We start from the raw sequence: 67,453 nt of genomic DNA, 5'->3' as shown, positions 1-67,453 counted from the left end.
AAGTAGTGGCGACTGGGCATCTGGCACTGGGGCACTGCGACTGATATAAGGTCTTGAAAATCCTCTGTGTCCACCAGGCGGAAAGGCAGCATTTCGGTAGCCAAGAGCTTACAGAGGGTGAAAGTCAACCTCTTAGCTTTGTCATGGCTCGGAGGAAATGGCCTTTTATTTGTCCACATCTGAGGGACCGAGATCTGGCTGCTGTGTGGAGACGGTGGTGAGTAGGGTGTCCCTGGAAAACTGCAGGTCTGTGAGGAAAGTGCAGGCGGAGACATGATGTTGCCTTCATCCAAAGTTGGTGCTCTCGATGTCTGAGAGAGCTCTACACCAGCACTTGTTTCCCCTTCCAAACCAACTGACAACCTGCCAAGCAAACTGGCTGTTGCGATTAAAGAGGTGGAAGGTCTGCGTGGAAAAACATGTGTGACAGCTGTCCCCACAGTCATAGAAGATGAAGGGCGCGCGGAGGAATTTGAAGGGGCAGGCGGTGGTTGGCCCGCTCCGCTAGGCCGCATTGCAGCACGGTGAGCTTCCCACTGGGACTTATGCTTGTTATTCATGTGACGATTCATGGAAGAAGTTGTCAAACTGGTGAGGTTTTGGCCTTTACTTATAGATTGGTGACAAATTTTACAGATCACATGATTTGGGAGATCCTTTGCAAGGTCAAAAAAGGACCCGGCTAGGCAAGGCTTAGAGGCCATGCGACCTGCAGAGCCACCCCGACTTGTGCTCAGAGGCAGAGTTGTGGCTGAGGATGCAGTTGTTGACGTGCTTCCAGTTCTCCGACTCTGTCCAGGAAGGCGCAAGGTAACTTCGTCATCAGTTGCATCCTCCTCCACCGCCTCTGGTGTCCTCCTCGAGTGCCTGACTGTGGGTTGACAGTAAGTGGGATCTAGAACTTCATTATCAAGTTAAGTTGTCATCCCAATCTGGTATCTGCGTCTCATCGTCATCAGTATGTTCCTCATTGTCTCTACCAACAGGTGTTACAGTTTGGGAATGAGGGTCTACATTATGCTCAGAAACTTGGTCATCAAGGCCTGAATCAGACTCACAAAGCTTCTGGGCATCACTGCAGACCATTTCCTGGTCTGTACTCACTGTAGCTTGGCAACAGACCTCTGATTCCCAGGCTATAGTGTGACTGAACAGCTCTGCAGACTCAGCCATCTCTGTTACACCATACTCTTCAGGGCGGGTGGAGACTTGAGAGCTGGGAGAAAGCAAGTGCAATTGGGATGACAACTGAGAGGACTGTTGTTTTTTGGATGTTGAAGTTGAGGTGGAGGAGAGGCCACTTGTTGGAGCACTTGAGATCCATTCAAGCTTGTTCTTTTTTTGTGCATCATCTACCTTTGTTACAGTTGTTCGGTTCCGTAAAAAAGGAAGCACATCGGATTGTCCACGGAAAGTAGTAGACATCTTACTTTTGCTGGAAGATGGCATTTCTTCAGCAGATGTTAATGTAGCTTTCCTACCTACCCCACGGACACAAACTTTTTTTCCTTTTCCAACACGCCTGTTCCCCTTTCCACCAGCATCTGTCCTTTTGCCACTCATTTTGTTAGTGAAAAGATTGGACACTTAAAATGTGGTAGCAAAAATGGAGAGGTGCTGTAGATTGCAGAGGTGGTCTAGCTTTATTGACACCTGAAGAACCAACACTGACTATCCCAGACAATTTTAATATGCCCCTAACAGTGGCAGCACAGTTTGCAATTAGAATTGTGTGGGAAAAATGGGCAGTTGGGTAGAATGCCCGGGTGCTGTGGGTAGCAGGACAGCAAAGGGACACTAATGTAGTATTTCAGACACTTTTAGGATGGCACAAAAAGTGTCAGCTCTTTGGTCAAATAAAATAGCGTGGCAAAAATGGGCAGGTGGGTATAATGCACGGGTGCTGTGGGTAGCAGGACAGCAAAGGAATACTAAGGCGGGCTTTGCACGTTGCGACATCGCAAGCAGATGCTGCGATGTCGCACGCGATAGTCCCCGCCCCCGTCGCAGGTACGATATCGTGTGATAGCTGGCGTAGCAAAAATTATCGCTACGCCAGCTTCACACGCACTCACCCGCCCTGCGACCGTCGCTCTGGCCGGCGACCCGCCTCCTTCCTAAGGGGGCGGGTCGTGCGGCGTCATAGCGACGTCACACGGCAGGCGGCCAATAGCGGCAGAGGGGCGGAGAGGAGCAGGATGTGAACATCCTGCCCACCTCCTTCCTTCCGCATATCCTACGGAAGCCGCGGTGACGCCGGTAGGAGATGTTACTGGCTCCTGCTGCTTCACACACAGCGATGTGTGCTGCCGCAGGAACGAGGAACAACATCGGACCGTCGCGTCGGCGTAATTATGGATTACGGCGACGCTGCACCGATGATACGATTACGACGATTTCGCGTTCGTTAATCGTATCATCTAGGCTTTACACACTACGATGTCGCATGCGATGCCGGATGTGCGTCACTTTCAATTTGACCCCACCGACATCGCACCTGCGATGTCGTAGTGTGCAAAGCCGCCCTAAGGTACTATCTCAGACACTTTTAGGATGTCACAAAAAGTGTCAGCTCTTAGGGCAAATAAAATAGCATGGCAAAAATGGGCAGGTGGGTATAATGCACGGGTGCTGTAGGTAGCAAGACAGCAAAGGAACACTAAGGTAGTATTCCAGACACTTTTAGGATGGCACAAAAAGTGTCAGCTCTTTGGGCAAATAAAATAGCGTGGCAAAAATGTGCATGTGGGTAGAATGCATGGGTGCTCTGGGGAGCAGGACAGCAAAGGAAGCCTCACTTTCTATCCTTGCTAATGAAAAAATGCAGCAAGGAATTGCCTGAGCTGAGGTAGCCAGACGCTGTTATCTAAAGCCCTACACCGCATTTGCACGGACATGCTTAGCAGCTATGGCTATGAATGCCTGTAAATCAGCCCTGAAAGGGCTGAAATAACCAGCAGTCCCTAATCCCTAAAGCGCTGTGTAGATTGCACTGTATCTCTATAGCGCACACAGCAGCAGCAGCAGCAGCGTGAGCGGTGACTGTCACCCACACGCAGAAGACATAATAGCGGCGAAGGGGAAAATGGCCGTATCTTATAGGTTAAGGACATGTGACATGCACAGCCTATGACACATGCCCTTGCTTGTCTGCCAAAAATCCACTTAGCTGTGTGTGTGTCTGTGATTTGCTGACAGCTTGGAACGCCCCACTGCACGCGCGGTTAGGGGGAAAAAAAATTAAAAAATGGTGATCAGCATTCTCTCAGCACTTTGCAGCAGCACAGATCTAAACCCCGTCCCCCCTGCACACTATACGCTGAAATTTGATAATAGTGTGAATCACAGAGTGACTCACACTATTACAGTGAAAAGCCAGCTAGTAACTAGCTAGGCTTTTTGGTGATCGAACCGTTCTCGAACGTAACTCGAACTGTCGAGCTTTTAGCAAAAATCACTCGAACATGAAATTGGCGAACCTCGAACATCGCTCATCTCTAGCAGTGACGTCACTACTGCGCACTGATGTGCTAAAATGTCAGAGTGGCATAACAGTGGACACACGCTGAGGAGACTGGGGCAGTGGCTGAATGAGGAGAAGTGAGTATATTTGTGTATTTAATCAGGAATTCCAGAGGACTATGGGGAAGCATATATGGGGGTTGCAAAATAGTATATGGGGCTGCATATTGTTAGGACCAGGATGACGGGTAGGCCCAGGAGGTGGATCCACTGGACTGAGCAGCCCACCGAGGGCAAGGTGCCCGGTAGCCGAAGCACTACGGGTAGCAGGACAGTCCGTTCAGAGGAGTGGGTGTAGAAGTCCCTGGGATCACGGAGTCTCTGAAGGTAGTCCGGGTGACGGAGCGCAGGTTCGGAGGCCGAGATGATGTCAGGCAGGGTCCGGAACCAGCGGAACGGGGAGATCGGTCACCGCACAGATCCAGGAATCGGAGACGGTAGGGACTGAGAAGATGGCGGACAGTCCGTTCGGGGTTCTGGAACCGTCAGGACCGGTTGGCGGGACAGGAGCGGCTCTACAAGAGAGATAGGTGAGTACGAAACAATGGCACAGGGAGACCTGACTCCTAGCTTAGCAAACACGAAGAACAGGCCCCGCCCACTTGGAAAGGAACCCCCTATATACCCTGTACCTGCATCTTCAATATCCTGTTGGAGGACGCTGGCCCTTTAAGAAAAGGTCAATGACCGCGCGCGCGCCCTAATGCACATGCGCGAGGCCCGGGTGCTAGAAGCCAGAGCAGGATGCGGTGTACAGGAGGCAGGAGTGCCGGGCCGGCTCAGGACAGCAGACGGGCGCCGGGACCGGGGACCGGGTTGCCTGGAGGACGCAGGTGAGGGAGCATGGAGGCTGAGGAGCGGGGGACCGGGGAGCGTGGCACGGGAGCGGGGAAGCGAGGTCCGGGAGCGGGGGAGCGTGTCAGAGGAGCCGGGGAGCGTGGCAGAGGAGCCGGGGAGCGTGGCAAGGGAGCCGGGGAGCGTGGCAGGGTAACCGGGGAGCGTGGCACGGGCACCGGGGAGCGTGACACATATAACTATATGTTGGCGCACAATATTATATTGGGGCACACAATATGGTGGTGCACTATATGGGGGCTGCATACTAGTATATGGCGGAATATAAGGGGTGCATACTACTATATGGAGGAATATAAGGCGTGTACTAAACTATATGAAGGAATATAAGGGGAGCATAATACTATATAGAGGAATATAAGGGGTGCATAATACTATATGCAGGAATATAAGGGGTGCATAATACTATATGAAGGATCCCTTTTACATGGAATATAGGGGTGCATTATACATGGAGGACTATGGAGCTGCATAATCCAATATGAAGGACTATGGGGTGCATTTTAATACATATAGGACTTAGGGGTTGCATTATATGGAGGACTAATTGGGTTACCTTATACATGGACTTTAGGGGTGCATTATACAGTGCCTACAAGTAGTATTCAACCCCCTGCAGATTTAGCAGGTTTGATAAGATGCAAATAAGTTAAGCTGGTGTCACACATAACGACGACGACAACGACGTCGCTGCTACGTCACCATTTTCTGTGACGTTGCAGCGACGTCCCGTCGCTGTCGCTGTGTGTGACATCCAGCAACGACCTGGCCCCTGCTGTGAGGTCGCCGGTCGTTGCTGAATGTCCAGCTTCATTTTTTGGTCGTCACTCTCCCGCTGTGACACACACATCGCTGTGTGTGACAGCGAGAGAGCGACGAAATGAAGCGATCAGGAGCCGGCACTGGCAGCTGCGGTAAGCTGTAACCAGCGTAAACATCGGGTAACCAAGGGAAGACCTTTCCCTAGTTACCCGATGTTTACGCTGGTTACCAGCCTCCGCTCTTGCTGCCAGTGCCGGCTCCTGCACTGTGACATGTGGCTGCAGTATGCATCGGGTAATTAACCCGATGTATACTGTAGCAAGGAGAGCAAGGAGCCAGCGCTAAGCAGTGCGCGCGGCTCCCTGCTCTCTGCACTGTGACATGTAGCTGCAGCACACATCGGGTTAATTAACCCGATGTGTGCTGCAGGAGAGCAAGGAGCCAGCGCTAAGCGCGGCTCCCTGCTCTCTGAACATGTAGCACAGCGACCTTATGATCGCTGCTTCTGCTGTGTTTGACAGCTAAGCAGCGATCATAACAGCGACTTACAAGGTCGCTGTTACGTCACCGAAAATGGTGACGTAACAGCGACGTCGTTGTCGCTGTCGTTTAGTGTGACACCAGCTTTAGAGGCTGAAAACTTCAAACAAGAGCAGGATTTATTAACAGATGCATAAATCTTACAAACCAACAAGTTATGTTGCTCAGTTAAATTTTAATAAATTTTCAACATAAAAGTGTGGGTCAATTATTATTCAGCCCCTAGGTTTAATATTTTGTGGAATAACCCTTGTTTGCAATTACAGCTAATAATCGTCTTTTATAAGACCTGATCAGGCCGGCACAGGTCTCTGGAGTTATCTTGGCCCACTCCTCCATGCAGATCTTCTCCAAGTTATCTAGGTTCTTTGGGTGTCTCATGTGGACTTTAATCTTGAGCTCCTTCCACAAGTTTTCAATTGGGTTAAGGTCAGGAGACTGACTAGGCCACTGCAACACCTTGATTTTTCCCTCTTGAACCAGGCCTTGGTTTTCTTGGCTGTGTGCTTTGGGTCGTTGTCTTGTTGGAAGATGAAATGACGACCCATCTTAAGATCCTTGATGGAGGAGCGGAGGTTCTTGGCCAAAATCTCCAGGTAGGCCGTGCTATCCATCTTCCCATGGATGTGGACCAGATGGCCAGGCCCCTTGGCTGAGAAACAGCCCCACAGCATGATGCTGCCACCACCATGCTTGACTGTAGGGATGGTATTCTTGGGGTCGTATGCAGTGCCATCCAGTCTCCAAACGTCACGTGTGTGGTTGGCACCAAAGATCTCGATCTTGGTCTCATCAGACCAGAGAACCTTGAACCAGTCTGTCTCAGAGTCCTCCAAGTGATCATGAGCAAACTGTAGACGAGCCTTGACATGACGCTTTGAAAGTAAAGGTACCTTACGGGCTCGTCTGGAATGGAGACCATTGCGGTGGAGTACGTTACTTATGGTATTGACTGAAACCAATGTCCCCACTGCCATGAGATCTTCCCTGAGCTCCTTCCTTGTTGTCCTTGGGTTAGCCTTGACTCTTCGGACAAGCCTGGCCTCGGCACGGGTGGAAACTTTCAAAGGCTGTCCAGGCCGTGGAAGGCTAACAGTAGTTCCATAAGCCTTCCACTTCCGGATGATGCTCCCAACAGTGGAGACAGGTAGGCCCAACTCCTTGGAAAGGGTTTTGTACCCCTTGCCAGCCTTGTGACCCTCCACGATCTTGTCTCTGATGGCCTTGGAATGCTCCTTTGTCTTTCCCATGTTGACCAAGTATGAGTGCTGTTCACAAGTTTGGGGAGGGTCTTAATTAGTCAGAGAAGGCTGGAAAAAGAGATAATTAATCCAAACATGTGAAGCTCATTGTTCTTTGTGCCTGAAATACTTCTTAATACTTTAGGGGAACCAAACAGTTCTGGTGGATTGAGGGGTTGAATAATAAATGACCCTCTGAATAAACTTTTCACAATTTGAAAAAAAATAAAAAAAGAAATAACATTCTTTTTTGCTGCATTTCACACTTCCAGGCTGATCTACAGTCCAAATGTCACAATGCCAAGTTAATTCCGAATGTGTAAACCTGCTAAATCTGCAGGGGGTTGAATACTACTTGTAGGCACTGTATATGGAGGATTATAGGGCTGCATAATACAATATGAAGGACACCGTATACATGGAATGCAAGGGTGCATTATACATGGAGAACTATGGGGCTGCATAATACAATATGAAGGACTATGGGGATGCGTTATAATACATATAGGATTATGGGGGCTGCATTATATGAGGACTAATGGCGTTACCTTATACATGGACAATAGGGCTGCATTAGAATACATTAACCCCTTAACGACCTTTGACGTACTGGGTACGTCACGGTGACATGGTGCTAAACGACCCATGACGTACCCAGTACGTCATGGCGAAATCGCGGTCCCGGAGCCCCGGGGAGTCTAATTTCTTTGATTAAACGGTAGATTCGGGAAGGAGGGGACCTCTGCCTGACCTCAGGAGGGGTGGTGCCTCCTCCCCGAACCTACAGAGGCTGTGATTGGCTGACAAACGCCGCTCAGCCAATTACAGTCACTGTAATGTTCCAGCCATTGAAAATGGCTGGAACATTTAAATCCAGCCCTGATCAGTGCTGCTGTAGCACTGGCCATTGGCTGGAGCTGGGTGATCGGTGCTTCACCCGCCCCCAGCTCTGATTGGAGAGACCGGTCTTGTGACCGCTCTCTCCAATCAATGTGAATCTGCGGCCTGTGACCGTCCCTGGAAGCCGAGGAGAGCGGTCTCTGCGGGTGCCCATCGGTAAGTTGCCGCCCGCCCCTGTCCCCCCCTGTCCCCGATCACCCCCGCCGCTGTCTCCGATCGCCCCGCCCGCCCCCGCCGCTGTCTCCGATATTCCCGCCCGCCACCGCCAGCCCCGCCGCGGCTCCGATCGCCCCGCCGCTGCTCCGGATCCACCGCTGTCCCCCGCCGCCACGCTCCCGATCCACCGCTGTCCCCGGCGCCACGCTCGCCACTGTCCCCGCCGCTGCTCCGGATCCACCGCTGTCCCCACCGCCACGCTCCCGATCCACCGCTGTCCCGTCGCCACGCTCGCCACTGTCCCCACCGCTGCTCCGGATCCACCGCTGTCCCCGCCGCCACGCTCGCCACTGTCCCCACCGCTGCTCCGGATCCACCGCTGTCCCCGGCGCCACGCTCGCCACTGTCCCCACCGCTGCTTCGGATCCACCGCTGTCCCCGCCGCCACGCTCGCCACTGTCCCCACCGCTGCTCCGGATCCACCGCTGTCCCCGTCGCCACGCTCGCCACTGTCCCCGCCGCCACTCCGGATCCACCGCTGTCCCCGCTGCCGTCGCACCCACCTTTTTCAGCCGCTGCTACCCCCAAATCAGCCCCCACTGTTCCCGTTCGGCGGCCGCCGCCTCCTTCATCGGCTGCCCCTTCTCCATCGCCACTACACCTCCTATCTCTCCATGTGCTGCAAGCCACCCTCCCCCCACATGTGGGGGGCGGGTGGCTTACAGCACATGTGGGGGGAGGGTGGCTTGCAGCACATGTGGGGGGAGGGTGGCTTGCAGCACATGTGCTGCAAGCCACCCTCCCCCCACATGTGCTGCAAGCCACCCTCCCCCCACATGTACTGTTGCAAGCCACCCTCCCCCCACATGTGCTGCAAGCCACCCTCCCCCCGGGGCCCCAGCTCCTCCATGTGCCATCTCTCTCTCCCATCAGACTCTGCCCCCCTCCCTGATCTGCTGCCTGCTCTCTCCCATCCTCTTCATCTACTGCCCCCTCTCACCCTCCTCAATCTGTTGCCTCCTTCATCTGCTGCCTCTTCTGTCTGCTGTGATCCTGCTGCCTAGATCCATCCTGTAAGGTAGGTATCCCCATCTCACCTCCCCCCCCCCATCCTCTGCCGCTCCTCCATCCGCTGCGCCATTTCCCATCTTCCATCCGCTGCGCCCTTTCCCATCCTCTGCGCCATTTCCCATCATCCATCCGCTGCGCCCTTTCCCATCCTCTGCCGCTCCTCTATCCGCTGCGCCATTTCCCATCTTCTGCCGCTCCTCCATCTGCTGCGCCATTTCCCATCCGCTGCGCCATTTCCCATCCTCTGCCGCTCCTCCATCCGCTGCGCCCCTTCCCATCATCCATCCGCTGCGCCCTTTCCCATCCTCTGCCGCTTCTCCATCCGCTGCGCCATTTTCCATCTTCCATCCGCTGCGCCCTTTGTCATCTGCCGCCCCGCCCTCTCGCATCGCATTATCCAGCGCAGTTACTCGCTTCCAGACTGCAGTGGATGATGCGATGCGAGACTCGTGCATTGCTCTCACGTTTGGCACTGGTCTTAGTGGCAGGCGCTCTTTTTTTTTTATTCATTTTTTTTTTTTTAATGATGTCTGTATTTTTTATTTCACCAAACTAATTTTTTTGTATGGGGGGGGTCTAGTTTCCAAAATGGGATCACATGTGGGGGAGCTCCATTGTTTAGGCACCTCAGGGGGTCTCCAAATGAAACATGGCGTCTGCTAATAATTCCAATCAATTTTACTGTGAAATGGCGCTCCTTCTCTTCTGAGCCCCGCTGTACGCCCAAACAATTGATTTCCACCACATATGAGGTACCTGTGTACTCAGGAGAAATTGCACAATACATTTTATGGTGCATTTTTTCCTCATACCCTTGTGGAAAAAAAGCTACCTGTTTGAAAAAACAATTTTGTGGTAAAAAAAAGAATAAAATATTTTCACGGCTGAACATTACAAACGTTTGTAAAGCCTCCAGGGGTTCAAAGTGCTCACTAAACAGCTAGATAAATTCCATGAGGGGTCTAGTTTCCAAAATGGGGTCAATTGTGGGGGAGCTCCATTGTTTAGGCACTTCAGGGGGGTCTCCAAACGCAACATGGCGTCCGCTAATAATTCCAACCAATTTTGCTGTGAAATGGCGCTCCTTGCCTTCCGAGTCCTGCCGTGTGCCCAAACATTTGATTTCCACTACATATGGGGTATCTGCGTACTCAGGAGAAAATGCACAATACATTTTATGGTGCATTTTTTCCTGATACCCTTGTGATAAAAAAAGCTACCTGGTTGAAGCAACAGTTTTGTGGTAAAAAAATTTTTTTTTCTTTTCACGGCTCAACGTTATAAACTTCTGTAAAGCCCCCAGGGGTTCAAAGTGCACATCAAACATCTAGAAAAAATAGTTGAGGGCTCTAGTTTCCAAAATTGGGTCACTTATGGGGGAGCTCCATTGTTTAGGCATCTCAGGGAGTCTTCAAACCCGTCATGGCGTCCGCTAATGAGTGCAGCTAATTTTGCACTCAAAAATTCAAATGGCGCTCCTTGCCTTCCGAGTCCTGCCGTGTGCCCAAACATTTGATTTCCACCACATATGGGGTATCTGCGTACTCAGGAGAAAATGCACGATACATTTTATGATGCATTTTTCCTGATACCCTTGTGAAAATACTAATTTTTATGGCTAAAGTAACATTTTTGTGTTAAAAAAGTAACATTTTCATTTTTTCGTCTACATTGCTTTGGTTGCTGTGAAGCTCCTAAAGGGTTAATAAACTTCTTGGATGTGGTTTTGAGTAGAGTGAGGGGTGCAGATTTTAGAATGGGGTCACTTTTGAGTATTTTCTGTCGCCTAGGCTTCTCAAATCACTCCAAATGTGATGTGGTACCTAAAAATTTTTTTTTTGTAAATTTTGTTGGAAAAATTAGAAATTGCTGATGAACTTTGAACCCTTCTAACTTCCTAACGGAATTTTTTTTTTTTTCCAAAAATTGCGCTGGTGTAAAGCAGACAAGTGGGAAATGTTATTTAGTAACTATTTTGTGTGACATATCTTTTAGATTTATGGGCATAAAATTTCACATTTTGAAAATTGCAAAATTTTCACAAATAAACGCAAAACATATCGGCCTAAATTTACCACTGACATGAAGTACAATATGTCACGAAAAAACAATCTCAGAATCGCCAGGATCCGTTGAAGTGTTCCAGAGTTATAACCTGTCAAAGTCACACTGGTCAAAATTGCAAAAAATAGCCGGGTCTTTAAGGTGAAAACAGGCTGGGGGCTGAAGGGGTTAAGGACTATGGGGTGAATAATACAATACACTGTGTGCAGAATTATTAGGCAAATTAGTATTTTGATCACATGATACTTTTTCTACATGTTGTCCTACTCCAAGCTGTATAGTGAAAGCCAACTGCCAATTAAGTAAATCAGGTGATGTGCATCTCTGTAATGAGGTGTGGTGTAATGACATCAACACCCTATATAACGTGTGCTTAATTATTAGGCAGGTTCCTTTGCTTTGACAAAATGGGTCAGAAGAGAGATTTGACGGGCTCTGAAAAGTCTAAAATTGTGAGATGTCTTGCAGAGGGATGCAGCAGTCTTGAAATTGCCAAACCTTTGAAGCGTGATCACCGAACAATCAAGCGTTTCATGTCAAATAGCCAACAGGGTCGCAAGAAGCGTTCCGGGACAAAAAGGCACAAAATAACTGTCCATGAATTGAGGAAAATCAAGCGTGAAGTTGCCAATATGCCATTTGCCACCAGTTTGGCCATATTTCACAGCTGCAACGTTACTGGAGTATCAAAAAGCACAAGGTGTGCCATACTCAGGGACATGGCCAAGGTAAGGAAGGCTGAAAAACCACCACCTCTGACCAAGAAACACAAGATAAAACGTCAAGGCTGGGCCAAGAAATCTCTTAAGACTGATTTTTCAAAGGTTTTATGGACTGATGAAATGAGAGTGACTCTTGATGGGCAGATGGATGGGCAAAAGGCTGGATCAGTAAAGGGCAGAGGCTCCACTCCGACTCAGACGCCAGCAAGGTGGAGGTGGGTACTGGTATGGGCTGGGATCATCAAAGATCAACTTGTGTGACCTTTTCGGGTTGAGAATGGAGTGAAGCTCAACTCCCAGACCTACTGCCAGTTTCTGGAAGACAACTTCTTCAAGCAGTGGTACAGGAAGAAATCAGTATCGTTCAAGAAAAACATGATTTTCATGCAGGACAATGCTCCATCACATGCATCCAACTACTCCACAGCGTGGCTGGCCAGTAAAGGTCTAAAAGATGAAAAAATAATGACATGGCCCCCTTGTTCACCTGATCTGAACCCCATAGAGAATCTGTGGTCCCTCATAAAATGTGAGATCTACAGGGAAAGAAAACAGTCCACCTCTGGGAGCAGTGTCTGGAGGCTGTGGTGGCTGGAGGCTGTGGTGACTGGAGGCTGTGGTGTCTGGAGGCTGTGGTGTCTGGAGGCTGTGGCGGCTGCTGCACGCAATGCTGAGTGTAAACAGATCAAGCAATGACAGAATCTATGGATAGTCGGCTGTTAAGTGTCATCATAAAGAAAGGGGGCTATATTGGTCACTAATTTTTTGTGTTTTTTTTTGCATGTCAGAAATGTTTATTTCTAAATTTTGTGCAGTTATATTGGTTTACCTGGTGAAAATAAACAAGTGAGATGGGAATAGATTTGGTTTTTATTAAGTTGCCTAATAATTCTGCACAATAATAGTTACCCGCACAGACAGATATCCTCCTAAGGCTATGTGTCCACGAGAGAATGTAGCTGCGGATTTTTCTGCATCAAAATCCGCAGCTTTCCTGCAAAATCCGCACCTTTTCAAAGGTGCGGATTTGCCGTGGATTTACCGCGTAATTGCCGCGGATTTGATGCGGATTTTTTTTTCCCAATTTTAAAGCCAAAATCCGGATGAAAATCCGCAACAATAATTGACATGTTGCAGATTTTTCCGGACCAAAATCCGCACGAAATCCGCTGCGGAAAAATCCACAGCATGGACACAGCATTTCCAAAATGCCATAGAAATGGCTGGGAAGTGCCGGTGCTGCAGATTTTCGTGAAATCCGCGGCTTTTCTGCGAGAAATCCGCGGCAAAATCCGTGCATTTTCCGCTGCGTGGACCTAAGATAGCCAAATCTAGCCTAAGATAGCCAAATCTAAAAAACCCCACTCCAACTGCCAAAAATATTAAGCTTTGATATTTATGAGTCTTTTGGGTGATTGAGAACATAGTTGTTGATCAATAATAGAAAAAAATCCTCTGAAATACAACTTGCCTAATAATTCTGCACACAGTGTATGAAGGACTATGGTGACTGCATTATAATACATATAGGACTATGGGGGTGCATTATAATATATGGAAAACTATGGGGTGCAGTATAATATACGCAGGACTGTGGGGTGCAGTATAATATACAGTTAGGTCCAGAAATATTTGGACAGTGACACAAGTTTTGTTATTTTAGCTGTTTACAAAAACATGTTCAGAAATACAATTATATATATAATATGGGCTGAAAGTGCACACTCCCAGCTGCAATATGAGAGTTTTCATATCCAAATCGGAGAAAGGGTTTAGGAATCATAGCTCTGTAATACATAAGCCTCCTCTTTTTCAAGGGACCAAAAGTAATTGGACAAGGGACTCTAAGGGCTGCAATTAACTCTGGAGGCGTCTCCCTCGTTAACCTGTAATCAATGAAGTAGTTAAAAGGTCTGGGGTTGATTACAGGTGTGTGGTTTTGCATTTGGAAGCTGTTGCTGTGACCAGACAACATGCGGTCTAAGGAACTCTCAATTGAGGTGAAGCAGAACATCCTGAGGCTGAAAAAAAAAGAAAAAATCCATCAGAGAGATAGCAGACATGCTTGGAGTAGCAAAATCAACAGTCGGGTACATTCTGAGAAAAAAGGAATTGACTGGTAAGCTTGGGAACTCAAAAAGGCCTGGGCGTCCACGGATGACAACAGTGGTGGATGATCGCCGCATACTTTCTTTGGTGAAAAAGAACCCGTTCACAACATCAACTGAAGTCCAGAACACTCTCAGTGAAGTAGGTGTATCTGTCTCTAAGTCAACAGTAAAGAGAAGACTCCATGAAAGTAAATACAAAGGGTTCACATCTAGATGGAAACCATTCATCAATTCCAAAAATAGACAGGCCAGAGTTAAATTTGCTGAAAAACACCTCATGAAGCCAGCTCAGTTCTGGAAAAGTATTCTATGGACAGATGAGACAAAGATCAACCTGTACCAGAATGATGGGAAGAAAAAAGTTTGGAGAAGAAAGGGAACGGCACATGATCCAAGGCACACCACATCCTCTGTAAAACATGGTGGAGGCAACGTGATCACGTGGTCACTTGTGTTTATTGATGACATAACAGCAGACAAGAGTAGCCGGATGAATTCTGAAGTGTACCAGGATATACTTTCAGCCCAGATTCAGCCAAATGCCGCAAAGTTGATCGGACGGCGCTTCATAGTACAGATGGACAATGACCCCAAACATACAGCCAAAGCTACCCAGGAGTTCATGAGTGCAAAAAAGTGGAACATTCTTCAATGGCCAAGTCAATCACCAGATCTTAACCCAATTGAGCATGCATTTCACTTGCTCAAATCCAGACTTAAGACGGAAAGACCCACAAACAAGCAAGACCTGAAGGCTGCGGCTGTAAAGGCCTGGCAAAGCATTAAGAAGGAGGAAACCCAGCGTTTGGTGATGTCCATGGGTTCCAGACTTAAGGCAGTGATTGCCTCCAAAGGATTGGCAACAAAATATTGAAATTAAAAATATTTTGTTTGGGTTTGGTTTATTTGTCCAATTACTTTTGACCTCCTAAAATGTGGAGTGTTTGTAAAGAAAAGTGTACAATTCCTACAATTTCTATCAGATATTTTTGTTCAAACCTTCAAATTAAACGTTACAATCTGCACTTGAATTCTGTTGTAGAGGTTTCATTTCAAATCCAATGTGGTGGCATGCAGAGCCCAACTCGCCAAAATTGTGTCACTGGCCAAAGATTTCTGGACCTAACTGTATGTAGTACTATGGGGTGCAGTATAATACATGGAGAACTATGTGGTGCAGTATAATATATGGAGTACTATGGGGTGAATTTTACATAGATGGCTATGGGGTGCAGTATATGTAGGACAATGGGGTTCAGTATAATATACAGAGGACTTTGAGGGCTGCATTATAATACATGAATGACTATGGGGAGTGCATTATACAGTAATACATGGAGTACTATGTGAGCTGTATTAATAATATTAATAATAATAATCTTTATTTCTATAGCGCCAACATATTCCGCAGTGCTTTACAATTCAGGAGGATCATATACAAAAAAGTAACAGTAATAACAGTAATAGAAAATGCAATATTTAGAGGGGAAAAAAAAGACAACCCTGCTCGTGAGAGCTTACAATCTACAATGAGATATGGGTGGGGTGGGGGGGGGCAAGGTACAAGTGCTTATTTACAATGACAATCCAGCAATTTCAAGGAAATGGGGGATAGATAATGGCTTCCTGGACCAGTGGGCCTGAATCTTGAGATGCATTTGGGTGGCATGGAGTTTGACGTGAGGTTATGTTGTGAGAAGTTGTAGAGGCACTGTGTGAATTGGATTAGATTAGGGAGTGTGGTAGGCCGCCCTAAAAAGATGCGTTTTTAGGGAGCGTCTGAAGCAGAGTAAGTTATGATTCATTATAACTTCTTGGGGTAGATGTCACGCTCTCCGGCTCCCCTGCTCTGCTCCCCGGCTTCCCTGCTTCTCTCCCCGGTCCCCAGCCTCCATTGCCTGCGGTCTCCAGGCGGTCCGGTCCCCGCTCCCGGCGCCCGTCGGCTGCTCAGCCCCAGCCCGGCTCTCCTGCTTCCTGCTCACCGCTCCCTGCCCTGGCTTCTGGCACCCGGGCCTCGCGCATGCGCATTAGGGCGCGCGCGCGGTCATTGACCCTTTCTTAAAGGGCCAGCGTCCACTGACAGGAAATTGAGCACACAGGTACAGGGTATAAAGGGGTTTAGTGTCCAAGTGGGCGGGGCCTGTTCTTCGTGTTTCCCAAGCTAGGAGTCAGGTCTCCTTGTGTCTCTGTGCCATACTTACCTATCTCTCTTCTAGAGCCGCTCCTGCCTCGCCATCCGGTCCTGCCGATTCCCGAACCCAGAACGCTGACTATCTGCCATCCTGTCAGTCCGTACCATCTCTGATCCCTGAGGTGACCCGTCCTCTCGCTCCATCGGTTCCGGACTCCGCCTGACAACATCTCGGCCTCCGAACCTGAGCTCCGTCACCCGGACTACCATCAGTGACTCTGTGGTCCCAGGGACTTCTCCATTCTACTCTTGTATACGGACTGTCCTGCTACCCGTAGTGCTCCGGCTACCGGACCCCTTGCCTTCATCAAGGAGTTCGGCCCAGTGGATCCGCCTCCTGGGTCTGCCCGTCCACCTGGCCCTAACAGTAGAGCGTTCCAGAGGATTGGTGCAGCTCGGAAGAAGTCTTGGATCCGGGAGTGGGAGGTTCGGATTAGTGTTGATGTTAGTCGAAAGTCGTTTTCAGAGCGTAGAGACCGGGTGGGGTGAGACAGAGACAGACAGAGAGGAGGGTGGAGATGTAGGGGGGTGCCGCACTGTGGAGAGCTTTGTGGTGATAGACAGAGAGGAGGGTGGAGATGTAGGGGTGCTGTACTGTGGAGAGCTTTGTGGGTGAGAACAAGCAGTTTGAATTGGATCCTGTGATATATGGGCAGCCAGTGCAATGACTGGCACAGAGCAGAGGCATCCGAGTAGCGATTAGCCAGATAGATGACCCTAGCTGCTGCATTAAGGATGGACTGTAGAGGAGAGAGTCTAGTTAGGGGGAGACCAATTAATAGAGAGTTACAGTAGTCAAGGCGAGAGTGGATCAGGGCCACGGTGAGTGTTTTTGTCATTTCCATTGTGAGAAAGGGGCGGATTCTAGAGATGTTCTTGAGGTGCAAGCGGCAGGAGCGGGCAGTTTTGGAAAGGTTAAGTTTGAGATAGAGAGCAGACATGACATTGCAAACTGCAGTCAGGCAGTCACTTCTGTTCTGTAGTACAGCGGGGGTGAGCTCAGGGGATGAGGTGTATAGCTGTGTGTCATCAGCATAAAGATGGTACTGAAAACCAAATCTGCTAATGGTCATTCCAATTGGGGCAGTGTAGAGGGAGAAAAGAAGAGGGCCGAGGACTGAACCTTGAGGGACCCCAACAGTGAGAGGAAGAGGAGAAGATGTGGAGCCAGCAAATGATACATTGAATGAACGGTGAGAAAGATAGTTAGAGAACCACGAGAGCACAGTGTCCTTTAGGCCGATAGAATGGAGCATAGAGAGAAGGAGATGGTGGTCAACAGTGTCGAAGGCGGCAGAGAGGTCAAGAAGGATAAGCAGAGAGTGGTCACCATTATGTTTTGCAGTCAATAGGTCATTGGTCACTTTGACAAGGGCAGTTTCTGTTGAGTGTAAAGGGCGGAAGCCAGACTGTAAAGGATCTAGAGGAGAGTGAGAGGACAGGTAGCGGGTGAGGCGAGAGTAGACCAGGCGCTCCAAGAGTTTGAAGATGAAGGGGAGATTGGAGACTGGTCTGTAGTTGCTTGTGCAGGACGGATCAAGGGAAGGGTTTTTTTAATAATGGAGTAATAATAGAGTGTTTGAGGGAGGAGGGGAAGATACCCGAAGAGAGAGAGAGATTGAAGATTTTAGTTAGGTGAGTGGTGACAACCAGAGTAGGTGTGAGGGAAAGGGATCAGTAGGGCAAGTGGTAGGATGAGAAGAAAAGAGGAGCCTGGAGACTTCCTCCTCTGTGACTGGGTCAAATGTGGAAAGTGAGCTTGATGGGATATATGGAGGGATGGGATTCACAACGCTTGGTAGCTGGGAGCTGATCTCCTGGCGGATGTTTTCTATTTTATCTGTGAAATATGAGGCCAGGTCATCAGCATGAAGGTCTGTGATGGGGGTATGTACTTTGGGACTGAGGAGGGAGTGAAAGGTGTCAAAGAGCTTTTTTGGATTGTTGGATAGTGAGGAAATAAGGGTGGTGAAGTAGGTCTGTTTGGCGAGGTGAAGAGTTGTAGGTCCTTAAGATGAACTTGTAGTGGATGACGTTTTCTGGTGTGCGTGTTTTCCTCCATATGCGTTTGGCACTCCTAGAGCATCACTGGAGAAATCGAGTTTGGGAAGTGAGCCAGGGCTGTTTTACTCTGTGTTTGGAGGTTCTGAGGGTGAGGGGTGCTACTTGGTCTAGGGTATTTCTGAGTGTGTCATTGTAATGGTTTACAGCCAGATCAGGACAGGAAAGTGAGGAGATAGGGGACAGTGATGAGTGTAAAGAGTCTGTAAGGGTCTGAAAGTCAATGGCCTGTAGGTTTCTGAATGTGTGATAGGTGGGAGTGTACTGGGGTGGACGAGGGTTTGTGAGCTTGAAGGAGAGGATGTTGTGGTCAGAGAGGGGAAGAGGTGAGTTGTCAAAGTCAGAGATTGAGCAGAGGCGGATAAAGACCAGGTCAAGAGTGTTACCATCTTCATGTGTCTCAGAAGATGAGAGCTGTGAGAGGCCAAGGGAGGTGGTGAGAGATAGAAGCTGGGATGCAGATGGGGAGGAGGGGCTGATCATGGGTATGTTAAAGTCTCCTCGGATGAGGGTTGGTAATTCTGAGGACATGAAGTGCGGCAGCCAGGCTGAAAAGTGGTCAAGGAACTGGGTGGGTGGGCCTGGGGGACGGTATATGACAGCTACTATTATAATATATGGAGGATTATGGGGGCTGCATTATTATACATGGAGGCCTATGAGGTCTGCATTATAATACATGGTGAGCTGTGGGGTGCATTATAATACATGCATGACTATGGGGGCTGCATTATAATATATGAAGGCCTATGAGGGCTACCTTATCCATGGACTATGGGGGTGCATTATAAAACATGGAGGACTATGGGGGTGCATTATAATATATGGAGGACTATGGGGTGCAGTATAATATATGGAGGACTATGGAGTGAATTATAATACATGGAGGACTATGGGAGTTGTAGTATAATAATTGGAGGGCTATAAGAGTTACCTTATACATAGAGGACTATGGGAAATGCATTATAATACAAGGAGGACTATGGGGCGCATTCTAGTAAAATGAAGGGTTACGTGGGACCCAATATGCTATATGGAAGGCTATGTGGGGGCCATTATAGTATTTGGAGAACTATATATACGAGGGGGGACAAAGACATAAGCTTGGGATGGGAACGTTTTGTGCTGATGGAAAGAGGCTCTTACCCGCAGCACCCAGCTTTACGATGCTATGATATGGGAAAGCTGGGTGCTGAGGGAAAGATGTATAGCAGAGCCTAGGGAAGCTGGGTGCTGAGGACAAGATGGATATCAGAACTTAGGAAAGCTGGATGATGATAGAAAGAGGGATTTCAGATCATGGGAAACCTGAGTGCTGAGGGAAAGAGCCAAGTGTTAACTTCATTATCCCGCACCCTGAGTGTCAGCGTCATTATCCCATGCCCCGAGTGTCGGTGTCATTATCCTGTACCCAGTGTATCTGTGTTGGGGGGGGCAGGTCCTAATTTTGCATTGGGGCCCATCAAATTCTAGTTACAACACTGCCCAGCACAGAGATGACTAGATCACAGTTGTTGCACTAAGGTTCATGATTTCTGATCTCACAGCACTGTCTGTAAGGAACATCCCCTGTACAGTAACTCCATTCTATCTCACTAGAGGTGACTAGAGCGGAGTTGCTGCACTGAGGTTCATGATTTCTGAGCTCACAGCACTGTCTATAAGGACGGCCTCAGCCAGTCCATGCATTGTGTTCAGAGATTGTACTGACGTTCATAGATGTTTGAATAAGCCCTTATACAGATTACATGAAAGCTCCCATAAACATAGGGCTAAAATTGCCCGGATCAGACAACAATATGATGTGTATGGGGGCTATCTGACTTACCTCGAGAATGGATGTAAAGCTGGTGTCACACACAGCGACAACAACAACGAGGTCGCTGCTACGTCACCATTTTCTGTGACGTTGCAGCGACGTCCAGTCGCTGTCGCTGTGTGTGACATCCAGCAACGACCTGGCCCCTGCTGTGAGGTCGCCGGTCGTTGCTGAATGTCCAGCTTAATTTTTTGGTCGTCACTCTCCCGCTGTGACACACACATCGCTGTGTGTGACAGCGAGAGAGCGACGAAATGAAGCGAGCAGGGAGCAGGAGCCGGCGTCTGGCAGCTGCGTTAAGCTGTAACCAGCGTAAACATCGGGTAACCAAGGGAAGACCTTTCCCTGGTTACCCGATATTTACCTTCGTTACCAGCCTCCGCCCTTGCTGCCAGTGCCGGCTCCTGCTCTGTGCACATGTGGCTGCAGTACGCATCGGGTAATTAACCCAATGTATACTGTAGCAAGGAGAGCAAGGAGCCAGCGCTAAGCAGTGTGCGCAGCTCCCTGCTCTCTGCACTGTGACATGTAGCTGCAGCACACATCGGGTTAATTAACCCGATGTGTACTGTACCTAGGAGAGCAAGGAGCCAGCGCTAAGCGCGGCTCCCTGCTCTCTGCACATGTAGCACAGCGACGTTATGATCGCTGCTGCGTCGCTGTGTTTGACAGCTAAGCAGCGATCATAACAGCGACTTACAAGGTCGCTGTTACGTCACAGAAAATGGTGACGTAACAGCGACGTCGTTGTCGCTGTCGATTAGTGTGAACCCAGCTTAAAGGGAGGGAAGGAACCGGCGTGTTTGAATTCCACTTGTTGATGCTTTTGATCTCTTGAAAGATAATCCACCCCCAGAGGAGGCGACATCAGCTCTCAGAGAGAGAACACAAGAACATTTGGCCGAGCACTCCTGTATGTGATAGTCAAGAGAGAGCTGTCGGACAAATAATTGTAGGGATTGTTTACACGCCTTAAAGGGATTGTTTAGTGAAAACAAGTTATCACCTATCCATGGGCAAGGTGATCACCTGCTGATCAGTGTCCGATCACTGGAACCCGCACCGATTGGGAAAACGGGGAATTTTTATCCATATGTTTCAGGTATGTGTGACATCCATTTTTAACACGGATGCCACACGTACTCATGTTATTCTATAGTGTTCCTCACACATGCATGTTTTTACATGGACCGTGTTACCCCACATTTCCCTGCACGCAGACATTGTTTTTTTTTCTCAGGCAGCACGGGTGTCACACACTGATGTAATCCGTGTGACAAGAACCAGAGAAAACACGTGTCTCTGAAATAAAATGAATTTTTATACTTACTTGTCTCCAGCCCTGCTGTCACTTGCTTCCGATCCCCGCTCATTATACTCAATGAATATGCACTCAACGGAGGACCTGGAAGCAGCAGCACCATAGACATCAATGCCAGGGACAGCATCGCTGGGGACAGGTGAGTATCCAAGGAACTCTGATATCCTGACAACGCCTACGCCACCGCGGGTGTAGCGACAGTGACTTCACGGGTTCTTCAAAGTTTATTGAGAACTCCGATGAACCCATGACGTTACTGCCGCGACCCCCACAGTAGCGCGGGTGTCATCAGGATGTCATCTGAGTTCATTGTGAACTCTGATTAACCTGTGACATCACTGCCGCGCCCGCACACATACTGCTGACCTGAATAACCTGAGCTCACCTTATGAGATGAAGGTCATCAAACAGAAGCATCCACAGCAGTGTGTGTGTGAGTACTCTCACAACCAATGAGGAATGTTCGGTTCTCCATTGAGTGTGACAGCAGTATTGACGTGACCGCCCCCAATTGGCTTTCGGCAGACCAGGATTAGGGCTTTGATAGAGAAATAAATTGGAAAAGAGGGTGTCTTTTGTCTTTATTTATTGAATGATTTTCTCTTTTATGTCTTTCCAGGTTTGCTTTTGGGGAATGTCGTGGGACCTCACCATAGATTACGGTAGAACTGTTTTTTATTTATAAAAATCAAATAAATTGGTGAATGAGGTCTGAGTCGAAGGTTTTTTGTTCAAATAAAGTTTGTTATTCTCCTTTCATCTACTGGATTAGTAGTAGGGGTGTATGCTGGAGATGGCGTCAACCCCACAAATATTACCCAGTTTGCCATTGCACCAAAGCAACGGGAAAAGCCAGGTCCAGCACCACAATTGCTGCATCTAATTGATGTGCCACTTCTCGGGCGTCTGTGGGCTGCTATTGTTAGGCTGGAAAGGGCCAAATAACCATGGCCCTTTCCACCCTAAGAATATCATCCCCCAGTTGTCTGCTGTACCATGGCTGTTTTTTTAGTAAAAATAGAGGGGACCACACGTAATTTTTTTTAATCTAAAAATGTAAAGAATAAGCGTGGGATCCCCTCTATTTTTCATAACCAGCCAAGGTACTGCAAAGAGCTGAGGATTTCAGCCTACAGCTGCTGCTGTTCCTGTGCTGGATATGAAAGTTGGGGGGACCCCACTTTTTTTTTTTAACCCCATAGCGACGGCCTAACGTCTCAAGACGTCGGAAAAACAGGGTACTTATTCTGTTCCGACGTCTTGAGACGTCAGGCCGGAAAAAGGTTGTAGCGCCCCCCAGTGACGAAAAATCTCGGGGGTTTCAGCTACCGGGGGTAGCTGAGACCCCCAAGATTATGAATCGGGGTGTTTTTTTTGTTCCCCGATAATGTGATCGCCGGTATACACCGTATACCGGCGACAACATTAAAAAAAAAAAAAATGGCAAATACTACTAATTTCTTTCTCATCTGACATGATCAAACATGTCAGATGATAAAGAAATATAAGCCCCTAGTGCCCCCAAAGCCCCCGGTACCGGAGAAAATCACCCCCCACCCCCCCCCCCCCACCCCGGACATCCAAAATGGCGCCGACGCGCGGCGAAAACTCCCGCCGCCGCCGGCTCTGCATTCATTTCCCTCCGATCTGAAATGATCAAACATTTCAGATCGGAGGGAAATGTCCTCCCCCTGATCCCTCCTCCGGTCCACCGGAGCTGTCTGGTCACCGGAGCCCCCTCCGGTTCTCCAGACCTTGCAAGATGGCGCCGGCGCGCTGAAAGCTGCTGCTGCTGCCGCCGCATTCATTTCCCTCCGATCTGAAATGATCAAACATTTCAGATCGGAGGGAAATGTCCTCCCCCTGATCCCTGCTCCGGTCCACCGGAGCTGTCTGGTCACCGGAGCCCCCTCCGGTTCTCCAGACCTTGCAAGATGGCGCTGAAAGCTGCTGCTGCTGCCGCCGCATTCATTTCCCTCCGATCTGAAATGATCAAACATTTCAGATCGGAGGGAAATGTCCTCCCCCTGATCCCTGCTCCGGTCCACCGGAGATCTCTGGTTCCCCGGAGCCCCCTCCGGTTCTTCAGAGCCCTCCCTCCGGTCCACCGGGGTCCGATCCGCTAGATCCCGGTATCTCCCACCCGATCTGGGATCCCCCGTTCCCCCACCGCCCCTGCACAGTACCTCAATAAAGGATCGTTGGGCCCCCCGGTCCCCCCTTCCTCCCTTCTCCTTGAAAATGGCGGGCGCATGCGCAGTATGCTTGGCATAATCTGCCTCCTGCACCCGGCAACAAAAAAAAAATAAATCTGATTGGCTGTTTAGATTTGAATACTGTGATAGATCCTATCACAGTAGTCAAAATGCCAATATTTGATAAATATGGCAGCATTTAGGTCTGCCTTTCTCCTCTCTCCCTTGTAGTTGATCTGGGAGAGAAGAGAGAGAGACTACGTGCTGCCATATAGAGAGAAAAAGTTATAAATTCACAAAGATCATCATATTCCCAATTTTTCTGATCACCCCCCTGTGATCATCCCCTCCTCCATCATTCCGTCATCCCTCGCTGCGTCATTCCCCTAAATATTTTTTTTTATAATCTTTATAAAAAAATTTAGGGTTTATATAAAAAAAAAAAAAAAAATACTAGTGTTAGTTTTTTTTTTATTTTTTGTTAGCCAGGGATAAAAACAAAAACCATGGCCCGCAGGATGTTTACGGCAGAGCAAGCGTACTCACTGCTTGCCTCCGGCAGTTCTGGGTCAGAGACCGAATCGGCCTCAGAAAGAGATTTTTCGGATAGCGGTGACGATTCGGCTTCCTCCACGGGGTCCCACACCCCGCTAGTCGCCGCTGCTGAAGCGTCAGGGGCAGGACCTAGTTCTGCAGTCCCCCATGCTCTCTGGAACCCCGACCCGTCCTTTACCCCACAAATTCCCCCTTTCATAGGAGACCCTGGCATAAAAATAAATGTCACCAATTTTGCCCCACTGGATTTCTTCCAAATTTTTGTTAACCAACAAGTACTTGAGCATATCACCCACCACACCAACTTGTACGCCCGTCAATATATTGCCCAAAAGCCAACATCTGTGCATTCCCGTTCCTGGATCCCCACAAGCGTCCCGGAAATCAAAAAATTTTTAGGCATTACCCTCAACATGGGAATAGTGAAAAAACCCAGTTTACGCTCCTACTGGGCAACCAAATCTGTCCACGCCACCCCTGTATTTGCAGCCATAATGCCCAGAACCCGATATGAGACCCTATTGAGATTCCTCCATTTTAGTGATAATTCCCAAGTCCCCCCAAGAACTGACCCCAATTATGACCGCCTTAATAAATTGAAACCCCTAATATCCCTCCTGAAAGAGTCCTTCCTAACTTCCTACAGCCCAGAGGAGAATGTTTCGGTTGACGAGTCCCTAATGAGCTACAAGGGCCGTCTCTCATTCCGTCAGTTTATCCCCTCCAAAAGAGCAAAGTATGGCATAAAATTATATAAAGTGTGCGAAAGCACCAGCGGGTACACGTGTAACTTTATCATTTATGAGGGTAGGGACCGCCAAATAAGCCCACCCAACTGTCCCCAGACAATTAGCATCCCAGGAAAAATTGTCTGGGAGCTAATGACGCCATTTCTTGGTAAAGGTTACCACGTGTACACCGACAACTACTACACTAGTATCCCCCTATACCAATCCCTCCATGCTGCAAATACAGGGGCCTGTGGGACAATAAGGAAAAACCGTGTTGGTTTGCCGGCACAGTTAGTGTCCAGACGTCTAGACAAGGGGGCGTCATTCGCACTGGCAAGTGACAAACTGCTTGCCGTAAAGTGGAATGACCGCAAGGACGTCTACATGCTCACCACCCTGCATGAGGACACCACTGTGTCGGTCAGAGAGAGGGGAGCCACCAGGGACAAACAGAAACCCTTCTGTGTGACCCAATACAACAGGTTTATGGGTGGCGTGGACCTGTCTGACCAGGTGCTCCAACCATACCTGGTAAAGCGGAAAACGAGGGCCTGGTACAAAAAGGTAGCAATCTACCTGATACAGATTGCTACCTACAACAGTTTTGTACTGTATAAAAAATCACAAGGGCCCCTCACATTTCTGCAATACCAGGAAAAAATTATTGAGTCCCTCATGTTTGACTCAGCGGCACCAGAGGCAGCCTTCGAGTCAGAGAATGCCCGGAGACTAACGGAACGGCATTTTATGCGTCTCATGCCTCCTACTCCCACCCAAAACCGTCCTAAAAAAAGGTGCCGGGTCTGCAGCAAACAGGGCAATAGGAGCGAATCAAGATATTACTGTCCCATGTGCCCTTCCCAGCCAGGACTTTGTGTTACCCCCTGCTTCGAGATCTACCACACATCCCACAATTATTAGACATCATACACTATTCCCAAATTGTGTGGTAGGGTTTTTCTTTCACAACATTTATATTTTCTGTGTAGTGAGCCCCTGTGTTACTTGTCAAATAAAATTTACTATTTTCATCAGTAAAACACATTTTACCCCATTTCACAAATAATTCCAGGACTTGATCACTCACATACCGAAGTGTTATGCAGACAAATTCTCGTCATATGCCCACGTCTGCGTACTCCAGAATGTGGACCCCGCAAATGTTCTTGAAACATCTGATCATCTGACAAATAATTCCAAGATTTGATCACTCAAAGTTTTAGCACCAGTCATCTTAGTCTGACTGCTATTACAACTACGTCTTGGTGATACGGGCATGATAATTTTATTGGAGGATCTGAAGCTGTTCTGTAATTTTACACCATGGGCTTTACTGCATGGTTCTTGCCGAACCTCCTGCACTGGACAATACGTTTATAACCCTGTGGGGGACTGGTTTTTTTGTGCATATAGCGGTTCCGACCTTGGCAGGTAGGAGCCTGTTATGATGTACCATGTTGTCTGGCACAATTGTCCCTCATATAGGGATTGATGATGCTAAACAGACATTGTACGACCAGTCTCTGAAAAATTAACGTGTCCTTCTAGCCCTCCTGGTGTTCCTTCATCTCTGGAACAAGCACAAGTCTGCCATATAGTTGGCGGTATTTTCCTCCACATTTTGCCCTTCACTCCAAGATAAAATGTACAAAAAATCCATTTATGTGGGTTTTCAGTTGTTCTGATAACACATAGGCTCTGCAAATCAAATAATCCAAAATTTGAAAAGTGCACCTTCCCTTCCAAGTCCTGCCGTTTGCCCAAACAGACGTTTTTGACTACATGTTGGGTATCGCTGGACTCGTAAGAAAGTGGGTAACAAAATGAGGGGTCCACGTTTTGGTGTTACATCTTGTAAAAGTGGAAAATTTGGTGCTAAAGCACCACTTTTGTGAAAAAGAAGAACATTTTCAATATGACAACCTATTGTTATAAAATTCTGTGAAGTACCTGTGGGTTCAAAATGCACACTATACCCCTAGATAACATCCTTGAGGGGTATAGATTCCAGAATGGGGTCAGTTGTGGGGGAGCTCTACTGTTTAGCCACTTTAGGGGGTCTCCAAACACAACATGGCGTGCGCTAATGATTCCTGCCAATTTTGCAGTCAAATGGCGCTCCTTTCATTCCGCACCCTGCCGTTTACCCAGACAGTTGATTTCCGCCACATATGATGTATCGGCGAACTCAGGAGAAATTGCACAATACATTTTATGGTGTTTTTTTTCCTTTTACCCTTGTGAAAAAAAAAGCTACATGGTTGAAGTAACAATTTTGTGTTAAAATTAAATTTTTTTATTTTCATGGCTCAACGCTATAAAGTTCTGTGAAGCCCCTGGGGGTTCAGGGTACTCACCAAACATCTAAATAAATTCCTTGAGGGGTCTAGTTTCCAAAATGGGGTCAGTTGTGGGGGGTTTCTGCTGTTTAGGTACCTTAGGGGCCCTACAAATGCAACATGGTGCCCACAATCTATTTCAGCCAAATTTGCTTTCCAAACTTCAAATATTGCTCCTTGTGTTCCCAGCCCTCCCATTTGCCCAAACAGAGGTTTCTGACCACATATGGGGTATCACCGCGCTCATAAGAAAGTGGGTAATAAACGTTGGTGTCCAATTTTTGGAATTACCTCTTGAAAAAGTAAGAAAATTAATGCTAAAGCAACATTTTTGAGAAAAAAATGAAAATTTTCAATATGACAACGTAACGTTATCAAAATCTGTGAAGTACCTGTGGGTCCAAATGCTCACTATACCCCTAGATAGAAGCCTTGAGGGGTCTAGTTTCCAGAATGGTGTCACTTGTGAGGGGTTTCTGCTGTTTAGGTACCTTAGCGGACATGTAAATGCAACATGGTGCCCGCAATCTATTTCAGCCAAATTTGCTTTCCAAACTTCAAATATTGCTCCTTGTGTTCCCAGCCCTCCCATTTGCCCAAACAGAGGTTTCTGACCACATATGGGGTATCACCGCGCTCATAAGAAAGTGGGTAATAAACGTTGGGGTCCAATTTTTGGAATTACCTCTTGAAAAAGTAAGAAAATTAATGCTAAAGCAACATTTTTGAGAAAAAAATGAAAATTTTCAATATGACAACGTAACGTTATCAAAATCTGTGAAGTACCTGTGGGTCCAAAATGCTCACTATACCCCTAGATAGAAGCCTTGAGGGGTCTAGTTTCCAGAATGGTGTCACTTGTGAGGGGTTTCTGCTGTTTAGGTACCTTAGCGGACATGTAAATGCAACATGGTGCCCGCAATCTATTTCAGCCAAATTTGCTTTCCAAACTTCAAATATTGCTCCTTCTGTTCCGAGCCCTCCCATTTGCCCAAACAGAGGTTTCTGACCACATATGGGGTATCACCGCGCTCATAAGAAAGTGGGTAACAAGTTTTGGGGTCCATTTTGTTGTGTTATTTCTTCTAAAATTGATTACATTTGGGGTAAAGCAACATTTTTAGGTAAAATTTTATTTTTTGCTTTTTTCATTCCACATTGCTTTAGTTCCTGTGAAGCACCTAAAGGGTTAATAAACTTCTTGAATGTGGTTTTGAGTACTTTGAGGGGTGCAGTTTTTAGAATGGTGTCACTTTTGGGTATTTTCTGTCATCTAGGCCTCTCAAAATCACTTCAAATGTGATGTGGTCCCTAAAAAAATGGTTTTGTAAATTTTGATGTAAAAATGAGAAATTGCTGATAAACTTTGAACCCTTCTAACTTCCTAACAAAAAATATTTTTTTTTCCAAAATTGTGCTGATGTAAAGTAGATATGTGGGAAATGTTATTTATTAACTATTTTGTGTCACAGAACTCTCTGGTTTAACGGAAAAAAAATTCAAAAGTTGAAAATTTCAAAATTTTCAAAAATTTTGCCAAAATTCATATTTTTTCACAAATAAACGCAAAAAATTTTGTCCAAAATTTGGTACTAAAATGAAGTCCAATATGTCACGAAAAAACAATCTCAAAATCAGTGGGATCCGTTGAAGCGTTCCAGAGCTATAACCTGCTAAAGTGACACTGGTCAGAATTGCAAAATTTGGTCTGGTCATTAAGGTGAAAATTAGCTCCGTCACTAAGGGGTTAAATTAAAAAATAAAAATGGTGTAAAAATGCTGGTCAAGCTAACTATCTCTAGAACACTATTCTATAAGCTCTATTTATCTTCCTATATCTTTAATTTTTCAGGCTTTCCACATTAAACAAAAAAAAAAAAACAAAAAAAAAAAAACAAAACCAAAAAACATTCATTTCAGTATCTTACTTTTTTTTTTACCGGTACCACACGGACAACCATACTGGTACGTGTGGCTTGCACCTGTTTAAACACGGACATCTGAAAGGGGCCTTATAGATACCCATCTACTGTATGTACTATCATTTTGAGTTGCTGCAAATTATGATGTTCTCCTCAGCGGCTAAAAATACTTCTCAAAATTTCTAAGAAGTATTGTTACCCCTCTGTAAAATATGTAGTGTCACCTCTGCCAGAGCCCGTCCTATGGAACAGTGGTGGCAACAGCTTCAGACGCTCAGCAAAAAGCAACTTACGTCCCTTTAAATTTAAAGAAAAAAAAAAAAAAAAAAACGTTTCGCCCCATATGACCGGAATCAGGCGGTGTGAGCCTCATGGAGTTATGTTGCCACCAAAGGAGGGAAACACGGTGAAACAGGACTGGGGCCTAATAAATGGGGGGCGTGAGAGAGGATCAGGGGTCTGCTAAAGACAGAAAATAAATTGTCAGCGAGATCTGATCAGTTTACTGTGGGTCTACATGTGAGGACAGATGTTTTGGAAACTACCTACAACACTGTGACCGCAGCCCGACCGGCAGTGACTGCTCACTAATGTCACACCGAGCTTTATCATTAGAGAAATGAACATTCAGCCCAAACTTCTAGAACAGTTTTATTAAAATAAGTATATCAATTAAAAATACAGATATAAATTACAGTGAATAAACCAATCCTGACAGACTGGTACAGAGGGGAGCGGACCCTGCCCTCAGGGGCTTACAGTCTACAGGGTAAAGGGGAGGAGACAGAAGGTCGGGGATACAAATATATAACACTGACAGACGGGTACAGAGGGGCGCAGACCCTGCTCTCGGGGGGGGTTACAGTCTACAGGGTAATGGGGAGGAGACAGAAGGTCGGGGATACAAATATATAACACTGACAGACGGGTACAGAGGGGCGCAGACCCTGCTCTCGGGGGGGGTTACAGTCTACAGGGTAATGGGGAGGAGACAGAAGGTCGGGGATACAAATATATAACACTGACAGACGGGTACAGAGGGGCGCAGACCCTGCTCTCGGGGGGGGTTACAGTCTACAGGGTAATTAGGGAGGGGGAGACAGAAGGTCGGGGATACAAATATACACTGTAACAATCAACTTTACAAATTAATACGTAGAATAAAGCCATGTTGGACATTGGCAACAATGAAAGAAAAAAAATCTTTTGTATCGGAGTCCCGTGCGTTTTAGGTGTAAAAATTGTATTTCTCCATTTACCATAAAAATCCTCTTGTTGAATACATTGGAGGACACCGGAGGATGATGTGCATTAGACCACACTGTTCTCTCAGTCTCTAAGGTGGGACGACGGGGGGCAATTACACCCAGATGCCAGTAGTCACAAACTGTGTTAGAAAAACAAAGGGAGAAGATTAATAGCACACCTCCCACAAAGTGCAACACGGCCCCCTGCCCAGCACGAGCCCCCCCACGTGCAGCCTCCCTCCCCCTGCAAGCTCGGCCCCCACGTGCAGCCTCTTTCCCCCTGCAAGCTCCACCCCCAACGTGCAGCCTCCCCCCCCCAACGTGCAGCCTCTCTCCCCCTGCAAGCTCCCCCCCCCCCCAACGTGTAGCCTCTCTCCCCCAAAGTGCAGCCTCTCTCCCCCTGCAAGCTCCCCCCCCCCAACGTGCAGCCTCTTTCCCCCTGCAAGCCCCCCCCCCCCCAACGGGCAGCCTCTCTCCCCCTGCAAGCTCCCCCCCCCCCCCAACGTGCAGCCTCTCTCCCCCTGCAAGCTCCCCCCCCCCCCAACGTGCAGCCTCTCTCCCCCTGCAAACTCCACCCCCCAACGTGCAGCCTCTCTCCCCCTGCAAGCTCCCCCCCCCAACGTGCAGCCTCTCTCCCCCTGCAAGCTCCCCCCCCCCCCAACGTGCAGCCTCTCTCCCCCTGCAAGCTCCCCCCCCCCCCCAACGTGCAGCCTCTTTCCCCCTGCAAGCTCCCCCCCCCCCCAACATGCAGCCTCTTCCCCCCTGCAAGCTCCCCCCCCCAACATGCAGCCTCTTCCCCCCTGCAAGCTCCCCCCCCCAACATGCAGCCTCTCTCCCCCTGCATCCTCCCCCCCCAACGTGCAGCCTCTTCCCCCCTGCAAGCTCCCCCCCCAACGTGCAGCCTCTTCCCCCCTGCAAGCTCCCCCCCCCAACGTGCAGCCTCTCTCCCCCTGCATCCTCCCCCCCCAACATGCAGCCTCTCCCCCCCACCCAACGTGCAGCCTCTCTCCCTGCGAGCCCCACCCAACACACACACGGCCCCACACACACACACGGCCCCACACACACACACACACTGCCCCACACACACACACACACACACACTGCCCCACACACACACACTGCCCCACACACACACACTGCCCCACACACACACACTGCCCCACACACACACACTGCCCCACACACACACACTGCCCCACACACACACACTGCCCCACACACACACACTGCCCCACACACACACACTGCCCCACACACACACACACGGCCCCACACACACACACACGGCCCCACACACTGCCACACACACACACACTGCCACACACACACACACACACACACTGCCACACACACACACACACACTGCCCCACACACACACACACTGCCCCACACACACACACACACGGCCCCACACACACACACACACGGCCCCACACACACACACACACACACGGCCCCACACACACACACACACGGCCCCACACACACACACACACGGCCCCACACACACACACACACACGGCCCCACACACACACACACACACACACACACGGCCCCACACACACACACACACACGGCCCCACACACACACACACACACACGGCCCCACACACACACGGCCCCACACACACACGGCCCCACACACACACGGCCCCACACACACACACACGGCCCCACACACACACACACACGGCCCCACACACACACACACACACGGCCCCACACACACACACACACGGCCCCACACACACACACACACACACGGCCCCACACACACACACACACACACGGCCCCACACACACACACACACACACGGCCCCACACACACACACACACACGGCCCCACACACACACCCACACACACACACACACGGCCCCACACACACACACACACACACACACACACACACACACACACACACGGCCCCACACACACACACACACGGCCCCACACACACACACACGGCCCCACACACACACACACACACGGCCCCACACACACACACACACGGCCCCACACACACACACACACACACACACACGGCCCCACACACACACACACACACGGCCCCACACACACACACACACACACACGGCCCCACACACAGGGCCCTTTGCCCCCACCAAACGTGCAGCGTCACCCCCTGCCCAGTGCGCCCCCAAGAGAGAGACTGCACGTCGGGGGGGGGGGCTCGCAGGGAGAGAGAGGCTGCACGTCGGGGGGGGGGGGCTCGCAGGGAGAGAGGCTGCACGTCGGGGGGGGGGGGCTCGCAGGGAGAGAGAGGCTGCACGTCGGGGGGGGGGCTCGCAGGGAGAGAGAGGCTGCACGTCGGGGGGGTGGCTCGCAGGGAGAGAGAGGCTGCACGTCGGGGGGGGTGGCTCGCAGGGAGAGAGAGGCTGCACGTCGGGGGGGGGGCTCGCAGGGAGAGAGGCCCCGCGAGAGCCCCCACAACACGGACCACTGCCCCGCGAGAGCCCCCACAACACGCACCACTGCCCCGCGAGAGCCCCCACAACACGCACCACTGCCCCCCACAACACGCACCACTGCCCCGCGAGAGCCCCCACAACACGCACCACTGCCCCGCGAGAGCCCCCACAACACGCACCACTGCCCCGCGAGAGCCCCCACAACACGCACCACTGCCCCGCGAGAGCCCCCACAACACGCACCACTGCCCCGCGAGAGCCCCCACAACACGCACCACTGCCCCGCGAGAGCCCCCACAACACGCACCACTGCCCCGCGAGAGCCCCCACAACACGCACCAATGCCCCGCGAGAGCGCACAACAACACACACCAATGCCCCGCGAGAGCGCACAACAACACACACCAATGCCCCGCGAGAGCGCACAACAACAAGCACCACTGCCCCGCGAGAGCCCACAACAACAAGCAGAACTGCCCCGCGAGAGCCCACAACAACACGCACCACTGCCCAGCGAGAACCCCCCAAACGTGCAGCGTCGCCCTCCGCGAGCCCCCCCCCCTTAAACATGCAGCGTCACCCCCTGGCCACTGCGATTCCCCCAAACATGCAGCGTCACCCCCTAGCCACTGCGAGCCCCCCAAACATGCAGCGTCACCCCCTGGCCACTGCGAGCCCCCCAAACGTGCAGCGTCACCCCCTGGCCACTGCGAGCCCACCAAACGTGCAGCGTCACCCCCTGGCCACTGCGAGCCCCCCAAACATGCAGCGTCACCCCCTGGCCACTGCGAGCCCCCCAAGCGTGCAGCGTCACCCCCTGCCCAGTGCCAGCCCCCCCAAACGTGCAGCGTCGCACCCTGCCCAGTGCCAGCCCCCCCCAAACGTGAAGCGTCGCCCCCTGCCCAGTGCCAGCCCCCCCCCCCCCCCCCAAACGTGAAGCGTCGCCCCCTGGCCACTGCAAGCCCCCCAAACATGCAGCGTCACCCCCTGGCCACTGCGAGCCCCCCCAAACGTGCAGCGTCGCACCGCGGCCAGTGCGAGCCCCCCCAAACGTGCAGCGTCGCCCCCCGGCCAGTGCGTGCCCCCCCAAACGTGCAGCGTCGCCCCCCGGCCAGTGCGAGCCCCCCCAAACGTGCAGCATCATCCCCCTGCCCAGTGCGATCCCCCCCAAAACGTGCAGCGTCGCCCCCTGCCCAGTGCGATCCCCCCCAAACGTGCAGCATCGCCCCCTGCCCAGTACGAGCCCCCCCAAACGTGCAGCGTCACCCCCTGCCCAGTGCGAGCCCCCAAACATTCAGCGTCGTCCCGTGCTCAGTGCGAACCCCCCCAAAACCTGCAGCTTCGTCCCCTGCGATCCCCCCCCCAAACGTGCAGCATCGCCCCCGGCCAGTGCGAGCCCCCCCAAACGTGCAGCGTCACCAACCCGGCCAGTGCCATCCCCCCAAACGTGCAGCGTCGCCCCCCCGGCCAGTGCGAGCCCCCCCAAACGTGCAGCGTCGCACCGCGGCCAGTGCGAGCCCCCCCCAAACGTGCAGCGTCGCCCCCCGGCCAGTGCGAGCCCCCCCAAACGTGCAGCATCACCAACCCGGCCAGTGCCATCCCCCCAAACGTGCAGCATCGCCCCCCGGCCAGTGCGAGCCCCCCCCAAACGTGCAGCGTCGCACCGCGGCCAGTGCGAGCCCCCCCCAAACGTGCAGCGTCGCCCCCCGGCCAGTGCGAGCCCCCCCAAACGTGCAGCATCACCAACCCGGCCAGTGCCATCCCCCCAAACGTGCAGCATCGCCCCCCGGCCAGTGCGAGCCCCCCCCAAACGTGCAGCGTCGCCCCCCGGCCAGTGCGAGCCCCCCCAAACGTGCAGCATCATCCCCCCGGCCAGTGCGAGCCTCCCCAAATGTACAGCGTCATCCCCCCGGCCAGTGCGAGCCCCCCCAAACGTACAGCGTCATCCCCCCGGCCAGTGCGAGCCCCCCCAAACGTACACCATCATCCCCCCGGCCAGTGCGAGCCCCCCCAAACGTGCAGCGTCGCCCCCCGGCCAGTGCGAGCCACCCCAAACGTGCAGCGTCGCCCCCCCCGGCTAGTGCGAGCACCCCCAAACGTACAGCGTCATCCCCCCGGGCAATGCGAGCCACCCCAAACTTGCAGCGTATCCCCCCGGCCAGTGCGAGCCCCCCAAACATGCAGCCTCCCCCCCTGGCCAGTGCGAGCCCCCCAAACTTGCAGCCTCACCCCCCGGCCAGTGCGAGCCCCCCCCAAACGTGCAGCATCATCCCCCCGGCCAGTGCGAGCCTCCCCAAACGTGCAGCGTCGCACCGCGGCCAGTGCGAGTCCCCCCAAACGTGCAGCGTCCCCCCCCGGCCAGTGCGAGCCCCACCAAACGTGCAGCGTCACCAACCCGGCCAGTGCCATCCCCCCAAACGTGCAGCGTCGCCCCCCGGCCAGTGCGAGCCCCCCCAAACGTGCAGCGTCGCCCCCCGGCCAGTGCGAGCCACCCCAAACGTGCAGCGTCGCCCCCCCCGGCTAGTGCGAGCACCCCCAAACGTACAGCGTCATCCCCCCGGGCAATGCGAGCCACCCCAAACTTGCAGCGTATCCCCCCGGCCAGTGCGAGCCCCCCCAAACATGCAGCCTCCCCCCCTGGCCAGTGCGAGCCCCCCAAACATGCAGCCTCCCCCCCTGGCCAGTGCGAGCCCCCCAAACATGCAGCCTCACCCCCCGGCCAGTGCGAGCCCCCCCCCCCCAAACGTGCAGCATCATCCCCCCGGCCAGTGCGAGCCTCCCCAAATGTACAGTGTCTTCCCCCCGGCTAGTGCGAGCCCCCCCAAACGTACAGCGTCATCCCCCCGGCCAGTGCGAGCCCCCCCAAACGTGCAGCGTCATCCCCCCGGCCAGTGCGAGCCCCCCCAAACGTGCAGCGTCGCCCCCCGGCCAGTGCGAGCCACCCCAAACGTGCAGCGTCGCCCCCCGGCCAGTGCCATCCCCCCCAAACGTGCAGCGTCGCCCCCCGGCTAGTGCGAACCCCTCCAAACGTACAGCGTCATCCACCCGGCCAGTGCGAGCCCCCCCAAACGTACAGCATCATCCCCCCGGCCAGTGTGAGCCCCCCCCAAACGTGCAGCGTCGCCCCCCGGCCAGTGCGAGCCCCCCCAAACGTACAGCATCATCCCCCCGGCCAGTGCGAGCTCCCCAAACGTGCAGCGTCGCACCGCGGCCAGTGCGAGTCCCCCCAAACGTGCAGCGTCCCCCCCCGGCCAGTGCGAGCCCCACCAAACGTGCAGCGTCACCAACCCGGCCAGTGCCATCCCCCCAAACGTGCAGCGTCGCCCCCCGGCCAGTGCGAGCCCCCCCAAACGTGCAGCGTCGCCCCCCGACCAGTGCGAGCCCCCCCAAACGTGCAGCGTCGCCCCCCGGCCAGTGCGAGCCCCCCGGCCAGTGCGAGCCCCACCAAACGTGCAGCGTCACCAACCCGGCCAGTGCCATCCCCCCCAAACGTGCAGCGTCGCCCCCCGGCCAGTGCGAGCCCCCCCCCAAACGTACAGCGTCGCCCACCGGCCAGTGCGAGCCACCCCAAACGTGCAGCGTTGCCCCCCGGCCAGTGCCATCCCCCCCAAACGTGCAGCGTCGCACCCCGGCCAGTGCGAGCCCCCCCAAACGTGCAGCGTCGCACCCCGGCCAGTGCGAGCCCCCCCCAAACGTGCAGCGTCGCACCCCGGCCAGTGCGAGCCCCCCCCAAACGTGCAGCGTCGCACCGCGGCCAGTGCGAGGCCCCCCAAACGTGCAGCATCGCCCCCGGCCAGTGCGAGCCCCCCCAAACGTGCAGCGTCATACCCCCGGCCACTGCGAGCCTCCCCAAATGTACATTGTCTTCCCCCCGGCCAGTGCGAGCCCCCCCAAAACATACAGCGTCATCCCCCCGGCCAGTGCGAGCCCCCCCAAAACGTACAGCGTCATACCCCCGGCCAGTGCGAGCCCCCCCAAACGTGCAGCGTCGCCCCCCGGCCAGTGCGAGCCACCCCAAACGTGCAGCGTCGCCCCCCCCGGCCAGTGCCATCCCCCCCAAACGTGCAGCGTCGCCCCCCGGCTAGTGCGAACCCCTCCAAACGTACAGCGTCATCCACCCGGCCAGTGCGAGCCCCCCCAAACGTACAGCATCATCCCCCCGGCCAGTGTGAGCCCCCCCCAAACGTGCAGCGTCGCCCCCCGGCCAGTGCGAGCCCCCCCAAACGTACAGCATCATCCCCCCGGCCAGTGCGAGCTCCCCAAACGTGCAGCGTCGCACCGCGGCCAGTGCGAGCCCCCCCAAACGTGCAGCATCGCCCCCCGGCCAGTGCGAGCCCCCCCCAAACGTGCAGCGTCGCCCCCCGGCCAGTGCGAGCCCCCACAAACGTGCAGCATCACCAACCCGGCCGGTGCCATCCCCCCAAACGTGCAGCGTCGCCCCCCGGCCAGTGCGAGCCCCCCCAAACGTGCAGCGTCGCCCCCCGGCCAGTGCGAGCCCCCCTAAACGTACAGCATCATCCCCCCGGCCAGTGTGAGCCCCCCAAACGTGCAGCGTCGCACCGCGGCCAGTGCGAGCCCCCCAAACGTGCAGCGTCGCACCGCGGCCAGTGCGAGCCCCCCCAAACGTGCAGCGTTGCACCGCGGCCAGTGCGAGCCCCCCCAAACGTGCAGCGTCGCACCGCGGCCAGTGCGAGCCCCCCCAAACGTGCAGCGTCACCAACCCGGCCAGTGCCATCCCCCCAAACGTGCAGCGTCGCCCCCCGGCCAGTGCGAGCCCCCCCAAACGTGCAGCGTCGCACCGCGGCCAGTGCGAGCCCCCCAAACGTGCAGCGTCGCACCGCGGCCAGTGCGAGCCCCCCCAAACGTGCAGCGTCACCAACCCGGCCAGTGCCATCCCCCCAAACGTGCAGCGTCGCCCCCCGGCCAGTGCGAGCCCCCCCAAACGTGCAGCGTCGCACCGCGGCCAGTGCGATCCCCCCCCAAACGTGCAGCGTCGCACCGCGGCCAGTGCGAGCCCCCCCCAAACGTGCAGCATCGCCCCCCGGCCAGTGCGAGCCCCCCCAAACGTGCAGCGTCGCCCCCCGGCCAGTGCGAGCCCCCCCAAACGTGCAGCGTCACCAACCCGGCCAGTGCCATCCCCCCAAACGTGCAGCGTCGCCCCCCGGCCAGTGCGAGCCACCCCAGACGTGCAGCGTCGCCCCCCGGCCAGTGCGAGCCACCCCAGACGTGCAGCATCATCCCCCCGGCCAGTGCGAGCCTCCCCAAATGTACAGTGTCTCCCCCCCGGCCAGTGCGAGCCCCCCCAAAACGTACAGCGTCTTCCCCCCGGCCAGTGCGAGCCCCCCCAAAACGTACAGCGTCTTCCCCCCGGCCAGTGCGAGCCCCCCCAAACGTGCAGCGTCGCCCCCCGGCCAGTGCGAGCCACCCCAAACGTGCAGCGTCGCCCCCCCGGCCAGTGCCATCCCCCCCAAACGTGCAGCGTCGCCCCCCGGCTAGTGCGAACCCCTCCAAACGTACAGCGTCATCCACCCGGCCAGTGCGAGCCCCCCCAAACGTACAGCGTCATCCACCCGGCCAGTGCGAGCCCCCCCAAACGTACAGCATCATCCCCCCGGCCAGTGTGAGCCCCCCCAAACGTGCAGCGTCGCCCCCCGGCCAGTGCGAGCCCCCCCAAACGTACAGCATCACCCCCCCGGCCAGTGCGAGCTCCCCAAACGTGCAGCGTCGCACCGCGGCCAGTGCGAGCCCCCCCAAACGTGCAGCATCGCCCCCCCGGCCAGTGCGAGCCCCCCCCAAACGTGCAGCGTCGCCCCCCGGCCAGTGCGAGCCCCCCCAAACGTGCAGCATCACCAACCCGGCCAGTGCCATCCCCCCAAACGTGCAGCGTTGCCCCCTGGCCAGTGCGAGCCCCCCCAAACGTGCAGCGTCGCCCCCCGGCCAGTGCGAGCCCCCCTAAACGTACAGCATCATCCCCCCGGCCAGTGTGAGCCCCCCCCAAACGTGCAGCGTCGCACCGCGGCCAGTGCGAGCCCCCCAAACGTGCAGCGTCGCACCGCGGCCAGTGCGAGCCCCCCCAAACGTGCAGCGTCACCAACCCGGCCAGTGCCATCCCCCCAAACGTGCAGCGTCGCCCCCCGGCCAGTGCAAGCCCCCCCAAACGTGCAGCGTCGCACCGCGGCCAGTGCGATCCCCCCCAAACGTGCAGCGTCGCACCGCGGCCAGTGCGAGCCCCCCCAAACGTGCAGCATCGCCCCCCGGCCAGTGCGAGCCCCCCCAAACGTGCAGCGTCACCAACCCGGCCAGTGCCATCCCCCCAAACGTGCAGCGTCGCCCCCCGGCCAGTGCGAGCCACCCCAAACGTGCAGCGTCGCCCCCCGGCCAGTGCCATCCCCCCCCAAACGTGCAGCGTCGCACCCCGGCCAGTGCAAGCCCCCCCAAACGTACAGTATCATCCCCTGCTCCGTGTAATCCCCCATAAGACACTTACCTTATTGAAGCCTGAGACATACACGAGCTGCAGCCCCCAACACAGACAGGAGACACTGCTCTGTGCCCCCAACATCCAGGCTGAGACCCCAGAGCTATAACTAATGAGGAAACGCTGACTCTTCTCCACCTCAGGGTCAGGATCCTCCGCTCTGCACTGAGAAGCCCGAGCACTGCCGCTTCCCGCCCACAGATCTGCACGGCACTGAGGAGGCCCCGCCCCTTCCGGTGACATCATGATTTCATGAAATCACTCCTCCCACCTCAAAAAATCAACTCCGATCTAGCCTCTACCCAACTGACACGGGGCTCCGATTCCCAGGTGAGTACACACACATCAGATCACACTCACTCTCACACACACCTCACACACACCTCACACATCACATCCACACACTCACAACATGCTGGGATATCGCTTGCTTCTACACCGGCTCCGTCAGGATCCCGGCAGCGCCAGACATAACCTTGCGATGCTGGGATCTTAACGGAGGCCGTGAACGCTGGTAACCATTATACACATCGGGTAACTAAGGTCCCTTAGTTACCCGATGTGTATCATAGTTACCAGTGTACACCGGCTCACACTCACTCTCACACACACCTCACACACACATCACATCGCATCCACACATCAAGGTCCTGCAGCTGCAGAACATACATAACATAACAGCACACACACAAATCAGATCACACTCACACATACCTCACACATCACATCGCATCCAAATACTCACAACATCCTGGGATATCGCTTGCTTCTCGGCGGCGATATTGTGCTGTTGTGAGCTTCCAGGACCTGCGGGAGGATCACATGGCCAGAAGCATGTGATATCCCCGGATGTTGTGAGTATCAGCGCGTATGTGCAATATCGTCAGTGTCTGTGTGTGTGAGTGTATGCGATCGGGTGTGTGTGAGTGTATGCGATCGGGTGTGTGTGAGTGTATGCGATCGGTTGTGTGTGTGAGTGTATGCGATCGGTTGTGTGTGTGAGTGTATGCGATCGGGTGTGTGTGTGAGTGTATGCGATCGGGTGTGTGTGTGAGTGTATGCGATCGGGTGTGTGTGTGAGTGTATGCGATCGGGTGTGTGTGTGAGTGGATGCGATCGGTTGTGTGTGTGAGTGGATGCGATCGGGTGTGTGTGAGTGTATGCGATCGGGTGTGTGTGAGTGTATGCGATCGGGTGTGTGTGTGAGTGTATGCGATCGGGTGTGTGTGAGTGTATGTGATCGGGTGTGTGTGTGAGTGGATGCGATCGGGTGTGTGTGAGTGTATGCGATCGGGTGTGTGTGTGAGTGTATGCGATCGGGTGTGTGTGAGTGTATGCGATCGGGTGTGTGTGTGAGTGTATGCGATCGGGTGTGTGTGTGAGTGTATGCGATCGGGTGTGTGTGTGAGTGTATGCGATCGGGTGTGTGTGTGAGTGGATGCGATCGGTTGTGTGTGTGAGTGCATGCGATCGGTTGTGTGTGTGGGTGGATGCGATCGGTTGTGTGTGTGAGTGGATGCGATCGGTTGTGTGTGTGAGTGGATGCGATCGGTTGTGTGGGTGAGTGGATGCGATCGGTTGTGTGGGTGAGTGGATGCGATCGGGTGTGGGTGAGTGTCGGCAGAGGAGCACGGCGTGCTGGAGGAGGCTGGGAGCAGAGAGGCTGATCTTGGGGAAGGCTGGGAGGGGGGGGCTGATGCTGAGGGAGGCTGGAAGGAGAGAGGCTGAGCAAACGTGCTCCATCCGCCATACTGCGCACTCCCCATCGTGCTGCATCCCCCATGCTGCGCACTCCCAAACGTGGTCCATCCGCCATGCTGCGCACTCCCAAACGTGGTCCATCCGCCATGCTGCGCACTCCCAAACGTGGTCCATCCGCCATGCTGCGCACTCCCAAACGTGCTCCATCCGCCATGCTGCGCACTCCCAAACGTGCTCCATCCGCCATACTGCGCACTCCCCATCGTGCACCATCCGGCATGCTGCGCACTCCTAAGCGGATGGAGCATGATGGGGGGTGCGCAGCATGGCGGATGGAGCACGTTTGGGAGTGCGCAGCATGGCGGATGGAGCACGTTTGGGAGTGCGCAGCATGACGGATGGAGCACGTTTGGGAGTGCGCAGCATGACGGATGGAGCATGTTTGGGAGTGCGCAGCATGCCGGATGGTGCACGATGGGGAGTGCGCAGTATGGCGGATGGAGCACGTTTGGGAGTGCGCAGTATGGCGGATGGAGCACGTTTCGGAGTGCGCAGCATGGCGGATGGAGCACGTTTCGGAGTGCGCAGCATGGCGGATGGACCACGTTTGGGAGCGCGCAGCATGGCGGATGGAGCACGTTTGGGAGTGCGCAGCATGGCGGATGGAGCACGTTTGGAAGTGCGCAGCATGGCGGATGGAGCACGTTTGGGAGTGCGCAGCATGGCGGATGGAGCACGTTTGGGAGTGCGCAGCATGCCGGATGGTGCACGATGGGGAGTGCGCAGTATGGCGGATGGAGCACGTTTGGGAGTGCGCAGCATGGCGGATGGAGCACGTTTGGGAGTGCGCAGCATGGCGGATGGACCACGTTTGGGAGTGCGCAGCATGGCGGATGGAGCACGTTTGGGAGTGCGCAGCATGGCGGATGGAGCACGTTTGGGAGTGCGCAGCATGGCGGGTGGAGCACGTTTGGGAGTGCGCAGCATGGCGGATGGAGCATGATAGGGGGTGCGCAGCATGGCGGATGGAGCACGTTTGGGAGTGCGCAGCATGGCGGATGGAGCACGTTTGGGAGTGTGCAGCATGGCGGATAGAGCACGATGGGGAGTGCGCAGCATGGCGGATGGAGCACGTTTGGGAGTGCGCAGCATGGGGGATGCAGCACGATGGGGAGTGCGCAGTATGGCGGATGGAGCACGTTTGGGAGTGCGCAGCATGGCGGATGGACCACGTTTGGGAGTGCGCAGCATGGCGGATGGAGCACGTTTGGGAGTGCGCAGCATGGGGGATGCAGCACGATGGGGGGTGCGCAGCATGGGGGATGGAGCACGATGGGAGGTGCACACCTCCCCCCAACACACACACACACGCGCACTGCACAACACACACACACTAGGAATCACAAACAACGCCCTACACAGACACCCACACACACAGACAACGCTGCACACACAAATATACGCACATACTGCACAACACACACATTGCTCAAAACATACCTCCCCCCAAAACACACCACACCCACACAAACCGCACAACACACACACACACACAACGCTACAGACACACAGCGCTCCACAAACAACGCAACACACGCAACACACATACAACACCGCTCTCACCCCCCGCGACACTCAGAACATGTACAGCGCCCTACACAAACACTTGGTAACTACACACAACAACATCTATATATATAACAAAAATCATACATGAACTACACAATACGTAAATTCTAGAATACCCGATGCGTAGAATCGGGCCACCTTCTAGTATAATAATATTTATTCATTTATATAGCGCTATTAATTCCATAGTGCTTTACATACATTGAGAAGACATCAGAGTACAGAGTATTACTCCTACTGACCAGAGATGGTGACAGGTTACAGAACACTACTCATATTGACCCATACAGGGCATCAGAGTACAGAGCACTACTCATACTGACCAGCAGAGGGCAGCAGGTTACACAGCACTACTCATACTGACCAGAAGAGGGCGGCAGGTTACAGAACACTACTCATACTGACCAGCAGAGGGCAGCAGGTTACACAGCACTGCTCATACTGACCAGCAGAGGGCAGCAGGTTACACAGCACTGCTCATACTGACCAGTAGAGGGCAGCAAATCATTAGTAATAGTGTAGACTTGAGCCTTCACTTTAGAAGTTCCATAACATTTTGGAGGAAGCCTGAAAAGTGTCCAACATTTATCACTGATTTATGACTATAAACTACACTTCATGAAGTAATGGTCGCTCTGTGGCTCCTCCACTAATCGTCACACCTTGGGCCTACACTTGTGGCTGCTTTGCAGAAGTTACACAAGAATGAAAAGAGAAGAAACAGCCTCCTGCAATGTGTAACATCAGCTATAATCATGAAATGAATCATCACCGAATATGGATCTGGTAAGAAGATGGTAGTAAATGGTGAAGAATAACCAAGTGCCCGTAGAGTCTAGGGAATATGGACACAACTTTCTAACACTCGGAGGTAAACCCATCCTGACCGGATCCTCTATGGCTGAGGGATTGTTACAATTGTATCCAATATATCAGCATAGACAATCCGCTATAACGCCATCAGCAGCACAAGTCTCTCTCCGGGGCTGATGCTTTGTTACAATGTATCAGTGCAGGTGACATGTATCAGGATTATTATCTCACAGATGATTATCTGGACTGGATACAACTGTACTAAATCTACTGTGAGGACTGAAGGTCTATACAAGTGTCTGGCCTCTGCTGCTTACATTCACTGACAGCAAGCAGATATCTTGGAAAAGGTAAATTAGGGATTTGGTGACAAGTGAGAACGGTCCCCACGTATCATGTATGGACCCTACAGTGGGGTATATAGTGTATACAGAGCCTGTGATGTCCCTGGCGGAAGGGACAGGGCCCCAGTCCGTATACTGCGAGTCCTTTGTCTGCCCTAACAGGAGTATAATACACGGCGAGGATACATGTGTCGGGGTGGAGCTCGCTGAATGATCCCCTTGTTGTATCGGTGCATTTATCAGAGCGGGTGATACATTAACAGAGGCAGTAAATTGCATATGTCACTGTGCACCGAGCGCCGGGGTCTCCAAGGCCCGGAGCCAGGGACAGATGTGCAGCGCCGGGGTCTCCAGGGCAGGGAGCCGAGGAGCAGATGTGCAGCGCTGGGGTCTCCAAGGCCCGGAACCAGGGGCCAATGTGCAGCGCTGGGGTCTCCAAGGCCCGGAGCCAGGGGCCGATGTGCAGCGCTGGGGTCTCCAAGGCCCGGAGCCAGGGGCCGATGTGCAGCGCTGGGGTCTCCAGAGCTCGGAGCCAGGGGCCGATGTGCAGCGCTGGTGTCTCCAGAGCCTGGAGCCAGGGGCAGATGTGCAGCGTTGGGGTCTCCAGAGCTGGGGGCCGGAATTCCAGGGCAGACCGAAAAAAATAAGGCACTTTTCTGCTCCATCTGCAAAGAAATTTCATAGAGTGTTGATGATTTTTTTGAAGCTAAAAAACTTCTACAGATAATTTACCTCTACGGATCTGCTAATGACCCTGTGCTGCGGTGTCAGCCGAGGATCATGCGGCTGTGATGGGATTTTGCGAGCGCATCACAGGAGCGGAGAAGATGGAGGGAGCACTTTCTCCCCATCTCCTCCGCTTTCTGTATCTGCGTGCACTGCACTGTAGTCACATAACATGCGTGTGCAGTGCGATGTTTCACACGCTCCCATAGACTTGTATGGGGGTGCGTGAGCCGAGACTCTCTGCCAAATAGAGCATGCCGCGATTGCACAGAGAGCATGATTTGTACTGTGGAAAATTAAGCAAGAGGACACTGTCCCATAGATTAACATTGGTGCGAGTGCATGCCCGATTTTTCATCGGATCGTACTCGCGCATGAAAATCGCAATTGAATATGAGCCCTAATGCACAGCCCCACCTACAGCGGATTGCTAAGCCTGGATACAACTGGAGCAAACCCTCAGCTCAGAGAAATAGGGGGTCTGTGCAGAACTACAACCTCCGGATTTACATAAAATGTTTTCACTAACGAGAAGAAAAGTTGTTGAAAACTGGGAATTTGGAGTTCACACATCGAGAAATCACCCATTAGAACGGATCCGCTGTTGGAAAAAAAAAGTTCTATAGACTGAACTTTCTTGTCCGTTTTGAAAAAAATTATTTTTGCAGGATCCATTTTTTTTTTTTACATTGGAGTCTATGGATCCGTTAGCTGCAGAAGAAAATCTGTGTCATGATTCTCAGACTTTTCTGGGATGCGTTTTCCTTGCTTTTTATTAATTTAAAAAAGCATGAAAAAAAGCCCTGTGGGCACAAGGCCTTTGTTTTTTTTCCCCCTCTCTCAATAGATAAAAAGAAGCATGAAAAGCAAAAAAGCATGATAAAAAAAAGCCCAGAAATGCAGCTTTTTTTCCTGCCAAGGCATGCTTTTCTTGTGCTAAAAAAAAAAAAAAAAAAAAAAAAAAAAAAAAGCTGGGCACATCATTCTGCTTTTTTTCCCTATCTCAAAAGAGGGGGAAAAAAAAAGCATGAAAAGAAGCATGGAAAAGTCATGAAAAAAACCCAGCATAAACATGTCAAAAAAGGCGCATTTATTCACCAGCTTTTTTTTCCTGCCAAGAGATGCAGATTTAGGCCGGAGTTCCACTTGTGTATGACATGTGCGAGTCTCGCATCGGTATCACCCGGCACGGCCGCACTCTCCAGTGACGAGCATCTCTCGGCTGCATAGAAATACATGCAGATCACCCGCTCAGGAGAGTGTCCACCGCGCCGGGTGATACCGATGCGAGACTCGCACAAGTCATACACAAGTGGAACCGCACCCTTATGTGCAGAAAAAATCTGCTACAGGTGCACAAAGCACTTACTCGTAGTTTTCAGCAATTTTTCACTTTGTTTATTATTATTTGGGCATTTACCTTCTCCAGATGGTTTAGCCGATTTCATCATTTACTGCTTGCCGCGTAGAACGTCAGTTTCATGTTATGTTTGCACAATCGAAGACTAACGTGCAACATAACTAAATATATATATAATATATATATGTATATATATATATATATATATATATATATATATATATATATCTATATATATTTTGCTTACAGCCTATTGATAATTCCTATTCTATTCGATTAGGCGGGCTGCCCAGCACTATATAAGTGCACCACACAGGAATGGAGACCCCAGTTTACATTAATGGTCCTGGCTGCATCCTGTATAAAGATATAATGTGCAGAAAATTTTTTAAAAAATAGTATATATGAGGTATTAGTTGATATTCTAACCAGAATACGGAAGCCCAGAACCCAATGTGAAGTGTCCTCATGTTTGTGGGTCCCCACACCGATATATATATATGAAAAAGTTTGGGCACCCCTATTAATATTAACCTTTTTTCTTTATAACAATTTGGGTTTTTGCTATTTCAGTTTAATATATCTAATAACTGATGGACTGAGTAATATTTCTGGATTGAAATGCGGTTTATTGTACTAACAGAAAATGTGCAATCCGCATGTAAACAAAACTTGACCGGTGCAAAAGTATGGGCACCTCAACATAAAAGTGACATTAATATTTTGTAGATCCTCCTTTTGCAGAAATCACAGCCTCTAGTCGCTTCCTGTAGCTTTTAATGAGTTCCTGGATCCTGGATGAAGGTAGATTTGACCATTCCTGTTTACAAAACAATTCCAGTTCAGTTAAGTTTGATGGTCGCCGAGCATGGACAGCCGCTTCACATCATCCCACAGATGTTCAATGATATTCAGGTCTGGGGACTGGGATGGCCATTCCAGAACATTGTAATTGTTCCTCTGCATGAATGCCTGAGTAGATTTGGAGCGGTGCTTTGGATCATTGTCTTGCTGAAATATCCATCCCCTGCGTAACTTCAACTTCGTCACTGATTCTTGCACATTATTGTCAAGAATCTGCTGATACTGAGTTGAATCCATGCGACCCTCAACTTTAACAAGATTCCCGGTGCCGGCATTGGCCACACAGCCCCAAAGCATGATGGAACCTCCACCAAATTTTACTGTGGGTAGCAAGTGCTTTTCTTGGAATGCCGTGTTTTTTGCCTCCATGCATAACGCCTTTTTGTATGACCAAACAACTCAATCTTTTGTTCATCAGTCCACAGGACCTTCTTCCAAAATGTAACTGGCTTGTCCAAATGTGCTTTTTCATACCTCAGGCGACTCTGTTTGTGGCGTGCTTGCAGAAACGGCTTCTTTCGCATCACTCTCCCATACAGCTTCTCCTTGTGCAACGTGCGCTGTATTGTTGACCGATGCACATTGACACCATCTGCAGCAAGATGATGCTGCAGGTCTTTGGAGGTGGTCTGTGGATTGTCCTTGACTGTTCTCACCATTCTTCTTCTCTGCCTTTCTGATATTTTCTTGGCCTGCCACTTCTGGGCTTAACAAGAACTGTACCTGTGTTCTTCCATTTCCTTACTATGTTCCTCACAGTGGAAACTGACAGTGTAAATCTCTGAGACAACTTTTTGTACCTTCCCCTGAACAACTATGTTGAATAATCTTTGTTTTCAGATCATTTGAGAGTTGTTTTGAGGAGCCCATGATGCCACTCTGCATAGGAGATTCAAATAGGAGAACAACTTGCAAGTGGCCACCTTAAATACCTTTTCTCATGATTGGATACACCTGCCTATGAAGGTCAAAGCTCAATGAGGTTACAAAACCAATTTAGTGCATTAGTAAGTCAGTAAAAAGTAGTTAGGAGTGTTCAAATCAAGAAATTGATAAGGGTGCCCATTCTTTTGCTCCGGTCAAATTTTGTTTAAGTGTGGATTGCACATTTTCTGTTAGTGCAATAAACCTCATTTCAATCCAGAAACATTACTCAGTCCATCAATTATTAGATATATGACACTGAAATAGCAAAAACCCAAATTGTTATAAAGAAAAAAGGTTAAAATTAATAGTGGTGCCCAAACTTTTTCATATAAAAAAGCAACAAAAAGGGGAATATATTTTCCTCCAAAAATTCAGCAATTACTTACAGCAACAAGAGGGCAGCAGCTTTAAAGGCCGATGCACGATGTCTAATGGTATGGGCATGACTAATAGGCTGCTAGCCAGACACTGTGCACCTATATGTGTGAATGGTGCTCCATACAAGTCTATTTTGTGTGCAATTTTATCACCACCTCCATGCTTTTGTAGTGTGTGAGTGGTGGCTTCATCAGTGTTTTGCACCTGTTGCCTCCATCTTTATTGGGGACTTTGCTGCATCCCGTCAGTGCATTAGATCCTTTGGCCTGGGCAGCTTTAGGCCTGCGCCACACATCCGTGCCTCCGGCACGTGTTTGTCATTTTTTACACGTACCGGCGGCACGGAGACACTTTAACCAATGCTACCCTATTGTAGCAGGCACACACACGTAAAACCACACGGAACGTGTGTCCGTGTGCGTTTGTACGTGTGTGCGTTTTTGAAAGCGCTGACATGTCCGTTTTTTCGCCGGCAGCACGGGTGTCACACGGCCCGCACCCGTACTACACGGGTGTAGTGTGGATGTGGTCCCGTGTGACACGCGCCGGAGAAAACACACATGTCAGTGAAAAAAAAAACAAACATTAACTCACCTTCTCCAGCCCTCCTGTCTCTGCCGCTGCTGCCTCTTGCTGCCGACCGCCGCTCATTAATCTCATAGAATATTCACTTCACTGCCTGGCAGCAGCAGCAGCGGGGAGACGGGAGGGCTGGAGACCGAGGATCAGCACCACGGACAGCAGCGCGGACAGCAGGAAGGACCAGGTGAGTATAATAATTACCGATTCTACGTGTGCTATCGCGGATAACACACGTAGAACACATGTGGCCTGCACGTACCAGAGACACGTACTTACCTGCACGCAACACGCAGGGAAAATACGTGTCTCTCGGCACGTGCGTGAATTTCACGTGAGTGTGGCAGAGGCCTTAGGCTGTGTGCGCATGTTGCGTTTTTTTTTTTATGCGTTTACGGAGCGTTTTAAACGGCAGCGTAAACGCATGTGTTCTGCGTCCCCAGCAAAGTCTATGAGAATTTAGGAAATTCCATGCGCACGTTGCGTTTTAAAATGCAGTTTTGCATGCCAAATTTTTTACAAAATGCTGCGTTCCAAAAAGCAACATGTCACTTCTTTTGTGCATTTTGGATGCTTTTCCCTCTGTCTATGGTAGAGCAAGCATCCAGAGCACATGAATTCTGCATCCATTCTGTACTCCAAATACTTGCAAAATGCAGCATTTTGGCTGCTTTTTGAAACACACATGCAGTGACAAAACTCTGCAGAATATTTGTCATGGCAGAACGCAACGTGCGCACATACCCGTACTATTGTTGCTGTAAGTAATTGCTGAATTTTTGGGAGGAAAATATATTCCTCTTTTTGCTTTTTTTTTTTTTTCAGAAAACTGTGGTAAAGAAAAAAAAAAAAAAAGTCATACATTTTTGTTTACAAAAATGTTGCAGCTTTTGTCACTTTTACCCCGGTTTCGCCTTCTTTTTGACCAGTGTGTGGCGCTTAATGTGAGCGGGTGTCGCGGCTTCGTACAATCAAACACCTTTGCTACAACATTAATCTAAAACTCTCTAAAGGAACAAAAAACAATTCCGCAATTCACGCCAAATTCATTAATCATTGGGCGCCATTTTCACCAATTTGGCATAAAGTCCATTGGCGAAAAAAGACAGAAAAATGAACTGATGATCAGTGGATATATTTGCACAATAGTTGGTGACTTTTCACTTTTTTTTTTTTTGCAGTACAGTCCCTGACATAAAAGAAAGACTAAAATAAAACAAAACAATTCTTTGCCATTTTTTCTATTACACAATATTTCATCTTGGCTTTTTGCTCCCCGGCTTTCTTTCCTCCCGGTCTCTGCCCCTCGTCTTTGCTTTTTCCTCCTGGATATCTTTCCCCCCGGTCTCTGCCCCTCGTCTTTGCTTTTTCCTCCTGGATATCTTTCCTCCCGGTCTCTGCCCCTCTTTACTTTTTGCTCCCCGGATATCTTTCCTCCCGGTCTCTGCCCTTCATCTTTGCATTTTCTTCCCCGGATATCTTTCCTCCCGGTCTCTGCCCCTCTTTGCTTTTTGCTCCCCGGATATCATTCCTCCCGGTCTCTGCCCCTCGTCTTTGCTTTTTCCTCCTGGATATCTTTCCTCCCGGTCTCTGCCCCTCGTCTTTGCTTTTTCCTCCTGGATATCTTTCCTCCCGGTCTCTGCCCCTCGTCTTTGCTTTTTCCAACTGCATATCATTCCTCCCGGTCTCTGCCCTTCATCTTTGCTTTTTGCCCCCCGGATATCATTCCTACCGGTCTCTGCCCCACGTCTTTACTTTTTGCTCCCCGGATATCTTTCCTCCCGGTCTCTGCCCCTCGTCTTTGCTTTTTGCTCCCCGGATATCATTCCTCCCGGTCTCTGCCCCTCGTCTTTGCTTTTTGCTCCCCGGATATCTTTCCTCCCGGTCTCTGCCCCTCGTCTTTGCTTTTTCCTCCTGGATATCTTTCCTCCCGGTCTCTGCCCCTCGTCTTTGCTTTTTCCTCCTGGATATCATTCCTCCCGGTCTCTGCCCCTCTTTACTTTTTGCTCCCCGGATATCTTTCCTCCCGGTCTCTGCCCCTCGTCTTTGCTTTTTCCTCCCGGATATCTTTCCTCCCGGTCTCTGCCCCTCGTCTTTGCTTTTTCCAACTGCATATCATTCCTCCCGGTCTCTGCCCTTCATCTTTGCTTTTTGCCCCCCGGATATCATTCCTACCGGTCTCTGCCCCACGTCTTTACTTTTTGCTCCCCGGATATCTTTCCTCCCGGTCTCTGCCCCTCGTCTTTGCTTTTTGCTCCCCGGATATCATTCCTCCCGGTCTCTGCCCCTCGTCTTTGCTTTTTGCTCCCCGGATATCATTCCTCCCGGTCTCTGCCCCTCGTCTTTGCTTTTTGCTCCCCGGATATCTTTCCTCCCGGTCTCTGCCCCTCGTCTTTGCTTTTTGCTCCCCGGATATCATTCCTCCCGGTCTCTGCCCCTCGTCTTTGCTTTTTCCTCCCCGGATATCATTCCTCCCGGTCTCTGCCCCTCGTCTTTGCTTTTTGCTCCCCGGATATCTTTCCTCCCGGTTTCTGCCCCTCATCTTTGCTTTTTCCTCCCCGGATATCATTCCTCCCGGTCTCTGCCCCTCGTCTTTGCTTTTTGCTCCCCGGATATCATTCCTTCCGGTCTCTGCCCCTCGTCTTTGCTTTTTCCTCCCCGGATATCATTCCTCCCGGTCTCTGCCCCTCATCTTTGCTTTTTCCTCCCCGGATATCATTCCTTCCGGTCTCTGCCCCTCGTCTTTGCTTTTTCCTCCCCAGATATCATTCCTCCCGGTCTCTGCCCCTCATCTTTGCTTTTTGCTCCCCGGATATCATTCCTTCTGGTCTCTGTCCCTCGTCTTTGCTTTTTGCTCCCCGGATATCATTCCTTCCGGTCTCTGCCCCTCGTCTTTGCTTTTTGCTCCCCGGATATCATTCCTCGCGGTCTCTGCCCCTCATCTTTGCTTTTTCCTCCCCGGATATCATTCCTCCCGGTCCCTGCCCCTCGTCTTTGCTTTTTCCTCCCTGGATATCATACCTCGCGGTCTCTGCCCCTCATCTTTGCTTTTTCCTCCCCGGATATCATTCCTCCCGGTCTCTGCCCCTCGTCTTTGCTTTTTCCTCCCCAGATATCATTCCTCCCGGTCTCTGCCCCTCGTCTTTGCTTTTTGCTCCCCGGATATCATTCCTTCCGGTCTCTGCCCCTCGTCTTTGCTTTTTCCTCCCGGATATCTTTCCTCCCAGTCTCTGCCCCTCGTCTTTGCTTTTTCCTCCTGGATATCTTTCCTCCCGGTCTCTGCCCCTCGTCTTTGCTTTTTGCTCCCTGGATATCTTTCCTCCCGGTCTCTGCCCTTCATCTTTGCTTTTTGCTCCCCGGATATCATTCCTCCCGGTCTCTGCCCCTCTTTGCTTTTTGCTCCCCGGATATCATTCCTCCCGGTCTCTGCCCCTCTTTGCTTTTTGCTCCCCGGATATCATTCCTCCCGGTCTCTGCCCCTCGTCTTTGCTTTTTGCTCCCCGGATATCTTTCCTCCCGGTCTCTGCCCCTCGTCTTTGCTTTTTCCACCCGGATATCTTTCCTCCCGGTCTCTGCCCCTCGTCTTTGCTTTTTCCTCCTGGATATCTTTCCTCCCGGTCTCTGCCCCTCGTCTTTACTTTTTGCTCCCCGGACATCTTTCCTCCCGGTCTCTGCCCCTCATCTTTGCTTTTTCCTCCCCGGATATCATTCCTCCCGGTCTCTGCCCCTCGTCTTTGCTTTTTGCTCCCCGGATATCATTCCTTCGGGTCTCTGCCCCTCGTCTTTGCTTTTTCCTCCCCGGATATCATTCCTCCCGGTCTCTGCCCCTCGTCTTTGCTTTTTCCTCCCCGGATATCATTCCTCCCGGTCTCTGCCCCACGTCTTTGCTTTTTGCTCCCCGGATATCTTTCCTCCCGGTCTCTGCCCCTCGTCTTTGCTCTTTGCTCCCCGGATATCATTCCTCCCGGTCTCTGCCCCTCGTCTTTGCTTTTTGCTCCCCGGATATCTTTCCTCCCGGTCTCTGCCCCTCGTCTTTGCTTTTTCCTTCCCGGATATCATTCCTCCCGGTCTCTGCCCCTCGTCTTTGCTTTTTGCTCCCCGGATATCTTTCCTCCCGGTCTCTGCCCCTCGTCTTTGCTTTTTCCTTCCCGGATATCATTCCTTGCGGTCTCTGCCCCTCGTCTTTGCTTTTTGCTCCCCGGATATCTTTCCTCCCGGTCTCTGCTCTTCGACCTATAATACGATTTTCCGGTGATTTATAATCGTGCAGTCTGCAATAAATTCTAGGATTTCTTCTCACCCCTCTCAGATCCTCCATTCTTTTAGGAGATGGAAGACCCCTTTGGCCGCAGACGTCGTCCATTGGGTCAGAGGCTGGAGATTTATGGCGGGGGTTTCATGGCAGGGGTTGTAGGGATATAAGTGGCCTATTGACCCCGCGACCCCTCAGGCTTTTAATGATTAGTATGTAGATGGGGGGGTCCAGACACTTGTTGCATGTGAAGCCCTCAGTGTCCATTAGGATTAATAGGTGTTAATTTGTCTGCAGACCCCCTGGTAACAATGACGGATGAGCCGGCCATTGTGGGGAGGGAGTGACAGATGTGTTTGGGAGTGTGCTGGCTTTCAGGCTGGTGAATGGTGGGCTGGAGGGACAAGGTTAAGACCCCCAAGGTGAACACTGGGCTGCCCTGGACACAATGGTGGTCACAGATGCCGCCTGGCCCACTCCCCTTTTCATTAGCCTAATTACAGCAGCAGCCGGGCTCCACACTGGGGGCCATTATGGAACGGTTCCCAGGAGGCGACTTGTTGAGCGCAACGTCTCCAAAGATCAGTCATAGAGAAGACTCAGCACCACAGGAGCTTACAATTTAATGGCCATTTAAAAGAAATCGGGATTAGTTTTTTCCCCTCAGTATTAGGCGATGTACACACTCAGATTATCACGGAAATGTTAGTGATGAAGATTCTCTGTGTGTCTGTATAGAGGAGAGGGAAAAACCTGCAGATGTATCTGTATAGAGAGCGGAGGGAAAAACCTGCAGATGTGTCTGCATAGAGAGCGGAGGGAAAAACCTGCAGATGTGTCTGTATAGAGAGCGGAGGGAAAAACCTGCAGATGTGTCTGTATAGAAAGAGGAGGGAAAAACCTGCAGATGTATCTTCAATGAGAGTGGAGGGAAAAACCTGCAGATGTGTCTGTATAGAGCGGAGGGAAAAACCTGCAGATGTGTCTGCATAGAGAGCGTAGGGAAAAACCTGCAGATGTGTCTTTATAGAGAGTGGAGGGGAAAACCTGCAGATGTGTCTATATAGAGAGAGGAGGGAAAAACCTGAAGATGTGTCTTTATAGAGAGCAGAGGGAAAAACCTGCAGATGTGTCTCTATAGAGAGCTGAGGGAAAAACCTGCAGATGTGTCTGTATAGAGAGCGGAGGGAAAAACCTGCAGATGTGTCTGTATAGAAAGAGGGAAAACCTGCAGATGTGTCTATATAGAGAGAGGAGGGAAGAATCTGCAGATGTGTCTTTATATAGATAGCAGAGGGAAAAACCTGCAGATGTGTCTGTATAGAGAGAGGAGGGAAAACCTGCAGATGTGTCTTTATAGAGAGCGGAGGGAAAAACCTGCAGACGTGTCTATATAGAGGAGGGAAAACTTGCAGATGTGTCTTTATATAGATAGCGGAGGGAAAAACCTGCAGATGTGTCTGTATAGAAAGTGGAGGGAAAACCTGCAGATGTGTCTTTATAGAGAGCGGAGGGGAAAAACCTGCAGATGTGCATCTATAGAGAGTAGCGGGAAAAACCTGCAGATGTGTCTATATAGAGAGCAGAGGGAAAAACCTGCAGATGTGTCTTTATAGAGAGAGGAGAGAAAACCTGCAGATGTGTCTTTATAGAGAGAGGAGAGAAAACCTGCAGATTGGGAAACTACTGGTTTCAACTATATATATGTAGAAATACAGTCCCAATACACTTAATAAAAGTGGGGCTATATTAACCCCTAGTTGTCACTGCTGATCCATGGGGGGCGGTTCTGTTTCTTTGCCAGTCTTTGGCGCTGAACATCTGCAGTGACAGAATGTATAATGGCGGAGCGAGACGTGCGGCTCAGACGCCAGCGCTCCCCCGTTAATAAATGGCCGCCTGGTATGAATATATCTTCAGCCAATCAAGGTAATGGGCAGGGGAGGCCGTGAGTAATGGACCCTTTATATTTATGAGGTCCCCGTAGACATGGCGTCAATGCAGCAAGAAAAAACAAAACACCCGATGATGATGATAGGAGGGCAATTTAACCCCTTAACTACTGCAAAGCGAGTGATGACCGGAGCTATAAAGAATCTATTGTGGCACAAGATGGGACATTGTGAGTACGAGCGAAACTGGACAATCTCCAGACTAAAGATTAGGGGATTGCACTGCGAGCAATTTCCTAATACAATGTTAAGTGAGGAGAGGTCGGGTCCATAGTGGGGTCCGTTCACACTTATAAAGGAGAGCGACTGTAGGAATAATCTATAGGGCAACTGCTTATAGTGCAATTCCCTAATATGAAAGGTAAAAGTGGCTCCGGGCTGCGGCTTCTCTCAGTGGGGTCTGTTAGGCCAAAAACACACTTCTGCATAAAAAACGTACGTGTCTCACATTCCGTTTTTCGGGTCAGTGTTCTGTTTTTAAGGGGCGTTTCTCCGGTACGTATGACGTCCGTGTGATGGCGTATGCTAGCCGTGTGTGCGCGTGGAATGCCAGTGTATGCGTACGTGTAATGTCCGTGTGAAATGTTCCGTGTGTGTGATGCACAATGTCGTTTATACATGCCCGCTGACAGCAGACAGAGTTGCGCGATGAGAATGAACTCGGGTGAACTTACCCCTGACTTCATCTTCATACCGCGGCTCTTTCTGGGTGTCGCGTACTGATTAGGAGTCACCCGTGAAGGACTCATCGGTGACCGCTAATCCCCTGAGTGACTGAAATGAGCAGTGCGATTACCGCTGCGGTCACTCAGGTTACCCGCGGCTAGCTGGATCCTCCACCCGAGACCACAACTCACCTGTGACTTCATCACCGTCACTCGGGCGACTTGCTGTCACAGTTGGAGGATCCAGCGGTGGCCGCGAGTAACCTCAGTGACAGCTCAGCTGATCGCGCGGCTCACCTCAGTTGCTGCGTGGAGCTGTCAGGAGCGGCGGTGTTCTACTGCAGCTCCTGTCACCTTCATGTAGCAGAGCTGGAAGCGACGCGGGACCTCCGTGGATTACGCCGGACATGGATGGGTTTTTAAGGGCTTAATAAAGTGGTGAACGAGGGTATTTGTTATTGTTTATTATTTCAAATAAAGGATTTTTTCACTGTGCGTGTTTATTAACTTTAACTTGCAGGTTAATCATTGGGGGTGTCTCATAGACGATTGCAATGATTAACCTAGGACTTAGTGGCAGCTATGGGCTGCCATTAACTCCTTATTACCCCGATTGCCAACGTACCAGGGCAAATCGGGAAGAGCCAGGTACAGTCCCAGAACTGTCGCATCTATTGTATGCGGTAATTCTGGGCGGCTGCTGGCTGATATTGTTAGGCTGGGGGGCTCCCCATAACGTGGAGCTCCCCATCCTGAGAATACCAGCCTTCAGCCGTATGGCTTTATCTTGGCTGGTATAAAAATTGGGGGGAACCACACGCCGTTTTTTTAAATTATTTAATTATTTATTTTACTGCACAGTATAGACCCGCCCACCGGCGTCTGTGATTGAGTGCAGTGAGACAGCTGTCACTCAATGTGGGGGGCGTGTCTAACTGCCACCAATCATAGGCGCCGGTGGGCGGGGGAAGCAGGGAATAGGAGATTGATTAATGAGCGGCCGGCATTTTCAAAATAATTGAAGCCACGTATTTTCGGCACAGCTGTTCCTCGCCGCGCTGGTGATCGGGGATCGGTAAGTATGAGCCGGGGGAAGAAACAGACTGAGCGCCAATGTAAGTATGACAGAGAACAGCAGTAAAAAAGGTAAGTAGACTGACTTTAAAAAAAAAAAAAAAAAGAAGAGCGACATCGCACGTTTAAAAACGCACACGGACGATACGTGCTGAACACGGACATGCTACGTGTGCCGTCCGTGCAGACACAGACCCATTGACTTTAGTGGGTCCTTGCCTGAGTGTTGACCGCCGAAAACGGACATGTCGTCCGTGCGGGAAAATGCACACACGTACTAACCACACGGACACACGTTGTGATTTTACGCGTGTGTGCCATCACCCATAGGGTAACATTGGTCAACGTGTCTCCGGTACGTGCAAAAACGTACCAAACACGTACCGGAGGCATGGATGTGAGTTGCGGGCCTTACACAGGTAAACATGGACGCACTGATCCGCTCCATTAGGGGACACTAAACCTAGCAATAAAAGTGTCAATTAACCAAGGAATACGGCTGAGTGAGGGACGGACATACTGCAGACAGAGCAGAGGGGAGAGGCTCCTGCTGCAGCCACATACAGGACAGTGAGGAAGAGGGCAGGGCTGAGCTCCTGAAACATGGATATATACAAAAAGAGCACAAAAAAACAAAACAAAACACAACCCCAGAATGTATAACCAGTGTACGAGGCTATTACAGGCGGTGCGCATCGTCCTCCTCCCAAAACACCGATTCTTCACAAGTTTGTCCCATAAAAGCGCATTTCACTCGCGGACGGCACCAAAGGGGGTTTTCCTGTCAGGGATTTCAGTCCGTTTTGGGACGGTCAGAATTAAAAGGGAATAAATCACTTTTATTCTATTTTCTGTACATCTTTATGGGGTGGCAGCTAACCTCAACATTTACAGATTTGTTTTACAGCAGCTGCATGGACCAATGGGAATAAAACACTGGAGATGGCCCACAGATGTCTATGGGAGCGTGTAGTGGACATAATGTGTGACCTGTGCAGAGAGGAGGAGGAGGTGAGCTGTGAGGTCTCCAATTGTGAATGAGGAATCCTGTGTTATTCACCGAACATAAAGGTACGATATTATCAGTCAATGTACAGAAGGAGGAAGTGAGATGTGACACCACCTATTGTAAATAGTGGATCTTGTGTTATCTACTGTATATAGTGGTGTTATCAGTCATTATATAGGATGGGGAGGAGGTGAGTTGTGATATCAAGTATTGTGAATAGTGGATCCTGTATTATATAAAGAGTTATTAGTTATTGTACAGGAGGATGAAGTGAGCTGTGACATCACCTATTGTGAGTGGTGGATCCTGTATTATCTACTGTATATAGAGTTATTAGTCATTGTACATGAGGAGGAGGAGGAGAGCTCTGACATAATCTATTGTGAGTGGTGGATCCTGTGTTATATACTGTATATAGAGGTGTTATCAGTCATTGTATAGGATGGGGAGGAGGTGAGCTGTGACATCACCTATTGTGAGTGGTGGATCCTGTGTTGTCTATTATATAAAGATGTTTTCAGCCATTGTACAGGAGGAGGTGAGCTGTGACACCACCTATTGTGAGTGGTGGATGCTGTGTTGTCTATTATATAAAGATGTTTTCAGCCATTGTACAGGAGGAGGTGAGCTGTGACACCACCTATTGTGAGTGGTGGATCCTGTGTTGTCTATTATATAAAGATGTTTTCAGCCATTGTACAGGAGGAGGTGAGCTGTGACACCACATACTGTGAATGGTGGTCTTAGATTCTCTATATATAGGTGTTACCTGTCACTGTAATCCTGTCTGTGATGATAAGGAGATGACGGCTGAGAAGTGATCACTACAGAATAAGAAGTGTGTGCGATTCAGTGAAAACTACGATTTCAGAATTTTTTTTTAATCTACTCTGTATTATTTATATTCTGGAAATCTCTAAAATATGAATCCACAATTTAAATCTCCATTTTTTCCAGATGATGAGAATTTCTGGATTACTGGACACCACAGAAGTGATGAGTAGGACGGTGGCACCTCCGGCGTGATATCAGTCCACGAGTGACGGCAGCTACATGTAATCCCGGCAATCATGTCACTCCCTGCGCTGCCGGTGACAGCGCACATAGCTGGTGACTGGCAGTGAACAGGTCAGGCACAGATTTTAATTCCATTAATTGGAGGTCGGGTGATGCCACCGGGACGGTAACGATCAATAAAGGGGGAATGAAAATGTACTTTGGGTGATTAGTTTCATTTACACTCTGGTTCTTTAATTAGAGACTGAAGGTGGAAGAGGGGACAGCGAGTGATGTATGGGGGAAATGACAGCGAGACACGGGCGCAGGCACGATGTATGGGGAAAATGACAGCGAGACTCGGGCACAGGCACGATGTATGGGGGAAGTGACAGCGAGACACGGGCGCAGGCACGATGTATGGGGGAAATGACAGCGAGACACGGGCGCAGGCACGATGTATGGGGGGAATGACAGCGAGACACGGGCGCAGGCACGATGTATGGGGGAAATGACAGCGAGACTCGGGCACAGGCACGATGTATGGGGGAAGTGACAGCGAGACACGGGCGCAGGCACGATGTATGGGGGGAAATGACAGCGAGACACGGGCGCAGGCACGATGTATGGGGGAAGTGACAGCGAGACACGGGCGCAGGCACGATGTATGGGGAAAATGACAGCGAGACACGGGCGCAGGCACGATGTATGGGGAAAATGACAGCGAGACACGGGCGCAGGCACGATGTATGGGGGAAATGACAGCGACACGGGCGCAGGCACGATGTATGGGGAAAATGACAGCGAGACACGGGCGCAGGCACGATGTATGGGGGAAATGACAGCGAGACACGGGCGCAGGCACGATGTATGGGGAAAATGACAGCGAGACACGGGCGCAGGCACGATGTATGGGGAAATGACAGCGAGAGACGGGCACAGGCACGATGTATGGGGGAAATGACAGCGACACACGGGCGCAGGCACGATGTATGGGGAAAATGACAGCGAGACACGGGCGCAGGCACGATGTATGGGGAAATGACAGCGAGACACGGGCGCAGGCACGATGTATGGGGGAAATGACAGCGAGACTCGGGCGCAGGCACGATGTATGGGGAAAATGACAGCGAGACTCGGGCGCAGGCACGATGTATGGGGGAAATGACAGCGAGACACGGGCGCAGGCACGATGTATGGGGGGAATGACAGCGACACACGGGCGCAGGCACGATGTATGGGGGAATGACAGCGAGACACGGGCGCAGGCACGATGTATGGGGGAAATGACAGCGAGACACGGGCGCAGGCACGATGTATGGGGGAAGTGACAGCGAGACACGGGCGCAGGCACGATGTATGGGGGAAATGACAGCGAGACACGGGCGCAGGCACGATGTATGGGGGAAATGACAGCGAGACACGGGCGCAGGCATGATGTATGGGGGAAATGACAGCGAGACACGGGCGCAGGCACGATGTATGGGGGAAATGACAGCGAGACACGGGCGCAGGCACGATGTATGGGGGGAATGACAGCGACACACGGGCGCAGGCACGATGTATGGGGGAATGACAGCGAGACACGGGCGCAGACACGATGTATCGGGGGAATGACAGTGAGACACGGGCGCAAGCATGATGTATGGGGGGAATGACAGCGAGACACGGGCGCAGGCACGATGTATGGGGGAAGTGACAGCGAGACACGGGCGCAGGCACGATGTATGGGGGAATGACAGCGAGACACGGACGCAGGCACGATGTATGGGGGAAATGACAGCGAGACACGGGCGCAGGCACGATCTATGGGGGGAATGACAGTGAGACACGGGCGCAGGCACGATGTATGGGGGAAATGACAGCGACACGGGCGCAGGCACGATGTATGGGGGAAGTGACAGCGAGACACGGGCGCAGGCACGATGTATGGGGGAAATGACAGCGAGACACGGGCGCAGGCACGATGTATGGGGAAATGACAGCGAGAGACGGGCGCAGGCACGATGTATGGGGGAAATGACAGCGAGAGACGGGCGCAGGCACGATGTATGGGGGAAATGACAGCGAGACACGAGCGCAGGCACGATGTATGGGGGAAATGACAGCGAGACACGGGCGCAGGCACGATGTATGGGGGGAATGACAGCGACACACGGGCGCAGGCACGATGTATGGGGAAATGACAGCGAGACACGGGCGCAGGCACGATGTATGGGGGAAATGACAGCGAGACACGGGCGCAGGCACGATGTATGGGGGAAATGACAGCGAGAGACGGGCGCAGGCACGATGTATGGGGGAAATGACAGCGAGACACGGGCGCAGGCACGATGTATGGGGGAAATGACAGCGAGACTCGGGCGCAGGCACGATGTATGGGGGAAATGACAGCGAGACACGGGCGCAGGCACGATGTATGGGGGAAGTGACAGCGACACACGGGCGCAGGCACGATGTATGGGGGAAGTGACAGCGACACACGGGCGCAGGCACGATGTATGGGGGAAATGACAGCGAGACACGGGCACAGGCACGATGTATGGGGGAAATGACAGCGAGAGACGGGCGCAGGCACGATGTATGGGGGAAATGACAGCGAGACACGGGCGCAGGCACGATGTATGGGGGAAATGACAGCGAGACACGGGCACAGGCACGATGTATGGAGGAAATGACAGCGAGAGACGGGCGCAGGCACGATGTATGGGGGAAATGACAGCGAGACACGGGCGCAGGCACGATGTATGGGGGAAATGACAGCGAGACACGGGCGCAGGCACGATGTATGGGGGAAATGACAGCGAGAGACGGGCGCAGGCACGATGTATGGGGGGAATGACAGCGACACACGGGCGCAGGCACGATGTATGGGGGAAATGACAGCGAGACACGGGCGCAGGCACGATCTATGGGGGGAATGACAGTGAGACACGGGCGCAGGCACGATGTATGGGGGAAATGACAGCGACACGGGCGCAGGCACGATGTATGGGGGAAATGACAGCGAGACACGGGCGCAGGCACGATGTATGGGGGAATGACAGCGAGACACGGGCGCAGGCACGATGTATGGGGGAAATGACAGCGAGACACGGGCGCAGGCACGATGTATGGGGGAAATGACAGCGAGACACGGGCGCAGGCACGATGTATGGGGGAAATGACAGCGAGACACGGGCGCAGGCACGATGTATGGGGGAATGACAGCGAGACACGGGCGCAGGTACGATGTATGGGGGAAATGACAGCGAGACACGGGCGCAGGCACGATGTATGGGGGAATGACAGCGAGACACGGGCGCAGGCACGATGTATGGGGGAAATGACAGCGAGACACGGGCGCAGGCACGATGTATGGGGGAAATGACAGCGAGACACGGGTGCAGGCACGATGTATGGGGGAAATGACAGCGAGACACGGGCGCAGGCACGATGTATGGGGGAATGACAGCGAGACACGGGCGCAGGTACGATGTATGGGGGAAATGACAGTGAGACACGGGCGCAGGCACGATGTATGGGGGAAATGACAGCGAGACACGGGCGCAGGCACGATGTATGGGGGGAATTACAGTGAGACACGGGCGCAAGCACGATGTATGGGGGGAATGACAGCGAGACACGGGCGCAGGCACGATGTATGGGGGGAATGACAGCGAGACACGGGCGCAGGCACGATGTATGGGGGAAATGACAGCGAGACACGGGCACAGGCACGATGTATGGGGGGAATGACAGTGAGACACGGGCGCAGGCACGATGTACGGGGGAAATGACAGCGAGACACGGGCGCAGGCACGATGTATGGGGGGAATGACAGTGAGACACGGGCGCAGGCACAATGTATGGGGGGGAATGACAGTGAGACACTGGCGCAGGCACGATGTAGGGGGGAAATGACAGCGACACACGGGCACAGGCACGATGTATTGGGGAAATGACAGCGAGACATGGGCGCAGGCACGATGTATGGGCGAAATGACAGCGACACAAGGGTGCAGGCACGATGTATGGGGGAAGTGACAGCGAGACACGGGCGCAGGCACGATGTATGGGGGAAATGACAGCGAGACACGGGCGCAGGCACGATGTATGGGGGAAATGACAGCGAGACACGGGCGCAGGCACGATGTATGGGGGAAGTGATAGCGAGACACGGGCGCAGGCACGATGTATGGGGGAATGACAGCGAGACACGGGCGCAGGCACGATGTATGGGGGAAATGACAGCGAGACACTGGCGCAGGCACGATGTATGGGGGGAATGACAGCGACACACGGGCGCAGGCACGATGTATGGGGAAATGACAGCGAGACACGGGCGCAGGCACGATGTATGGGGGAAATGACAGCGAGACACGGGCGCAGGCACGATGTATGGGGGAAATGACAGCGAGAGACGGGCGCAGGCACGATATATGGGGGAAATGACAGCGAGACACGGGCGCAGGCACGATGTATGGGGGAAATGACAGCGAGACACGGGCGCAGGCACGATGTATGGGGGAAATGACAGCGAGACACGGGCGCAGGCACGATGTATGGGGGAAGTGACAGCGACACACGGGCGCAGGCACGATGTATGGGGGAAGTGACAGCGACACACGGGCGCAGGCACAATGTATGGGGGAAATGACAGCGAGACACGGGCACAGGCACGATGTATGGGGGAAATGACAGCGAGAGACGGGCGCAGGCACGATGTATGGGGGAAATGACAGCGAGACACGGGCGCAGGCACGATGTATGGGGGAAATGACAGCGAGACACGGGCACAGGCACGATGTATGGGGGAAATGACAGCGAGAGACGGGCGCAGGCACGATGTATGGGGGAAATGACAGCGAGACACGGGCGCAGGCACGATGTATGGGGGAAATGACAGCGAGACACGGGCGCAGGCACGATGTATGGGGGAAATGACAGCGAGAGACGGGCGCAGGCACGATGTATGGGGGAAATGACAGCGAGACACGGGCGCAGGCACGATGTATGGGGGGAATGACAGCGACACACGGGCGCAGGCACGATGTATGGGGAAATGACAGCGAGACACGGGCGCAGGCACGATGTATGGGGGAAATGACAGCGAGACACGGGCGCAGGCACGATGTATGGGGGAAATGACAGCGAGAGACGGGCGCAGGCACGATGTATGGGGGAAATGACAGCGAGACACGGGCGCAGGCACGATGTATGGGGGAAATGACAGCGAGACACGGGCGCAGGCACGATGTATGGGGGAAATGACAGCGAGACACGGGCGCAGGCACGATGTATGGGGGAAGTGACAGCGACACACGGGCGCAGGCACGATGTATGGGGGAAGTGACAGCGACACACGGGCGCAGGCACAATGTATGGGGGAAATGACAGCGAGACACGGGCACAGGCACGATGTATGGGGGAAATGACAGCGAGAGACGGGCGCAGGCACGATGTATGGGGGAAATGACAGCGAGACACGGGCGCAGGCACGATGTATGGGGGAAATGACAGCGAGACACGGGCACAGGCACGATGTATGGGGGAAATGACAGCGAGAGACGGGCGCAGGCACGATGTATGGGGGAAATGACAGCGAGACACGGGCGCAGGCACGATGTATGGGGGAAATGACAGCGAGACACGGGCGCAGGCACGATGTATGGGGGAAATGACAGCGAGAGACGGGCGCAGGCACGATGTATGGGGGAAATGACAGCGAGACACGGGCGCAGGCACGATGTATGGGGGGAATGACAGCGACACACGGGCGCAGGCACGATGTATGGGGGAATGACAGCGAGACACGGGCGCAGACACGATGTATGGGGGGAATGACAGTGAGACACGGGCGCAAGCATGATGTATGGGGGGAATGACAGCGAGACACGGGCGCAGGCACGATGTATGGGGGAAGTGACAGCGAGACACGGGCGCAGGCACGATGTATGGGGGAATGACAGCGAGACACGGACGCAGGCACGATGTATGGGGGAAATGACAGCGAGACACGGGCGCAGGCACGATCTATGGGGGGAATGACAGTGAGACACGGGCGCAGGCACGATGTATGGGGGAAATGACAGCGACACGGGCGCAGGCACGATGTATGGGGGAAATGACAGCGAGACACGGGCGCAGGCACGATGTATGGGGGAATGACAGCGAGACACGGGCGCAGGCACGATGTATGGGGGAAATGACAGCGAGACACGGGCGCAGGCACGATGTATGGGGGAAATGACAGCGAGACACGGGCGCAGGCACGATGTATGGGGGAAATGACAGCGAGACACGGGCGCAGGCACGATGTATGGGGGAATGACAGCGCGACACGGGCGCAGGTACGATGTATGGGGGAAATGACAGCGAGACACGGGCGCAGGCACGATGTATGGGGGAATGACAGCGAGACACGGGCGCAGGCACGATGTATGGGGGAAATGACAGCGAGACACGGGCGCAGGCACGATGTATGGGGGAAATGACAGCGAGACACGGGTGCAGGCACGATGTATGGGGGAAATGACAGCGAGACACGGGCGCAGGCACGATGTATGGGGGAATGACAGCGAGACACGGGCGCAGGTACGATGTATGGGGGAAATGACAGCGAGACACGGGCGCAGGCACGATGTATGGGGGAAATGACAGCGAGACACGGGCGCAGGCACGATGTATGGGGGGAATTACAGTGAGACACGGGCGCAAGCACGATGTATGGGGGGAATGACAGCGAGACACGGGCGCAGGCACGATGTATGGGGGGAATGACAGCGAGACACGGGCGCAGGCACGATGTATGGGGGAAATGACAGCGAGACACGGGCACAGGCACGATGTATGGGGGCAATGACAGTGAGACACGGGCGCAGGCACGATGTACGGGGGAAATTACAGCGAGACACGGGCGCAGGCACGATGTATGGGGGGAATGACAGTGAGACACGGGCGCAGGCACAATGTATGGGGGGGAATGACAGTGAGACACTGGCGCAGGCACGATGTAGGGGGGAAATGACAGCGACACACGGGCACAGGCACGATGTATTGGGGAAATGACAGCGAGACATGGGCGCAGGCACGATGTATGGGCGAAATGACAGCGACACAAGGGTGCAGGCACGATGTATGGGGGAAGTGACAGCGAGACACGGGCGCAGGCACGATGTATGGGGGAAATGACAGCGAGACACGGGCGCAGGCACGATGTATGGGGGAAATGACAGCGAGACACGGGCGCAGGCACGATGTATGGGGGAAGTGATAGCGAGACACGGGCGCAGGCACGATGTATGGGGGAATGACAGCGAGACACGGGCGCAGGCACGATGTATGGGGGAAATGACAGCGAGACACGGGCGCAGGCACGATGTATGGGGGAAGTGACAGCGAGACACGGGCACAGGCACGATGTATGGGGGGAATGACAGTGAGACACGGGCGCAGGCACGATGTACGGGGGAAATGACAGCGAGACACGGGCGCAGGCACGATGTATGGGGGGAATGACAGTGAGACACGGGCGCAGGCACGATGTATGGGGGGGGAATGACAGTGAGACACTGGCGCAGGCACGATGTAGGGGGGAAATGACAGCGACACACGGGCACAGGCACGATGTATTGGGGAAATGACAGCGAGACATGGGCGCAGGCACGATGTATGGGCGAAATGACAGCGACACAAGGGTGCAGGCACGATGTATGGGGGAAGTGACAGCGAGACACGGGCGCAGGCACGATGTATGGGGGAAATGACAGCGAGACACGGGCGCAGGCACGATGTATGGGGGAAATGACAGCGTGACACGTGCGCAGGCACGATGTATGGGGGAAATGACAGCGACACACGGGCGCAGGCACGATGTATGGGGGAAATGACAGCGAGACACGGGCGCAGGCATGACGTATGGGGAAATGACAGTGAGACACGGGCGCAGGCACGATGTATGGGGAAATGACGGGGACACACGTGTGTAGATCACAAATAATCACATTGTAATGTCTCCAGACAGAGGCCTCCAGCAGCGGACTGGTCCTGGCCCGGACGGTTAGTAACAACTTTTCAAGATATAACCGTTAAATAAATCCATTTTAGCCAATCAGGGATGAAATATATAGAAAATGTATGTTCAATGGAGGAAATCAATGCAATGTGAACAGTCTTTCATCCCTTAAAAAAAAGAAAACAGCTGAGGGTTTGTTACAATTGTATCCAGTCCTCTGTGGCATCAGTGAAGCCCATTGCACAAGGCTACAATGTTACAATGTATCAGTCTGGAGCTCTTAGGCTATGTGCGCACAGTGCGTTTTTCGCGGCGTTTTTGCGCGTTTTTCGGGTGCGTTTTTGGCCTCAAAACTGCAGGACTTTGCTTCCCCAGCAAAGTCTATGAGTTTTCATTTTTGCTGTCCACACACATCTGTTTTTTTTACCTGCGTTTTTGAGTTAAAAAAAAAAATGGACATGTCAGTTCTTTCCTGCGTTTTTCTGCGTTTTCCCGCCATGCAATGCATTGGAAAAATGCAGCAAAACGCAGAGATCAAAAACGCAGCAAAACGCAGCCAAAAACGCACCAAATCACGGCAAAAACGCATGCGTTTTTTATGCGTTTTTTCGACGCAGGTGCGTTTTTGTGCGTTTTTAGCGGCCAAAAACGCACAAAAACGCAGCGTCAAAAAGACGCAGTGTGCGAACCTAGCTTTACTGTCCAGAGAGTATGATATCAACTAGAACAACTGTAGCAAACCCTCAGCTGTCAGATCTGAAGAGATTATCAGCAGAAAAGGTATTTACAGATCATCCACTGATGAAATGGTTATTCCCAAATCAGCACTGATAGCGGGCCCCTCCGCCAGGCATCCGCAATGCTGATCCAGTTATAAGCAATGATGACGGAGGGAGCGCTGCACGGTCCGCACTCTCCTCCATCATTCTCCTGCTGCGTCTGAGACCTG

General features: G+C 52.2%; 2 long non-coding RNA genes across 3 annotated transcripts; one reads left to right on the top strand and one right to left on the bottom strand.

Annotated features, from left to right (window-relative positions):
* Positions 1-29,716: 29,716 nt before the first annotated feature.
* LOC142245815 (uncharacterized) lies at positions 29,717-39,539 on the bottom strand. Its single transcript, XR_012724796.1, has 2 exons — positions 39,249-39,539; positions 29,717-30,465 (listed from the first exon to the last, which is right to left on the bottom strand). It is a non-coding gene; the product is annotated as an uncharacterized LOC142245815 (long non-coding RNA).
* On the top strand, positions 39,475-58,711 carry LOC142245816 (uncharacterized). Of its 2 annotated transcripts, none has more exons than XR_012724798.1 (3): positions 39,475-39,569; positions 57,398-57,574; positions 58,470-58,711. It is a non-coding gene; the product is annotated as an uncharacterized LOC142245816 (long non-coding RNA). The 2 variants fall into 2 exon arrangements; XR_012724797.1 differs by having other exon boundaries at positions 39,476-39,569; positions 57,411-57,574.
* Positions 58,712-67,453: the final 8,742 nt, after the last annotated feature.

Source organism: Anomaloglossus baeobatrachus, chromosome 7 (genome assembly GCF_048569485.1).
Source record: "Anomaloglossus baeobatrachus isolate aAnoBae1 chromosome 7, aAnoBae1.hap1, whole genome shotgun sequence".
NCBI classification, from domain to species: domain Eukaryota; kingdom Metazoa; phylum Chordata; class Amphibia; order Anura; family Aromobatidae; genus Anomaloglossus; species Anomaloglossus baeobatrachus.
This window is presented reverse-complemented; position numbering and strand designations above follow the sequence as displayed.